At 40.7% G+C, this 72,089-nt stretch overlaps 2 protein-coding genes across 3 annotated transcripts; one reads left to right on the forward strand and one right to left on the reverse strand.

The window, feature by feature from the left end:
- Positions 1-7,144: 7,144 nt before the first annotated feature.
- Positions 7,145-23,185, reverse strand: FAM199X (family with sequence similarity 199, X-linked). Of its 2 annotated transcripts, none has more exons than XM_075184272.1 (6): positions 22,788-23,185; positions 17,939-18,158; positions 15,778-15,927; positions 15,029-15,190; positions 13,600-13,860; positions 7,145-11,938 (listed from the first exon to the last, which is right to left on the reverse strand). In XM_075184272.1, the coding sequence occupies exons 1-6, from the start codon at positions 22,952-22,954 to the stop codon at positions 11,768-11,770; spliced, it is 1,131 nt and encodes a 376-aa protein (XP_075040373.1). In that variant the 5' UTR covers positions 22,955-23,185; the 3' UTR covers positions 7,145-11,767. The 2 variants fall into 2 exon arrangements, with proteins under 2 accessions (XP_075040373.1, XP_075040374.1); XM_075184273.1 differs by lacking the exon at positions 22,788-23,185 and adding an exon at positions 20,550-20,702.
- Positions 23,186-23,515: 330 nt separating this feature from the next.
- COMMD5 (COMM domain containing 5) lies at positions 23,516-36,069 on the forward strand. The gene is made up of 7 exons (XM_075184274.1): positions 23,516-23,985; positions 27,985-28,145; positions 28,230-28,258; positions 29,656-29,706; positions 31,248-31,343; positions 34,656-34,731; positions 35,082-36,069. The coding sequence occupies exons 1-7, from the start codon at positions 23,829-23,831 to the stop codon at positions 35,181-35,183; spliced, it is 672 nt and encodes a 223-aa protein (XP_075040375.1). The 5' UTR covers positions 23,516-23,828; the 3' UTR covers positions 35,184-36,069.
- Positions 36,070-72,089: the final 36,020 nt, after the last annotated feature.

A 72,089-nucleotide genomic window follows, 5' to 3' on the forward strand; every position in this document is an offset into this window, starting at 1 on the left:
AATGTTTTGTGTTTAATCCTTAATTTAATACTTTAAAACCTTTTAAATCAGAAAAAGAAAATAAATGCCATTGACAAAATTATTGACACACTAGACTTAATATTTGGTAGCTGTCTTTGGTCATAACTCCAATCATCTGCTTCCTGCACCTCTCTACAGGCAGTCTGATCCACTATTCTTGTACAAACTGCTCCAGTTCTAGCAGGTGTGAAGGGTGCTTTCCTAACTGCTGTCTTCAGCTCTCTCTACAGGTGCTCTATGAGATGAACCACCCCTGGGTGCATTTTCAAGGGTGTTTGGGGTCATTGACCTGCTGCAAGATTCATGATCTTTAACGGAGACCCAGCCTTCTGACACTGGGTCCAATATTGCGCTCCTGGTAATATCCAGATTGCATGATGCCAAGCACACTTTTAAAAACACAGTGCCAGATCGAGCGTAGCTAACCCCAAAGCATCCCAATCTCCTCCATGTTTCACTGTAGAGATGGATCTTTACCAAAATGCTGTAATTTGGTCTCATCTGTCCACAGAATATTCTCCAAGAAGAAATTTGGCTTGTTCAGGTGTTTCGGCAAACTCCAGAGGACCTTTTTTTATGATCCACTCAGCAATGTAGCCCCCCTGTACCCCCCTACTATATAACCCGTTAATCGAATTGGCAACGTATGGTGCAAGTTGAAACCGTCATACATTATGGCTGAAGGTCAGGTTGAATCGGTTTAGCAGTTGTTCAAGGTACTTTCTCCAGCAATTGTACAATCCTGCGCTGCAATATTCAACTAAGTTTCCTCTTTCCACGGTAGATGGCTATAGTGCCATGGAGATGGAATTTCCCGAGATACTACATACACTGGAAATAGGAAATCAAGGTCACTGCAGATTGATTTGTAGCCTTGAGACTTATAATGATTAGCTACAATAGTCTATCTGATCTCCATGCTCAGTGCAGTACACACAGAGACACATATCAGGAGAATTAGTCCTTTTCTCTATTCAAAATAAAAGATAAGGTAGTCTAGTCTGAGTAGAGGATCTCGACTGAGGTAAAAGTCGGGGATCAGTTTGGCCAAAGCATGCAGGGACAGATTGGATGCAGGGAGGGTTAGGTCATCTTGTGCCTTCAGAGTTTTGTCCCAAACCAACAGGGCATCTCATGAGTCAAGGGAGGTCACAGGATGCTCGGCGCCAAGGTTTAGGTACCATAGCAAATCAGCCAATGGGAAGGCGTGATTAAGATTTTTCTCCAGGTCAACCCAGAGTTTAGAGAAGGCAGCCAGAGACCAGTCCCACAGCTGGGCTAGAATGGCCACTTCCTGATATTTAATTAGGCCAGGGAGTGCTAGACCCGCTACTCTCTATGGTCGGGTCATGACAGAGTGGGCCAGTCGTGGTGGTTTGCCCTTCCACACATATGCAGGGAGTAGGGAATGCAATTTATCCATATACATTTTGGGGAGCAAAAGAGTGTGTGTACGGAATAGGTAGATCATATTGGGCAATGAATCATTTTAAATGCAGAAATCTTGCTCAGCCAGGAGTCCTCGTGACACTGTCAGAATTTTGTTAGATGAGTAAAGTGTAGCAAGAGCGGGGTGTAGTTAGCCTCAAGCAAGGATTCTATAGTAGGAATGATTGATATCCTGAGATACAGCAAGGAGGAGGCCCTCCAGGCACACTGGAAGTTTGCCTTTATTCGGGTCAGGCAATCTGACGAGATATTGATAGGTAGTGCTTCGGTCTTGGAGATATTCAATTTGTATTACGAGACTTCACCAAAGCCATGCAACGTGTTGTGGAGCGTTTGTTATCAGCTCAGAGACCTTGTTATCAACAACAAGATATTGTTTGCAAAAAGAGTTTGTTATTGGCTTTGGCTAGTTCAACACCTGGGAACTGGGGGGTTTTGTCTAATTTGCTGAGCTAAATTCTCTATGGTTGATACGAATATAACGTGGGAAAGGGGGCAGCCAGCGGTGATATGATTCCACCACTGTAAACGCATGCTGAAAGACAATTATGAAGGGCTAAAATGGACGCAAGAATCTACCGAACCCAAATCGGACCAAGACCTCACACATATATTCCCACTGGATCCTGTCAAATGACAATAATAGTTCATTACCTATCTTATTGGCATGTTCAATTATGTTAATCATCCTCCGGGTGTTGTCAGAGGCCTATCGGCCCAGAACAAAGCCCACCTAGTCTGGATGAACCAGAGACGGGATAAGGATATAAAGTGCGAACGTGTTGGCAATATCCAGAGGGTTAGAAATTCTGGCCCCCGAGTCAGTCATCATGTATTTAATACGATTTTACACCCTTTGTCCCCTAAGTTTTCTAGCAAGCAGTCTACACACCACATAGAACTTCTGCCAGTAGCTTCTTTAGTTGGGCCTTCAGAAGGGCAATTCAGGACGTCAGGATCTGTAGAGGGTTGCATTTTTGTTAAGGGACTCAAGGGAAAACAGCTCATCCCCCGCTCCCTCTGGTGATGGAGGGAGACGCGTTTGTTTTTACTCTCGTTTGGATAGCGGAGCCCCTCATCCCTATCTAAAGTGTGCACCAAAGGTGAAGACTGAGGTGTCCCCAGCGGGTTGGTGGCAGTAAATATGTCTAGCAGTTCATTGAGTGCAACCTTGGCCTCTAAGTAAGGACATGCAGGGAGAAGCGCCAGGAAACCGAGGGGATTAGCGGTCAAAGGAACCGCCCAGTCCAGACCACTGGGGCCTGGTTGAACCACAACATCTGTTAAGGATCCAGGATGATTTAGTATTCTGGAACAACCGCTTTTCAAGGATTAAGTCAATGCGCAAATATGAATTGTGCACCATGGAGTGATATATGTAATCATGCTCCAATGGGGCCTGGACCCTTCAGACATCATGCCACGCGGAAGCCCACCTATTTGTCCGCTGAACAGGGGAGAGGGGCGTTGTAAGAACTTCCCAGTTTGTGTGCATCAATATCCCGAAGGGCAGTACTGAGGAAAGGAACTTGACATGAATTAGGAGTATAGATATACAATTGTCACCAAGGACCTTAAACTCTAGTGTCGCAGATAAAAATGGCCACTATTTGATTGTGATAAGAGTAAAATTGAACTTTGAACTAGACAAGAGGGACAGTCAGTTACATTTAAAGGGGACGTCAGCAGTAAAGCAAATTAGGAACCTATGATGTCTAAAGACTGGAGGAGCTTTGGCCAGAAAATGAGTCTCCTGGCCAGCTACAACATTCGCTCTCTGCAGGTGAAAGGAAGAAAGCAGCATTTATTAGGGGGGGAGTTCAAAGCCTTTACATTGAGCAAAAGAAACGTAACCATTTAAAAAAACAGTAGGCGGAAGCTGTGGCTCCACAGTGGGGCAGAATGAAAAAGGCACACTCATCTTCCTCAAAAGGCTAGAAAGAAAGAGTAACCAGGTTGCCGGATAGAGAACCAACTGGCAAAATCAATATCAGGGGGTACATGACCAGACGGTAGGAATCACCACCCATATCAACAAAGTAACAATGTAATAGATGACCACAATAATTAGCAGAAAAACATGATACATGAACATATATGGTAACACAAAACTTTCTAAAGGCCAGGCATAAGGTTCAATAAGAACATATATACAAAATAAACAAGTATGCACAATGGAGGGCAGATTAAGGCACATAGAAATAGATAACATTAACTAGATAAGAGAAAGTCCATTGGACACAGTCCTACTTACCAGGCTGGCAATCTGCGCCTGTTTACAAACAAAAAGAAGCCAGCATAGTAATAGTCACTGCAATAGTCCCAAACAAGAGACCAGTAGGGCCAGAGAACGACAAGGCAATGGTGCAGGTCCCGCCTGGGCAACACAAGCTTGAAAGAAGAGAAGTGGAGAGATCTTCACACAGTCTCTGGTGACACACCACCACTCCTGTTGAACTAGTGCCCACGAAGGCGGGTCAGTAAAGGACAACTGTACATCCCATGTGTATATCCCAAGAATGCAAGAGTTGTATGCCATCTACATAGACAATAATATGGGTGGAGTTGTTACGTTGTAAAAGTTTAACCGGGAAGCCCCACCAGTAATAATTCTCCTGGGGTCATGCAGGGTTCTGGCGGTGGCCTGGAAGGATAGTCGCTTGGCAAGAGCGGCGGAGAAAAATCAGGAAAGAGCTATATACTTCCTGGAGAATCTCCAGAGTCGGAAGCTCTAGCCACCCTCATTATCTTCTCTTTAATGTGATAGAAATGCACCTGCATAAATGTGTCACAGGGCAGAGCCTCCAGGCCCGACCACAGTTGTGCAAGCCTATGTATACGATCTAATAGCAAGTCTTTGTCTGAAGCAGTTTGTGACATAGTCTGAACAAAATGTGAAACTTCAGAATTAGATACTGACTCCGGGAGACCTCATAGTTCAAGTTTGTTCCACCTATAGCCATCCTCAATATAGCCAGTTTACCAGACATGGAGAGGACCTGGGCCTCCAGCTGTTCGTGCGAGGCTATGAGATTGTTATGCAACACCACCAACTCCTCCATCTTGACCTTGATGTGCGAGGTTCACCTACTCATCTCTATGACTTATGCATTAACTTTGCATAAAGAGGAGTACATATCAGACACTAAATCAGCCTTAAACGAGGCCAGCATCAGTTGCATCGTTTTGAGCAACTGATGCTGGCCAAGGGAGCGGGCCATCGGGGTCAGCTCATAAGAGTAAGTCAGCAGAAGGTGCTGAGAGGAGGCAGAGATGGTCCACTGTTAGCCTCTCCAGGTCCCTTAGTATTAACGGTGGCCTCTGCAGATGATGAAGATTGTGGTTTAAAAAACTGGACCGCCAAGGCTGGTGCATTAATATTATTCTTTTTGGATCCGATAGAAGCAACAAGGCAGAGATAGAGATGGTGGGGGTCCAGAGGTCTCAGACGCACGGGTCAAAAATAAGTTGGCCGTGCATTGGCAGATGTGGCAGCAGTGTAGGTAGTTAAAGTCATGAGATACGGGTGGGGTTCTCTCCATCTGGTCAGACACTGCATCTCAAATGGAGGTCAGGCACAGCTGGTGGAACACAAGGTGAGCACTCCCAACATCTACGTGATAAAGAAGGGTTAAGAGCAAGGCCCACAGCTCAGCAACGGGGATCCATACAGATTCTGGCTCCATGCAGTCCAGAAGGTATTGACTTGTGAAGAGCTGTATGCTTCCGATAGGCTTGGGTGGCGATATATATCAAGCCACAGTGTAGCTGCTGCCAGAGCCTACAACCCCAATTGGGGAAGGCACTGCAGGAATGTTAAGCCACCTACTCTAAACTACTACTTAATTACTTCTAAAAGGTGGATATGTGGATACCAGAATATACTTAAAAAAAAAATAGGTTTCTGGAAGAAATTTGGCATTATTAGAAAAATCTGCATGGGTGCCAATAATTTTGGCCAGGACTATATCTGGAAAATGGTACCTTCTTCAAAGCCCAAAAAAGAAATTAAAGTTTGCCCTTAAAAAGTAAAATCTTGCTCTAAAGTACATAGGCATCCATGTGGTGGCCTTCCTTTTGCCTAATCTACTCTATGCAATAAGGGAACTATAAATTCCCATAGCTAAGTAGAGCCAGGATTGTTATGCATCGGCTAGGCTACACTTCTATAGTGTAAACTCCATCCCTCTTCAGCCCCTAGCAGACATTTAGTTAAATACCTATTTGAAAAGGAAGAGCCAGGCTGTTTTCTCAGTTAAGAAACAAAGTTTGATCCATTTTGTGCAATTTTCCTTCTGTTACATCTCTTACACCCATGTTCAGATTTTATTGAAGTAGGAATTGGGGAACATGGAGCATGCGCAAAGAACAGAAAGAAAGTCGAACATGCAAGTAATCTGGATTGGCAACCAACGCTACTAACATACTAGCCTAGTGGTACAAGTTGTTAGAACATACAGCAGTCTAAAAACTCTATATATAAACAAGTTACTCCAAGGATCTTTCATGTAGTGTTGAGTTTCAAAGTAATGGATGAGATGTGACCTGTCTGTCATGCAGTTGCCCCGCGTTTAGTAACGATAAAAGGCTTTTAAAGTCACTAAAGCTGCAGGTTCTGAGATGTAGCACAATACTCGATGCCTATATTATGTGACAGGTATATTCATGACAATATGAACCTGCATGTCACCTGCGACAGTAACAATAGGCAATGTTGTGTTATCTAGTCTATAAATAATTCAATTCCTCAGTTGTTCATGTCCCACAATACATTGTTGCCAATAGCCAGTTAGAAATGGCTCAGACTTTGTAGCCAAAGAGGTTACAAGTTCTACACAAGCTTAATGAATAGTAACTGAAGTCAGTCACAAACCACAAATGGGTTAAAACGGTTTACATTTTCTGTGTAATCTCTGTGGTTTAAAGACTTTAATTCACCCTGCCCCAGTGACTAAATCTAGTGCCTTAACTGCAATAGGTACACTGTCCCACTGAGTGAAAGGCAAAGTCCTCTCTACCTGGGAAATATTTTACACCTCATATAAAAAACATATAGGTGCACACAATTATGTGCTGCAAGTTTTATTACATACGTGCAAGTACACCAACCTAAAAGAAGAAAAACAGAATACATTTTTATAAGAATATGTTTAACTGTCCATTTTAAAGATTCTATCGAAATTGATATTGTCCACACTCTAATCCAGGTATTTCATCTGCTTTTTTCCAGTGCAGATCTCATGCCTGACCGTAAAATCATGGACTTCCCATCAGGCACCAGGATGAAAAAGTGAATAATCATCATTATCTATTATTTATATGACCTCTTATTTATTGACCTCTGAAAATTTAGTACAGCAACATAAGCCTGAATTACCCTGCTGACAGCATGACTCTATACTGTTGCTCTTTTAAAATAACCTTCTCACTTAAGCAGGCTGGTACATTCTTTGGTTAGTCTAGCTTAATCCATCAGATAAGTTGTAGGCGAGGGGCAAATTTTCAGTCAACCCCTTGGGTCCTTGTAAAGAAAAAAAAGTAATGGAGACTTTTGCACACTGTAACCACTTGCACATAATATCAAAAAATACAATATAAATATAAATTCCAAGCTCCTTTCATGCAAGAGCCTCATTACATGTTTCTGTGTTAAATAGTCCATAACCTACATTCATCAATAACATGAAAGCTCTTTATAAGTAACCGATCGGAACAGCCAAATATGCAGCCTTTAGATTTTAACACCCACAGCAGTGATTAATCCTCTTTATTATTCTCTTCTCAACATGAGGATACACTTTGCAGGGAAAAGAATATCACAAAATCACAAATAAAAATAGCTCAGAGTACATATACATACTGTACAGGTAGGAAAACGCAACACCGTATTCTACCACGAGAAAAGCTCAGGTTGCTGTGACCAATTAAATGATACCAGTCAGTTTTCAAGTTTTAGCAATTCACAGGTAGCAGCATTCAGATGATGTCCCTCCACATGAGCATTGGATAGTGTATAAGAGCTCAGAGACATCCAGCTCAAACAGAACCCAAAACACAGATTATTTGTCTCTGTAAAAAACAAAACTTCTACGATCAGAGTATTTACCACCCATCTAACTCATGTGAACAGGCACTACATTTCCTGGGGGGATATTATTCCAGTGTGCAGGAGACCATAGGTGGGTTACAGCGTGGTGTAAGCACTTATCCATGAAGCCATCCATAAAGATGCTTTTTACAAGCAAGAGATTCAATATTTACAAGTGACAATATCTACAGTACAAGTCAAACACTTTTTTGAAAGGTACAGTATATCACCACTTTCAATGGTAATTAATACTTTATAAAAAGGTTATCACATGACTGCAGAAATGAAGTGCCGTTTTGGACACAGTATTTGCAAAAGGGGCCATGTATCAAAAAACTTGGTCATGCATCTGAACAGTTCCAATATAGTTATTAGTAAGTCACACAAAACAAAATATAGTATGTAAATTAAAAAAAAATCTATACCTGAAAGAATATTTTTAAAAAAAACAAAAACAGCTGTCACCTAAAGAATGGATGAATTTGTTTTATAAGCTGAACCCATAATCGTGAGAATGTACCCCACAAATTCATTGGCTTTATGACCATCAGCCAGGCAGTCCCTCAATGTCAGATTCCATAGCAAATAGACTGTTCAAGTTCAGACAACTATGCGTAGCTGCCAGGCTAATGTTAAAGTCCACCAGACTTTTCACAAACATAAAAGATCAGTTATTTAACTTAATTTGTGTATTTTATATACTTAAACTTTACCTACCTAAAAGCCAAAAAAGTTATGCATGGATCAAACAAATTAAAGATCACTGTGCACGTCAGCAGCTTATGGGAAGGTGGTGGAGAGTAGAGGAATGTGCTTAATCAGTATGCGCTAATTAACCGAATTATATAGCATTGGAAAGCTTACTGAAAGGTTCACTTCCTATTCAATAGGACTAATGATTTAATGAAAATATAATTTGGATGCGCTTTACATGATTTTACCAGCAGCTTGGCTAAACATTAAAACTGCATAGATTCATACATACTATATATACAATGCATCTTAACTTTAAATTCTGCATTCCTGTTACAGTCACACATAAAAATCGTATGTACCTTAATGGTCTTGAAGCAAAAAAATAAATAAAACATGTATCTTTCTGGATCAAGTTCCCAATTCAGGAAATACTATCATACATATATAGACATCAACATATTCTGCTATTTTCTTTTTCCTCAAAGTTTCACTTTATTATTATGCTAGAATTGCAGGAGCCTTTTCGTTTGTCAACAATTTGAAATGTCTATTACAGTAACTTAAAGGTTTACAGTATGTGCGCTGGAAAGTTTTGCAGGTAGCCATTTTTACGTCAAACACCTGTTAGTGTCCTAGGACTGAAGTTACAAGTAGCAGACAGATTGGTTCGTCATAAAAATAGAATATAAATCAGTATAACCATATACAGCTCTTATGGGGGGTAGGTGGAAAAACAAAACAAAAACATATCCTGTGCTAATTCCATAGACTTGCCACCTTGTATTTAGTCCATTTAACTCAGAGGTGCAATTGCACCAATTCATAACACAGTTACTGACAGACGTGTCTAGCAGTGACCAGTGTACCTGTTGCCTACATATACCGTAGGCAGCCATTTTGTGGGCAGGCCATTGAACCAGTACTCCTGAAAATTCAGCTTATTTATTCAATGGAAACGAGCGACATCACGGAGCCAAGAGACATTTTGTAATGTCCCTAGTCCCTTGTGACTCAATGGGGCATATTCAATTCCGATCCCGATCCGTGGGATCGCGCCGGAACGGCCGTGAACCTAATCCATGGTACCGCAATAACGTGGATTTTCGTTCGCAGCCCATAGGGCTGCGTACGAAAATCCGCGTTATTGCGGTACCGTATTACCGGCAGTACTGCGCATTTTCCGTGGTAACGCGCGTTACCGCGGATCGGAATTGAATATGCCCCAATAAATTTAATACTGATTTTAAGCCACTGTGTATGGATAGGTATATTATAACTTGAATACAAAATTAATGTGAAACTATATATAGTTCATCAAGATAGTGGACAGTGCAATTTCAGTTGGCAGATTGGTTGCATTTTAAATTTCCTCTCTCGAGGAAGGCATAATGCTCTTTAATTTCGAAGGACGTGTAGTTTTAATGAATATAACCAGCCAGGAAAATTAAAAAAAAGTTTTGCAAGCTTTTAATGAGGCAAATGACTTTTCTTTTATTATTTTTTTTGTCTTTCCAAGTGTAAAGAATGGTTATATTCAGTAAGAATTATGCTGATCAGATGATGACTTTAGTTTAATACTTGTAGCGATCCTCCAGCCTGGAAAGGACAATACTACCACCTTACCACTAGTGTGTGCTTGAGTATCACTACTGTCAACGGAATCATGATTAGGGAGAGTGTTGCTAAACTACTCTCTAAACGGACTCCCCTTTCTCCATATTTAGTGATAGAGTTCAGAAATGATTCCATGAAAGTCTTACGTGCAGTTTTAGAATACATAGGGGCATATTCAATCAGGTCCTGGGGATCGTGGTAACACGCAGGAACAGGGTACGAACGCAATTCGTGGCAAGGCAGTAATGGTGATTTTCCTTCGCACCCCATAGGGTTGCGGAGGAAAATCCACGTTATTGTTGCAACATATTCCCTTCAGTTACGTGCACTACACATATTACCGTGATCACAGAACCTAATTGAATATGCCCCATAAAGTTTGATAATTTCTTTGACAATCTGCTCCATTTTAAGCAAGGCCGACGTGAAAACAAACTTTGAAAAAAATAGCACTGCGGCATACAATAAAAGAGTATACAATGCAATGATAAATTCCCTATATTTCCCATGGAACAGAATATAAATGTTCAATGAAGATGCTGTAACAGACGTCTCCAACCACGAGTCAGTAATACAAACATGGAGTGCAGGAATATTGCTATATACAGATACAAGCAGACAGGTTGGTTGACAGTTTTCATTTCAACACTGTTCAAGATTAGCAGGACACAAAAAGAATTACAGTGTTCTTCTTAAGTCTGTGCCAGACATGTAATCCTCAGCACTGCAGAGGATGGTTTGGATTTTATACAGTAAAGCTAATTAGTCAATGATAGGTGTGTGACTGCTTTCCAATTGTCCATCAATGACAGAAAAACAGGTTGTTTGGTGTAGGAGTTAAATGGAAGAGGCATTCAAGTAAACCACCACTTTATCATCAGGTGGTTGGAGGGAGATGCTGGGAGCTGAATTCTAACACGCCTGGTGTTTAATGCAGATTTATAGACAGGGGTCTAGATAGGTTTGTGTCTTTTAAAGTGTCAACATTTACGGATTTGAGTCATCTCTAAATTCATTCATTTAAATGTATTAATTGCGTCAGGGAAACAGGCCAACAATGCTAAACATGTTTTCATCGTTATCCAAGCAAATCGCATATGAATAATTAAATGACAACCAGTCATCAAGATATTTGGCTTGCCCCTAGGCAGGGAAACAAAAATGATAATCTTGTACCTTTATGATTTTACAATAAAGTTTACACTACAAATAGGTAGAATAACTACCTATATTAAAAAGCTCTTTCCTACAGAATCTACACAGGTAGGAACAGAAAGGCAATGTACTGTAGCATAAGGCTAGCCATTTGTCTAGGGGGGCACATATAGCATTCACGCACTGTCACAGGCTAGTTTAGGGATGACGCTTTGGAAACACTTTTTCCCCTGTTGCACACGAGCACTGCAGAGCACTTTTACACAGCTGAAGCACTGTCCATGTGACAGGTAAACAGTTTATCTTAATGCTAGTCATACTAAATGAGAGCTTCCAAATGCCACCCAGCTAAACAGTATTATACCACATACAACCCCCACCTGCACATTTAGTTTTTCTAAAAAAACCAAGATAACCAGGTTAGAAGAAGCCATGTCCGTCTGGGCACTGTACATATGGCCCTGTCCCAAATTCACAGTCCTCTCAGTACTCAAAAATAATGTAGTATTACAATTTATTAAACCTTAGCTTTGAAGTGGCCACCAAACAACAACCAGAGATAATCCTGCGACTGATGAACTACTAGAAAATCCACACGGTTGTCTGAAAAATGTGCGATTTGTCCGGCAAAGTGGTATGAAATGGGGCTACTGCATGGGGTGGGAGATCTAAGTCCTGAGACTTTATAACTCAGATAACCCAGCCTATGGAGACTTATTAAGAACACTGTTCGTTCCACCCTCGTCACATCAGCACATCCACATCATCTTCGTGTTCTTCCTCGTTCACTTTTACTGAGAGCACTTCTTCATTTAGGAATAAGCCACTGAGTCTTTCCTTCCGAGCCTGCCGCTGTTCCTTCAGCTGCCGCTTCCGCAAGGCTTTCTGCTGCAGTTTTCTCTGCTTAGACCGCTTCTGAACGGAGAAACATAAAACACGTTTTACATTAGAGGAAGGGAAAATACAACTCTATATAATGCATAAGGAACTCTCGCATTAATGATTGTTTGGAGCAGATTCAATTGACAGCATTTCTTTCGAGTGTATTGCGGCCTGCGCACCATTACTGCTAATACAATCATTTTAATCTGGATTTCTGCTCACAGCTCCAGCGGTGGAATTACCGTACTACTCTCAAGAGTAAAGCGGTCAATTGAATCTGCCCCTTAGCATCTACATTACCAACCATTTCCCTCATTAAAGTAAGCCATGCTAAAAATAATTTAACGGTTGATTATATACTAATCACAAACAGGAATGCCTATATTACAGTTTTCACTGATAATTTTTCTACCCAAAAAAAGTCACAGTAGCAGAAGAAATCTTTCTTTTGCAACTACAAGAATGTCTACTACTACTTACTTGTTTAAATAGAATACAAATGGCATTAGAGAGATTAAGTGAACACAAATATTGAAACAAACATTAAATATACATATTAGGAGATAAACTATATTTTTGCGTAAGTTACACATTTGACATATTAGACTGCCAGTTCAGAAAATATTTGGACTTTGTTCTTTATTTGCCTCATTTCAATCCACAAAGGTTTTGAAAGCCAATGATTTTTTTTCTTTTACATATTTATTTGAACATATCCACCACCTCCTGAATGGTGTTACCACTTCTTTGCTATATAAAACTAAATTGGATATGGAAAGCTTAGCATGTTTCAAAACTAGTGGCCTGATTCATTAAGGATCTTAAATGAAGAGGTATCTTATTTCAGTCTCCTGGACAAAACTATGTTACAATGCAAGGGGTGCAAACTAGTTTTCTGTTTTGCACATAAGTTAAATACGGACTGATTTTTCATGTAGCACACAAATATCAACTTTAAATTTCAGTGTACAAATAAGCTATCAAGTATTTGTGTGCTACATGAAAAAACAGTCAGTATTTAACTTATGTGCAAAACAGAAAACTAGTTTGCACCCCTTGCATTGTAACATGGTTTTGTCCAGGAGACTGAAATAAGATACCTCTTCATTTAAGATCCTTAATGAATCAGGCCCTAGATCACCAAGTCAAGAGCTCCTAAATTACTGCTAAGTAAAAAGGGTTCCCGTCAATGATCCAATTGGTAGTAGTGCTGTAATACATTCTACCAGCAGTGCAGATTATTAGTCATTGAAATTTAAATATTTTAGGTCTCATTTTGAGCTACAAGATGCAAAAAACATGCTGCTCGTGGTCACCCTAGCTCGGAGAAAGAAACATTTACATTTGCACCCCTTGCATCACAAATATGGTTTGTCCAGGTGTAAATTTGCTCCCAACTCTACATGTGGTCCATAGTGAGCAAATTGTTAATATACAGTCACAAAGCTTTCTTTGCTCACATAAAAGTGATAGGTCTGCAGTATGAGTATTACTGCACAGGGCATGAAACTCCAAAGCAATTATTACATTACTGTGGCTGAACTATATTTTCCTTAATAGATTGCGGGAGACGTAGAGTCACTGCCCCAGGAATGCCAAACTCCAACCCCATCTGGACTATAGTCCTGTAGACAGTCATTCCCCCAGTTATACACTAGTACATGGACAGAATGAATGCACAGGCATACATTTACCTTTGAATCTCTGATTCTCTCTGCTGCACTGGCAGACAGATTGCTGTCACTGAGAGTCCGGCTCATGTTGGCACTTGAGTTGGAGGCGGAGTTACCGCCACTAGAGCAGGTGCTGCTCGCTGTGCTGATCATACTGGCACTGCTACTGCTTACACTTGCCCCGCTCACACCACTTGTGCTGGCTGTACTGTAACTGGTCCTTTTCCAGCTCTCTCGCGTGGACCGCTGCCGAGGACTATGCTCCTTGATATAGCTCCTCACCTGAAAGGTAAACAATAATGACACATTGGTTCTGGGGAAAATGCCAAGAAAGGAAACGCCTACATATAGTTATAAATCAGCATTAATGCTGGCTACTAAAACAGGTTATTTTGATAAAAAGTGTAAGGTGGTCATGTAATGAATAAATAATCACATACTGATTTGTGCTGGAAAGTGATGTCCACTATCAAATTTTAATAAAACAGGATGAAAGGAAAAGCTATAATAAAGCTAGAAAAATATAGAGCATCTGTTCTGTAACTATAACATTCAAGACTTTAAAAAGAGCAAGTAAAGCCATTATTCACATGAATATATATCAGAGATAATTGAGCTAAACGATACACTTGAAATACTGATGGGCTTGCCATCAACCATCTGCAACACATTTCTATGTTAGAAGGGAGGCGATTCTCTTAGTGAGCAGACACAGAGTGAATGACAGCCTATCTGATCCCATTAGGACACAGATGTGGGATGAGCTTCAGCTGTCAGGAGTGCGGAGGTAATACTTTACTTTTTAATAGAGTTGCAGTGAAATATCAGGTGATAAAATATATGGCTTTGAACTATAATTTATTTCTAAAGATTTAAATGCTGGAGTTTATTGGTTCTTTCTTTAAAGTCAAATATGATTCAGTAAGTGATAATGTAATACAGTCTGCAAGCAACCATATAGCTAGTGTTTATATTTGCACAATTTGTCAAACATCAGCTGGATAACAGCTCGCTATGAGATCATGCACACTAGATCTGTGAATTACAGCAACCGACAACAGGTTGGGATATGGCCCATTGTCAGTGGACAATACTGCATCATTCTGGGAGATATCTATCTTTGATACAACCTATGCTACAATGTCAACTGGGTAACCCAGCCTCACTTCTAGGCTGAAAGGACCAAAGAACTTATAAAATACCACCCGTCCAACATCAAGCCGTTTCCAGTTATAAACCTCAACATGTGGGAATGCAGACAATGGGTGCTTACATTGCTAAACTGCCATCAGTAATATTACTGGTTAAAGAACACAGATGGGACATTATCCATTTGGTAGCAAAAGATGGTTGTATTTTAAAAATGTATAGTAAACACTGCATAGTAAAATTGTACTTTGCAATATAGTGTAGTACTTTTCCTTAACACTGTAAGCATTGATTGACAAACCTGTTTTAGCTTTTCATCGGTCAAGCAGTTCAATTCGATGATAAACTCGCTGTCAGTAGGTGAGATTTGCGCCGTAGGATCAATGATCTTTATTATGTCAAGCTGTTCCCGAAGTCCCATCTCTGTGCTGACTTTTCGACTGAGATACTCAATGTATTCAACCTGGGAGATTCAGGTGTAAATGATTTGTCAGTAAGAATGCCACAAAAACAACAGTAAACAGATTTGTACACAACAAAAGTAGGTGGATAACTGCCAGACTGTCATTATTCTACAGTCCTGATGCAGATTAATATATATGCCGCCATTCAGCAAATAAGTTCAACAGAGAACATCATAGGTTGAACAATTAAAAAGGTCAGATACACCAACTACAAACCAAGACATAGTGGAACGCAATATATGCAGAAAATCACAATCTCATTCTGGAATTGCAATTAAAGTAGACCGTTTAATGTTATTTTAGGGCAGCAATTGTGAATTTCTGGATATATTGAATAATGTTTGTGGTTGTGCTGGTATAACTAATATCCAGCAATAAGTCTTTACTAGAATTGTGGAAATAGAACAATATAGTAAATTACAAAAACCTTGCACATAAACGTACACTTTCTCTGTTTAAAGGAATCTATCTTTGACTGTGATTGAATGCAAAGTTCTAGCAATGTTGCATGTTAGATTTCACATGGATAAAAAAAAAAAAACAATAAGAGCTCATCCATGTAAATGCTTTACTGTTATGAGGTTACCTGTTCATCATTTGTCATAGCGCTCCAAGGTAGCTCGTCCAGGTTCCTGTGTTTGTTCTTTTTCTTGGAGGGCAGGCAAGGAGAGCTGGGAATGCTGGGAATGACGTCTGACAACACATCACTGCCACTAGCAATGTCACTTCCAGGCAACTGGTCAGTGTGGAAAACATACAGGTTTTATTCAAAACAGTTTATTTTATCGATTCTGCCATACTCAAATTTGAAAAATAAATCAATGTTGTTGATTCTTTCTTTTCATGACGTAAGGTCAATCTTGATCATGCTTATGAGTGCTTCACAATACAATTTCATATGGCTGCAACCTGTATTAGCACTGTGGTTTTTAACAACACAGCTCTAACATGGGAGAATGTTCAGGATACAAAATGGTTCTAAAAATTGAATGAAAATAACCAGCATGCCTGTTTTCTGTATGCATCCAATAGTTCAGACTGTGGCTTTAGTAAGCAGGTTCTCTCAGGGTAGCATGACGTCATTGAATAGACACTATATTACTTCTCAGAACTCCTATGACTGTTGCATTGTGCAGTGCATGCTCCCAGTAACAGGGACCACATGGACATAAGATTGCTCTTATTCACTGATAATAGTCACCACACAGCCTCTGTACTAGATGTATAGATGCCAAGAAGGTCAATAAAACATGGTTACAAACCCCACTCCACTGGGTACAAGCAGCTATACCGACAGCAGAACAAGAGAACACATTTCAAAAAGTTAAAAAGGTGAAAGCCAGGGGAGGGAGATAGGGACTAAAGTAACACAAGGCATGAGGAAATTGGCAAATTAACAATTATCAGCTGCAAAATATTCACTTAGAGAAATATTCAGTCTTGTCTGATCATATGCAACATTCTTATAACCTATGTTAGAAGAATGCTGAGTAATAATTTTGTAACCAATGTATACATAAGGCTAGGACGACTAAAAGTCTAACTTAAAGGAAACTATATTCATTCAAGTTGTGTTTGACTAGGGTCTAGGTACATTACTGTATTCAGTTTTAAATTTCTGCTTGTAACCTTTAGCCAATCAAATCACTGGAATGGTCACAGCAGCAGGAGAGGTGTTCTATCTGACCGGTCTACTCGTGCGATTATATTACAAAGGACAGAGGCAATTTAAGGCCTGTGGAGGTTAATTACATGTCCAATGCCTTGTGATTGAAAATCATTCAAAAAGCATAACTCCACCAATACCATTCGCATCAGATGCTCTGTAACAGTCCCACGTAGCAACCCTTAGTCCTCTTACAACTCAGACTGCTTGAAATAGGTTGAGCAGGCGTTCATGATCCACCACTGTGATCTTCCCAAGCATACGAATGGAAAAAAAACATGGGCGGTGGCATCAACACCATATCAAACGGTTCAAGAAGGCCGAGTGGTAAAAGGAGATAGGGGTGCAGAGTGGGACTGCTACAGACATAAAGTTCCCTATTGGATCCAATGAAAGGAACATTCATGGTAAAATAAAACCAATTTTTTTTTTATATTAACGCATTAAACTTTGCTGCATTTAAGCACTTGAAGGATGACTGAACTTTACAAAATGTATGACATTCTAATGCAGTGAATAGGGAGGGGCGGAGATTTCAGAGTTAAAATTACTATTGTTTCAAACTCACTTCATACATATGTCAGCGCACAATTAGATAGGTTAGAAACAACCTTTAAAAAGGACAGCTAAACATAAAATGAAAGTCAGCTTAAGTGAGCTTTGAACAACTTTCATAAATATGCGCAATGGTTTCAGCAGCTTATCAGAACAAAATACATTTGATAAAAATTAGTGATCATACAGTAATCCCAGCGAAAAACACTGCCGTCAGCCTCAAAACGCTTCCTTTAATTAAGGTGGCTGATATCTGATCAATATCTTGCACTAAGATACAGAGCAAAATACCAATATCTAAAGTTCTGTCAAGGCATGGGAACTTGTACATGTATTTGTACAAATTATTACAAGCTATCTTACATAAGACAACTTCTAATTTAGTGGACCTTTAAAAACAATTCTTTTCTCACCAGAAGGCAGGATAAAAGTTCATACAAATTTGAAAGAACTCCCAATATCATTTGGTGGATATAAAAAGATGTGGAATTCTGTTGTAAAGTCTTATTTGCACACTACAAATTACCTGCCACTCAAACTCGCTGTCAGACCAGTCCCAGTAAGTACTGATAGAAGACGAGACATCACTGCACACACTGCCCTCAGGAAACAGGTCAAAGGAAGTGAAGTCTTGGTCATCTAGTAAGGAATAGCAGTCGTCCTGGTCTCCGACTGAAACAGAGGAAAATAATTCCTCACTGCATTCAGAGCTTGCCACACTGGTTCCACAAGATGTTAGGTTCCACCTACAAATATGAATAGGATAAATATAATTCTACGCAATGACTGTAAACAAGACAAAAATATTAACCACAATTCCTTTCCAAAAAGAAGCTTGTATAAAATGTCCAGGAAGTGTAATTATGCATTAAACTTCTACTACGAGACGAAAAAATAAAAATAATAATTACACTTAAAAACACAACAGAAAAATATACCAAGCAGTACAAGACAGAAAGGGCTACATAACCTCAAAGTATGTATTAAGGGACCATGGCTGCTTAACCCCCCAACGACATGTAGGATTGCTACGAATATCAAATCCCTCTATCACGTTTAGTACCTAAGAGACCAGAGATAGGCAATCTCCAGCACATGCCATGGAGCTAGCTGTCACATCTTGTTCATGTCAGGCAAACTTGAAATAATTCTTTAAAAATATAAGTGTGCCTAATCTTCAGAAGGAAAAAACACCAACTTGCAGGAACGATAATAAAAATGACAGCATTTACAAAAGATGTTCTGTACATAAAATGTATACCCCACCTCCTTACAAAGTAAATTATTCTAATACTTTTCCACTGCTCCCAGCATTTGGTTGTAATGCTTACAGCCTTTCACCGAAAGAAGATACACTCTAAAGCGCGATACATTTTAGGCAGAGGGCCCCAATAACATATAGCTGCCGTCAAGCATTCAATAACAAATGCTCCATTACTCCTTCCTGGACGGTGCCCCCATTCTCTCCAATGCTCACAAAATGAACATAGCCTTCTAGAAGTTTGTAATTTTATTCAAAATGATACAGAGAGAAAAATTCCTTAATCGGACATGTAAACCCACAGGTATTGGATAATGCTCCACTCTCAAAACACATGGGGTACATTATTAGTTTTTAAGTCACTGTTCTTCCCAGCACATATTTCCTGGGTGCTCAACCCAGCTGTTTTTACTTGCCACCCAGCTATTGGAGCCCAACAAAGTCCTATAATCTATTGTTTCTCCTATTATAACGCACTATGTGAGCACTACAGCCAGCAATGTGTGTTAGACCACTGACCACCAGTCTGACCAGTCCTGGCTGGTGTGGGCAATAACCGCCAATATTTTTCATTATAGCAAAGTATTACAACTGCCCCCACCTGGCTGCTTCTTAATGCCACCTAGCTGACAATTTTCTGGGAAGAACACTGTAGTTAAATAGTGCTTATTCCACACCACTGTAATCTTTATTACAATCTCTACTACAGGCATAAAAATTAGTAGTGCTGTAAAGTCAGAGAATGTTTATTCCTTAACATCAACCACTGCAACAGTGTAGCTAACAATCAATCTACCAGAATGTCTCTGGACCAAACAAATACAAGTAGACAATAAAATCTAAACACACACACACACACACACACACAGCACTGACTCAAACCCAAGGGCCAAGCACTGCAAGGAGTCAAAGCAAACAATTGTGCCACCATAACACCCAAGCCAGTGTGTGAAGAAATTCACTGAGAACTACGCTCATACTGACATCACATTAATGGTTGTGCACAGGGATATTTCAATATTGAGACACACGACTAGAAACAAAGGGAACAGGGTTGTAGTGCTTTGGAGGTGAGACTTAGCGCAGTGCTTTTTACATTCCGCAACAACTTTCAACTTCATGTCCCCACCTTCTATTATCTCTCATTAGCTGTACACAGATGCCAGCAACCAATAGCTACTGTAATATTGGTAGCTGATGCCTTACAATAGCAACACGTTTTCCCACCCATCAGTTACTAATGTCATTTCGCTGCCTTATGAATCAATTGTACGCCCCATCCCAATGATATGTATAATTGCTTTACTTTTAAAAACTGCTACAACAATTCATGTTAATCTGAGCAGATCAGTATTTAACTACCTGTGTAAACCCAGGCACAAATTATCATCATAAATTCTTGACCTAGGATCAAACATCTTTTTAAATTCAACAAATGAATCTATGATATATAAGATAAAACATTTAAAAAGTGTTTACAATTTCTATACGATACATACTAAAAGAAATTAATATTACCAAACAGTTCAGCAGTTACAACTACATTTTAAAACATTCATTATGTGTAAAGAGCAGGATCAATATTATGATTAGACATAATGTAAACACACCCACTGTAAAGCACTCAGATCTCTAAAGAAAACATAGTAATTGCAAATAAAATAAAGGAAAGAGAAAACAAGTTTAACACAACTGTACAAGAGTAAAAATAGAGAATATATCTATATAACAAATGCCCAGTGTTATCTGCAACTGACTATTTTCTCTGTGCAGCCAGTTCCAAACTAAAAACCCACTACAGACATTAGGAGAGGTGAAAGAAAAGACAGTGCAATACATGATGTATCAAAAATCACACTGCTGAAGATTTACTCACAAACATGAGGACTGAATGAACATATAGTAATCCAAGAAGAATTTACTTGATTAATTCTTGTACTGGTTCCATAAGGCCTCTTTGTTTGGTCCCCCAACAATATTCAAAAAGCGATAGGTCAAAAGCATAAAGCACACCCACAAGTTGCTGAACCTGTGGGTCCAGCTGTACACCACTTGGTGGAATATCACCAACTTTGTGCAGATGACACGTCACTATACAGGAAGACGCTCAGCTTTAAAGAGTTCTGCCAGACCAACAGATTCTGCCAACTATTGTGTAAAACATGGAACAGAGAATCCTTATGGAACGCTGGTAGCCAAAAATAATAAACAGTCCGTACCTAGGTTACCTAAATGCTCTTCAGCTTCACATGTGCATGTTTATTTTCAACAGTACTGGGGAGGGGGGGGGGGGGTGGGGGCGGTTCATACATTACATGCATTTAATTTTCCTTCTTTCTCCTTCTCTTTGAGCAACTCTGATGTGGATTTTAGTTTGACATAATAAACAGCTTAATAGAAGAATAAAAAATACCTAGTATAGAAAGCACAAACCAACCACCAAGTTTAGGCTAGTCATTAATGAGCTCCATTTAAAATAATTATTGTAGCAATTAACCCCCAGGTCACCAAGTGACAGAAGTGTGAGAGTCCTTTATTTTAGGCCACTGGAGTTCAAGAGTAACTAACACCTTCCAGTACCAATAACAGTTCATTCTCCAGGGCTCCGAAACTGTAAATTAGTACAGTAACTAATACAGTAAAATAATAATGCCAATTTAAACAGCTACAGCTGCCACCCAGAGTTATGAAAGCAAATCCCTATTTATCCAGATTTCATATACTTGCTTTTTGTACACTTTTCACATTAATAGACACATGAAAATGTTATATTTAAAAATAGATCAAATAAGAGTAAACTATGCAGATCCTATCACTGCACTCAAACGTTAATGCTGCATTTAAAGTGATAGAACAAGACAAAACCTATTCTTAATGCATGAACACATGCTACCAGTACAATAAACTCCATTGGTAGAGTGAAACGCTGGAAAAAAATATTAAACCCGCACCTAAAGCACGCAATTAGTTTCATGTGTTTTTAGCCATTTTTCCTACTTATACACGTGAACAAGAACATTATTTTTGCCCATTAATGGTGCTGGCAAGGGTGAATAACTCTGGAACTATGGGTATCCTGAACATGGGATGCCATAGTTTTGTCACTTGCAGGGAGGGTGTACACTAGTATTGGCTAACCTGTGACACTCCAGGTGTTGTGAAACTACAAGTCCCTGCATGCTTTGCCAATATATAGCAGTTTATTGCTGGAAGGGTATGCTGGGACTTGTAGTTTCACACGCCTGGAGTGTCACAGGTTAGCCAACACTGGTGTACACAAATACTATAATACTTTCAAATGAAGTTCTCGATACTTTATAAAGAAACCTGCCCCCACAGCATATTTAAAGGGAAGCGACTTCTTTGATCTGTTATCAAAAACCATGAATCCTTATTGTAGATTAGTGTGTAATTATGGCATAAAATGTGTAGTGCATGAACATGTTCCACTGTATGATGCATCCTTGCCCATGTAGAAATGTACTGCCGGCCGTGTACACCCATAGTAGCCAACATTTTAAAATATTTTCCAGGGACACTATGCTGCTGTATGTGTGTACTTACAGCCACTCAAATACTTCTTCCCAATATTAACTTCTAAAGAGTAGAGAATACGAATCGCATCTAATATGCAGAAAAAAAATTAATAAGTCAATAATGAAAACAGGGACAATTCCAGAAACAAATCGTTAAAACCTGGGACTGTCCCTGAAAAATAGGCACGTGTGGCTGCTATGCATGCCCCACATTACCACTGGAGAATAGGGACATGTGGCTGCTATACATACCCCACATTACCACTGGAGAATAGGACATGTAGCTGCTATTCATACCCCACATTACCACTGGAGAATAGGGACATGTGGCTGCTATACATACCCCACATTACCACTGGAGAATAGGACATGTAGCTGCTATTCATACCCCACATTACCACTGGAGAATAGGACATGTAGCTGCTATGCATACCCCACATTACCACTGGAGAATAGGACATGTAGCTGCTATTCATACCCCACATTACCATTGAATAGGGACATGTGACTGCTATGCATGCCCCAAATTAACACTACTACAACCTGCAGCATAGCAGACACAGCTCGCAGTCACCCACCTGTTGGAGTGGAAGCGGTGCAGGGGGTCGGTACGGTGGCAGGATGAGAGCTGGCAGCCGAAATCACTGACATCCAGGCAGCCCTCCTCACTCATACTGCCCCGCTGGGAGAGCAGGGGGAAGGGCTCATCAGGAGCCAGGAACTTCTCGTACAGGCCCTCAGACATAGTGCTGGATACAGGGGGGTCCTTATGTGCCCGCTCTCTGCCCCATGCCTCGGCTGGAGATCACCGCACACTTCTCCGGATGGCTGGATAATAAGGCCCCGGCAGCAGCACGACGAGATCTACCAAGTGTCGCAGCTTTTCCCGGGACGGGTGGTGATGAGGCCCGTCTGTCTCTCCGACTCCCAGGAGGGTGTGCACTCCGAGCTCGGCGCCCCCTGCAGGACAGGAGAGCAATGGCAGGGAGCACAGTGTCACTGGCCGGCAGAGGCATTTCCATACTCACCACTGCTGTGATGTACTGACCCAGCAGTGTCACACGGCCCTGTGTAGCTTAGTTGTGATACACCATGGGGTCACCTCTTAAACCAGAGGTGGGACTGCCAGTCTCGGCATGGCCAGTCACAGGCTAACAGGGAATGTTGGCCTTGGTAGCTTGATAGCAGCTGGTGAAGTACAGTCCAGCTCTAATCCTAAAGGCGGCCGTGTAAGGGTTAAACACACGAAATGGTCCTGGGACAGCCGAGGCTGGTAATATACTATTGGTGAGTCTTCTTAGTAATAGAGGGGCATGCTAAACACAGTATGTTATGTTAGATCACTAGCTTGTTTGTACACAAATAGCTCACTGTACATGTGTGTGAGTTGTGGTTGTTTTAGGGATTCCCTATGAGCTATGCGAATACATCAATGGGAACACAACAGAAATGGAATGCTGTTGTAATAGCAAAAATCAGCCTCCAGAGGGCGCCTATATTGAAGAGACTGCGCTCTGATTTGTAACGTCTCATTGTTTCCTCCGAGCGTCACATGACACAGGCAGTGCAGGTCACGTGTGTAGGGAGGGCAGGAGCAAGGGATGTGCTGAGAGAGGAAGATGGCATCCTTCAGGTCCGGCCATACACATGTCTCCTCTGCTATCGTGAGTACCGATAGGCCCAGCTATCTGGGAGCCAGGATACCCCCGGAGGTGGAGGCCATGGCCAAACATCTAAAGGACCTGGACATAGATGTATTCAGGAAGATTCTGAAGGGTGAGTGCTGATCTGTCCAAACCTCAACTGCTGTAGAGAGGCACTAAAGGGGGTAACAGCTCCAGTCTGCTAAAAGGAATGCCAATGGACTATAAGGAGAGCAAATTTAACCTGAATGCAGAAATGTCAATAAGACTGATGGTATTTCATGGAAAAGACCCCTAATACTCGTCTCTGTCTCTCCGTCTCCGTCTCTCCGTCTCTCTCTCTCTCCGTCTCTCTCTCTCTCTCCGTCTCTCTCTCTCTCTCCGTCTCTCTCTCTCTCTCCGTCTCTCTCTCTCTCTCCGTCTCTCTCCGCCTCCCTCTCTCTCCGCCTCCCTCTCTCTCTCTCCGTCTCTCTCTCTCTCTCCGTCTCTCTCTCTCTCTCCGTCTCCCTCTCCCTTTCCCATGCATATACCTGTATGCCACTACATGAGTGTCATAACATGGAATTACAGCTGTTTTATATGCCATGTCAATGCAGAAATATGAATAAAAAGTTCAATTTTATCTTAAAAACAGCCTTAATTATCCCTGATCAGCGAAATGTAATATTTTCAAATATGTTGCACTTCACAATGGCACAAAGGCAACAAATAACATCAGCGAGAGCTTCAACAAAGTCATAAAAGATAAGCTTGCATGGAAAGAAGTCTCTATTGAAGCTGTCATCTTTGCAGTGTTCTACATGCAGAGCGATTATCTGTATGAAATTAAACGTGCATACTGTGGACTTGAAAATTAAAACCATAAAGATCAGTTTTCACCTCTTAGAAAATCAGTTACTGAACTAACATTTTCAAAAATTTTGCCACTTGAATCCATCATTGATAATATTATGGTTACTAGTCCACTTTCAGTGAAAAGGATAGAAAAAAGTAAACATTACAGAATGAGCCAAATGTCTTTGGCAAGATATTGTATAGAAACTGCTGGGGTTTCCCTTTGTCCACAATCATCATTGTTTGTGGTGAGAAATGTGCAGAAACCACAATTTGGGTCGATAAGACTACTGCCAGAACCCTCTCTTTGCTCCTGCCCGAGTACAGCAAAATGTTATCATATTATAGCAGAGCAATTGTCGACTGGATACAAAGCATTGGTTGCTAAACAAACATACTCGTTGTGAAGACTTTGCAATAGGAGGTGTGGGAAAAGACAAAAATCTGTGAGGAAAAAGGCCAATAATTGATTATATTGATTACAGATGTATACTGGCACCAGATACAATTCTCATCACTAGAAAGAGGCACCAATCTTTTTGAAAATGCAGAGATGACCCCATCAATATCAAAAGATAATACAGCCTTAAATCTGGAGAAGGAATATATTAATGCACCAAAACATTGTAAACCACAAAAGAAGTCACAGCGAAAAGTGATGGAAGTTACACGCACAAAATATATATTCCAGAGTGTTGTAAGAGAACGTGCTGATCTTTTCTACAGGCACCTAGAACAAAACCATGCCTTAAACTTGGACTTTCTCCTAGGACATGGCCAGCATTGTTGTCTTAGTGTCATTATTTTTAGAACCAGGGAAGTCATCATAGTAGATTCCAAGAGGTAAATGTATCAATCTGCACATTCTGCAAGTCGTCGATGTTCGGCGACTTTGCATGGCGGATTTAAACGGCAATGTCTTTACAGGCAAAACTTGCTCCCATTTAACCCCAGGAAGCAAAAAACAGTCAAGAAGCATGGTGAGATTCTATAGTCCATTGCAGTGGCCTGTCATCAGTTGGCAAATGTGTTATTTATCCAAGAAGAATGGAAGGTGTATTTATATGAAGATGCTATTCAGCATAATAATTCTTATGACTGTGGTGTACAGACAGTGTTAAATTCTTATTGTATTATTTCTGGAGAGGAATAGGAAGACATAGAAAGTCAGTGCGGTAGAATACGGATACAGAAAAATGTAGTTCAGCATAAACAGTGCTCCTGTAAGAAAAGAAAATTAAAGTCATCCAAGTACTTATGCAGCAAAATGCAAAGCAAACTCATTAAAATGAACATAGCTGTAAAGGTAGAGGAAAAACCATCAAATACTTAGCATCACTCGTTAACAAGGATAGCAGTCAGTGGTCCACATGCGCAAAAAGTACATTCCCAGGAAATGGCTCCCCAGACGATGATTCTCTGTTGTCACTGCTGAAATTGGTATCATGTAGCCTGCCTTTCTATAATCAGAAAGAAGCTCCCAATCTGCTACAACTTAATGAAAATTCATTATACATTACTGTGTTTAACACTGGCCACATTAATATAATATTTTTACCTCAACACGTGAACACTGTAGAAACAAATCTAAAAGTAAACCGTAACTAACAGTTTGGAACTATTTTTTTATTTTGGGAAATTTAAACAAAAAACTAAAATCTGTCAGGAACGGTGGTCTCAGCGTCGGTGAAAGTAGTTGTTCCTGCTGCTGAGGGGCAAATTATTATTGGTTTTATATGCTGCCAGCTCTGACCTGTCTCAACTTGGACTATTCCTTGGTTTAATGCCTGTCTTAATTTTTCGTTTGGATCTAACCATTCTCTGGATTGCCACCAGCCCTGGCGTTTACAAGGTTATTGACCATTTATGGTCTGCTGCCAGCTAGAACTCATCTTAAACAATGGACCTTATTCCAAGCTTGTGTGAGTACCTGCACTTCTTGTATATTATTCCTTTGTACGGTTTTGCTTATTGTCTCCTATATATTCTTGTCATTCAGAAGGCATATAGAACAGCGGTCATTCTACGTTTTGTTACTTATGTAGTGGGGAACGTGCAGATGCAAAGGATTTATTGTATGAAAGTAGGGGATCTGGCAGATATAGGGCTGTTTTTAGCAGACAAATACAACTTTTTTCTTTTACATTTCTGCACGGACATGGCATACAAAACAGCTGTCATTCCATATTAATCAGCCGTCATTACACTTTTGTGTAAGGGAATGCATATGCAAAGAATTTAGTTTGTGGATATGTGTATATGCCTGTATATAAATATGTGGAATAAAAGGGGAGAAAGACACTTTCTGCGCTATTAGTTCCCGATCATCCAAACAGTATAGTAGGACACTAAATGAATCAATCCTTTATAGATAGTGTCACAATACCATAATGAAATGTAAAAGCTTTGTAACTTCAGGATATTTAATCCCCACAATAAAAGATAAACTTACAATTCGTATGTACCCGTGTTCATGTAGCAGGTACTTGTAAGGAAGATCCTGAACTTGTCCGCCCACTTTTCTCATAAGGCAACAATCAGAGTACTCCTCTCCTGATCTTCTCCCCTTTTATTCCACTTTATCTATTTAAAACTCCTGTACGGTTTTTGATGGTCACTTTCTAGCTGCAATTATATGAAGCGCTGTATATGATCAATTTTTTATAATTATATATAAATATGTGCTACCAAAAACAAGAATCCTATAGGTGGCATGGAATTCTAAAGAAGTGAATTATTTTTTTTTTTTTAAAAAAAGAAGCTTAAAGCAGACAATCAATTGAGCTCCAAGAGCTCTTATTTGTGCTATGAAGTTCTTCTCACCATCCCGGATGAAAACAGTCTACTTTAAATATTATGCTCCCATTCATTGTAATGGCAGGGGATAACACTTTAAAAGTATTTGTTTTATTTATTAAACATTTCAGTTGTAGTTTTCACCATATTTATGTGCTTTGCAAATGTAAATAAACACTAAAACTAAACTAAGCTGTCAATAACATTAAGAAGTATATGTAAACATTTCAGAACTGTAAATGTTTGAAATAAACTTTTGACAGTGGGGTAATTATATTATTGCCTGCTTGGCTGCCTACAATCCCATTGTAGAAAACTGAAATAATCTTTTTGTCTGATAATAGAGAACTATGGCTTATACAGAATATGTAAATACCATGTTAAACATCTTAACTTGACTCCAGATTTAGAAACTTTATATATTTGGCAATGTTTTTAGTAGCTCTTTGATATAAGGCAACTTGTAACCTTTTTCAGTGTAGTTTTTTTTCCCCCCTCCTAGCTGTGGTGGGTGCACTTGAGGGTAAAAACAGCACAGAATCTCTGAAAGTTATACAGCAAACTACCTCAATATCAGAAGAACAACTCAGTTTTGTCATCTCTGGAGCATACACCCTCCTACGTGTGGCACTCAGACTTCCAGTATCAACACTTAAACAGGAGGTGAGTGCAGCAAAGAGCTTTGACATTGTTTGACACGGGTCCCAAAGAAACATCACTCATCCTTGTCTTATGTCTTGTTCCTAGGTTTTTAAAGAAGATTTAAGAGAACTCCGGTAAAGCCCATATGTACATAGTTTAACACAAAGTGAAAAACAAGTTTTCCCTCTCCAAGCACATGGACTTTTTATCTTTTGTTTACAGTTGAAAACACACTCCCTTGCTCACTTACTTTCCTAAAGCTGTAGTGTCTAAAAGGACTTGGTCTGTTCTGGAGATCTAGCTAGGACAATGGTTTATACAGTTAATAATTTGTCCCCTACTCCTGTCCAATCGCCTGCCACATACAGGACATACTGACAAGGCGTGAATTTTTCATCCAGCTGCACTGGCCATGCTCTCCTCCGCAGACACTGTCTGTATTGCTGGACCAGAGACAGATCTGTATAACAGTGCCTGTAGGTGGTTCTGGAATTGATGGAGCGTAAAGGGGGACATTTATTTTGACATGTATCTGCTTTCAAGCTGAATTCTGTACTTATGAAAATTAATGATTTGCAGACAATGCAGTAACACAAAGCAGGGCACTTGTCTGGGGAGAAAAAGGATCTATGGCCTTTGCTACCTTGGGAACACTTATATGCCCTGTTCACTTATTGAACCTCATTTAAGTATCTCAACCCGCAAAACAAAATGTCATATTTGCAAGTAGTCACAACTCAGGGAGCATGATCAACCTGTATTTAGCTAGGAAAGCTATGGTGACTTCTGTTAAATGCTTTCCTCTCTTTGCTGCAATCCAAATGTGCAGATCAACAAAATGTATAAGGTATATGAAATTGTAATTTGCATATGTGGTGCATTTGGCGTGTTCACAAATGATCCCTACTGACTCTCTAGTGATAATTGTTTCCACTTTATTTCTCTTGTCATCCTTGCATTGTCTGTGTATTTTTAAGTCTAAGTGGGACACAGTTCAAACTAACTAGGATGAACCAGAGAGAAATTATGGCTTCCAGTCACCGTTTAATGTCATTTGTGCTTAGGCTACAAATAAAGGTTGAACTAACGTTATTATGTGGGATACTTCTCTTATTGTGTGTACCATCATATATAGTCCTATAAATGTTAGTATACAGGAGGCATTGGCACTAAGCAGAGAAATGTGTGCCCTTCCTATGCATCAATTCCTGCATGTAGGATTCTATTTCAGCCCTTGCTCAGAATGCCCAGTGTGTAAAACATGGATATAAAGGGTTGCAATGTAAATGGGCTACAATACATTTCTAATCTTGTACTTTAAGATGCTACCAACAGAAAATCAGTTGTTTAACAGGAAATCAAAAGTTATAAAATTAGGGAAAATCACTTAAAAAATAATATTTTCCTTTTAATAGCCATTCAAAATATGTAATATAGTGTGTGGACAACTGTTTCTTATTTAACTGACAAATGTTGGGACAGACTATTATTATTTTAACTTTTGAGTCAATTGGTTTTCTCTGTTTTATAGAATTCCAGATGACTTTATAGCGGACTTTGCCAATATTGTGTATGGAAACAGGTCAGTATGAAATTGTCAAATGATAAGTGCTTTGTCTACAAAGTGAAGTTTCTAATAGTTAATCTTATAGCGAATATTTCCCACTTATTACAATGCAGAAATATACTTTAAATTGAAGGATACGAAAAGGAGAGGAGTTTGTGTATATCTAAAACCTTGTTTCCTGCCCAGTGGGAGGATATCTGTGAAAATGATGGCACAAACCAGTAAATTACTGTTTAGGGTTTGTTCTAAGCTGCTTAGCAGACAAACTCCAATTATTACATATAGAAAGGCAGCAAAGAATGTGGTCCCCCTCATGTGTGATTTAAACTAGCCAGATATAGGCTATAATGGAACAGGAATTGCAAGTTGCAATACAATGACTTATTAAGGAACTACAAAAACTAATAAATTTTTTGATGGCTAAAATTTTATCAGTTCAGGAAACTATTGAAACTTTTTGACTGGGAAAGTGTCCTCTGTAAATAAAAGCAAAGAGACTAAATTGGATGTTTTAATGAATATTTTAAATGAATACAGCTAGTATTAGAGGTAATTTAAATGGAGTATTTAAATTTCTAAAACAAAAAAGGACTGAAAAATCATTATGGAAGTTCAAAAAGTATCAAAATATATAAAAAGGAAACCCAGTTAGCAAAGATTGAAGCTGATAATGGATTTCCAAGGATAGCAAAAAAACTGCCCAAAAAATTTTTATGCACATAAACAGCAATAAAAATAAAACTGATAATATTTGCCCATTAAATTGTAAAGTAGTAAAAATAATTGAAAAGGATAAAGAAAAAGTTGATCTTTGTGTCCAAGGAGGACGTTTGCCAGGAAGTAGGTGTTGTAACAATATCTTAAGCACAACATTAAATATTACTTGTCTAACACAGGCGTAAGAGCAGCTACACCTAAACAAGGTTAAGAAAGATAAAGCGCTTGATAAACCACTATTTGTTGTTGTTGTTATTATTATAGACACCCTCATAACCGGCTAAATACCACAAGATTGGTGGATAGCAGATGTGATACCAATCTTTATAAAGGGAACAAAATTGTAGCCAGGAAATTGTAGACCAGAGAGATGACTTCAGTCATCAGTAAATTATTAACAAGATTTCAGTCATGAGAGCTGCAAATTGCAAGCTCTTCAGCACATATAATTAAATGCCACACGTGGCTGAATAGTTAGATTTTTGTAAACACAGACAGTGCAATAAAAGAGAGAACTAGAAAGTGAAACTTTAGTAACTTTTTATAATTTCTATTCAGTTTTTCTTCAGCTAGTCCTACAAAAAGGGGATCTAATTAATTGCAGTATTACATTAAGGGTGACTCTTTACAGGTAGTAAGCGTAGCTTAAATACTCTTATATGAAAGTGGATCCCTCTTAACCCATTTCTAGGTTTCTCCAAAGTTACACAGCGATAGTCATTTATGAAAAAGAGGAAATAATACTGCAGTCAGAGCTGGCTTTTACAGTGTATGTTGACTCTTCGCTTTCAAAGCATTATTTAATAGCTTTGTATAGTCATGGTCTGATTTCTCTACAGGCGGCCAGTTCTTGAAGATGCGGCTTTAAAACAAGGATTTAGATTGCCAACTGTAGAAGATTTGAGGTGGAGGGTTGATGTTGCAATTTCTACAAGGTAATTTATGTAACACACTCTGCAATATTCAGCTGGAAAGCTATGCACACATGATGACACCATTGGTTTGTCAGACTACTGACCTATTACACATATCATCATCATTTATTTATATAGCGCCACTAATTCCGCAGCGCTGTACAGAGAACTCATTCACATCAGTCCCTGCCCCATTGGAGCTTACAGTCTAAATTCCCTAATATAGACACACACTCACACACAGACACAGACAGACAGACAGAGAGAGAGAGACTAGGGTCAATTTTGATAGCAGCCAATTAACCTACCAGTATGTTTTTGGAGTGTGGGAGGAAACCGGAGCACCCGGAGGAAACCCACGCAAACACAGGGAGAACATACAAACTCCACACAGATAAGGCCATGGTCGGGAATTGAACTCATGACCCCAGTGCTGTGAGGCAGAAGTGCTAACCACTGGGCCACTGAGTTGCCCTAACACCTAACACATAACACATACCTACACATACCTATAACACTACTGGCATAAAGGAATAAATTTTCACTAGAAATGCAAGACTGTTGTTACAATGAGAGTTAAAAAGAAAACCTGTTATCTACAAACAGCAGAGACAGCCATTTAGTGGCCTAAACCATTATTCATGGCATCCTATAAACGCACTAGGAACCATCAACAATACTGAGGCCTGCAGTAAGAAGTGATCTCTGTAGCTGGTTCCTTGTGAGTTAGGCTGTGGTTTTCCTGAAAAATGGATCAGCCTACAAAATAGCTGCCTCCACTGGGCGTACCTAACGGATTACTGTATGTTCGTATCCACTGCCACCATCCTTTTTTACCCACACATGGTGACTTACAGGGTACTCATTGGGATGATTCTGGATAATAAATTGAGCTAAACGGTTTCAGAATTAGGGTTTGTCACCTTGGGGAGAGCTATAGAATTGTGCTTTATGTTCATTAAAGGTGTTTGGTATAATATGCCAACAACGTGGTCCTTAGTGGTTACTTACCGGCGGTCTTCCCCCTGCAAGTGTTGTGGGTGGACAACAGACTGTGTATCTGAAATAAGAGAGTGCAGCAGGCTTCACACCTGCTAGTCGTCATCTTCTACACCTTGCTGGTTAAGTGTGGACGTCCATTTAGAAGGTAGCGAGGCAGAGGAGCGCATCCTGCAGATGTTGGAAAAGCAAGTTTTAATGCAATAAATTAAATGGTTTCCTCATTTTTAATTGGCTATATGAAATAATGTCAAATGTTCTGTAGAAAAGCAAAACATATAATTCAATATATCTGAAAACACACCATGTTAATAATTTCTAAATACCAGCAACAGAATATGGTTGGTAGCCCTGGTGTACCTGATAGATAGATAGATATATATATATATATAGATATATATATATATATATATATATATATATATATATATATATATATATATATATATATATATATATCTCAACAATCCTGATGTCACCATTCTATAATTAATTGGGTAAATGTTTTAGGTGCAAATTTACCTGAAGGGGCAGATTTGCACCTGGACAAACCATGTTGCAATGCAATAAGTACAAATGCTTTTCTATTTCTAAATACAGGGACATATTGCCTGCTTATCCACATTGTACACAGTAACTTTATATTCACACAGTATTTTAGAGTTGATGTGCCCCCTTTCTATCTCTAAACCCCCGCCACAGTGCAATATGATTTGTAAAGGAGACCCTCGGTCTATTTTATATAGTGCAGCTAAAAGCAGAATTTCACTGTATAACTGTTTGTTATTAGTTGAACATAAAAGGTACAATGCCAAGTGTAAAATAATGCTTTTGAGAAAAGACGATCTATCTGTGCTGCAATGGTACAGTGATGGCCAAAACTACATAGGAGAACTACGTGATTATTTCCGACAGTTATAAAACATAGCGAAGGCTAGCAGAGCACCTGGGTGCCACAGCACACGGACTTAGTCTATTTTGAGATCACATCTTCAGAGAAATATTAACAAAAAAAGATGTCAAACCATATAACTGTTTTTTAAAATGTATTTCTACCTGTAACTAACACAATCTCACCCCACTCCCTCTCCCTTTAGGAGCTGTTGGTGATCACTGCTATCCCCTTGTAACATGAGCCTTTACTCCCCATGCTGCATTGTAACAGCACTTCTTCAGTTCTCTATCTCTATGACATGAAACTCTATTGCACTACAGAAATTGTACTATTTATACGCATCCAGTTCAGTGAGGAATTCAGTGACATCTTGTCAAATGTCTGCCCAATGTCACATGCCCTATCGTTTCACAGTTGAAAAAAAATCACACTCTTCCCTGTTCCCGTCCACGCTGCCTATGGGTCATTATTGACTCTTCCCTCAATTTCTATCCCCACATCTAGTCCATCATACAATCCTGTTGCCTCCACCTTCGCAACATTGCCAAGATTTGCCCTTTCCTCTCCATTGATGTCACCAAGATCCTCGTCCATGCTCTTATCTCCCTCATTGATTACTGCAATCTCCCCTGCTCTGGCCCATCTGTTCCCCCTGCAGTCTGTCCTGAATATGGCGCCACAATCTCCTTCTGTTCCTTTTCTGCTCTGCTTCTCTTTAAAGCTGCCCATTACCTTTTAGAATACAATTCCAACTACTTACCCCCACCTATAAAGCCCTCTACAATCACCCCCGCCCCCCTACATTTCTGACCTTGGCAAGAAATACTTCCCTGCTCCTCCACTCCATTCTGAAGACTACCTACGCCTCTCCTAACACCAACTTGCACTCCTGCCTGCAGGACTTCGCCCACACTGCTCCCCACTTTTGGAGCTACCTGACCAGACTCTTCCCTCAACCTCCACTCCCTTAAAACTCGCCTCTTTACATTTATCTACCACGCCCCATCATAAGTTGACCTCATGCCCCCCCTACCCCATCCATTTTTTTCCCGCCGTCCCCATTGTTTCCGTGTATTCCTTGCCTCTAGTATGTAACTTCTCACGGGCAGAGCACTCTCTAACTCCCGTCTCCTCTCCTCCTTGTCCTCACGGAAAGGGGTTTTTATGTTCTCCGTCTGTTCTTGTTCTCTTGCTTCTATATGTATTTGTATAATGTATCAGGTATGCTTCTTTTTTCTGCATTGTACGTTGTTGCGGAATCTGTGGCACTTCATAAATAAACATTGATGACAATGTGAACAGAAGAACCCATAGCCCAGTCATAAATGTTTCTAATTTTGTTTTTAATATAGACATGTGTGATTTGTTCAGATTTGGCTCTGTGTACTAATTATTCAAACTGATATTCATTTTCACTTGTATGGTTTCAATCCTTCTAGCTCTCTTTCCCGGGCCTTACAGCCTTCCATTCTAATGCAGATGAAACTTTCTAATGGGGAGTCCCATCGTTTTGAAGTAAGTCTGTTTTATTACATACAGTCAGTGACTGAAGGGCAGCACACTACTTGCTATCTGAAATGGATTGTAACAGAAATATTGCTTGCATTTGGCAGCATAGTAATGTCAAACGCCTTGAATTCTGTTATGCTATGGAAACTTGTACTTCTGTGTTTGACATTTGTAAGATGGTTAGTCTTCATATTGACTTAACCAGTATTAGATCATTAGTTACCACTTAAAGCACATAACAATTTGCAGTGTTTTCTCAAGAATCACCAGATTTTATATAGTTAAGAAACTGCTTTGCTTTAAATAGTGATGTTGTGTCTGTTCATACAATTAATATCTTGTTTGTGACATTCCAGGTTCCAGTTGCTAAGTTCCAGGAACTGAGGTATAATGTTGCTCTAATCCTCAAAGAAATGAATGACCTTGAGAAGAAAAGTATTCTGAAAATCCAAGACTGATAGATTGTGGACAAATACGGGATCTTATCCCTGCCAAAACCCTTGTGAACTTCTCTGTACCTACCTATCCTGGTCTGTTCGTTAGTTTAAACATTAAATAATGTTACAGGAGCTGGAAATTTAGAGGCATTCCAGCCTGAAAATGTCTCTATGCCTAATGGTGCCTAATACAGGACAAAGCATATGCTAAAATATACTATACAGAGGGACAGTATAAAATATATGCACCTTTGGGAAAGTGTCTTGTCAACTCTCTGACCTTTGTCATTTGGTCCTTCTGATGATAACCCCAATGTACAATACGCCCCTTGTCACCAGGTCACGCCCCCAAGCTATTTGTGAAAGGATTATTTCACGTGAATAAGACAGACAGGAGCTCTCTGGGAGGAGATAAGGGGAGATGTCTAGTGAAAGATGAGTGTGACAAGTAGACTTGGTAACAGTTTCATAAGAAATAGGTAAAATCCTATAATGTGTTGCTTATTTTACAGTCATCTCTAAATATTTCCAATAGATAAATACAAAGGGAAACCTTTTAAGAGAGGGTTAAAGTGTCTAATGCCTTCATGGACAATTCTTGAATTGGGACTGGAATAAATATATTTTGCTCTTGGGTGTAGAAGATAATGGCAACATTAGACAGGATTCAGATTTTATAATGGATCAGTTGTAATGTAAATACATTTCTTATTGCAATCAAAATTGATAAAGTATTTGTATTAAAAGTCTATTAAAATTAAAAGTGCACATCGTAGGGTTTTTCTTCTAAATTGTGTAACATTAAATTATCACTGGAATTTGCAATTTGTTTATCAAGAAAAATGATTGTCATTAAAAATACACTGAAGGTAAACCAACAAATAATAAAATGAAGTGCAGTATCTTCTTCTAGCCTGCAGATGTCACTGTTTTTTTTGAAACCATGTGGTCAACTTTTAAATGATGCTTAATTGGGGATATCCTGATTCATACACACAAACTCCTTATACTCACCTTTTTAAAAGCATACTACAAAAAAATGTCTGTATCATATAATTAGGGTAAAATGTACGGCTTGATTTATGTTTCCACAAAGTTTTTTGAAAATCCTATGGTTTTTTTCACTAATATAATTTTCTATCTTCGCAAAATTAATTATTGCATTTATAACATTCTTATCTTTTAATATTCTACAGGTATTGTAAGTCTGGCAAGTGGAGAGAGTAATAAATGTTCAATTTCAGATAATGTGTTGTAAGTGATACATTTTCTTAAATGGCTTTATTGGTCAAAAGCAAAATTCCAAAGATAAAGAGGTCTTAAGTAATATGGGTAATAATATTAAAGTTAACAATTGAAAACAATTCTACAGGATGACTATTACATTCTTTATAAAAGCAATCCAATTTAGCAATAACAAAATGCAGTCTAGAGAATTGGGGAAAGAGAAAGGACAATGACTATGGTTAGTAGACCAAAAAAAAATAAATCGAAGTCTCTTGTCTAGAAGCAAGCAAAATAAGCATTACTATCGTTGAATAGATTACAATAATTCCTGAACCTTATTTTCAAGACCCATGATTGCCATGCAATATCATTTCAGATCTTTCCAAATTTCCTTTGCACAGAATGTAATATGCTTTCATTTAAAGAGACACATCAGACCGTATTGCCTGATTTGTTTTTCTTGGAACTCTGAGCATTCCATTTGGAAGCTCTAGAACGCGTCTAGTTACCACTTTAATGTGTCAGATTAATCTATCTACATGGAAAATTAAAACCGCATAGGAAGGCTTTCAGCAGAAGTGAGGAGAGGATTTGCAATTACACCTTCTTTTTGTATTTGAGGTCAATACAAAGATTTCTTAAACACTTTATGTACTAGAGGAAAAGGGGTCATCAGTTGCAAATGGAAGAAAGATGGTTTCATAATCAACCTAGAAAGAGACCCTGGTATCTTCTCTCTACATCTCTAAACGTCTTGGTGGAACCGTTCACCCTGTTCTTCACTGTAATCTCCGAGATTATTCGGGAAATGCTCAATATGGGAATTCAAAAAATATACCTTTAAACTCATATTGCAGCCAAGGTTTCTGTAACTATTAAGCATTTCCCTGACAACTTCTTTGTAGTTTGGATCCTTGACATTGCCTAAAAAAATTTAAATCACTTGTTTGAACGAAGTCCAAGCCGAACGTTCCACAATATTCATTACACGTCCGAAATGTTCATCTTTTATTAACTTTCTAATGTCGGGGACTGTAAAAATGCCTTCCTTCAGTTTAGCATCGGATATGTTAGGGAATGTGGTGCAAAGATATTTGAAAGTTTCTCCATCTTTAGGCAGTGCTTTTACAAATTGTTTCATCAGTCCTAATTTTATATATAAGGTGGAAGTAAAGCTTTATTTGGATCTACTAAACTGGATTTGATGACATTATTTTTTCCAATTTCTATATTTGTTCAAGCTGGCCAATTGTTTTTTTGCCAATGTAAATTTTTAGCCATTCACAGAGAACACATGGGAATTTGGTGTAACCTTGTTGCTGGCCAAGTACCATGCATAAAATTTTAAGATCTCCACATATTAACCAGTTGTATCTTGCATATCCAATCAGTTCCAGAACAGTTTTCAAATTTTCACATGTTTCTTTAAGATAGGCTGAATGTGCTAATGGTATTGACGTGTAGGTGTTGTCATTGTGCAATAAAACAGCTTTTAAACTTCTTTTTGAAGAATCTATGAATGTATATGTACTGTGTGTGTATGTGGTGGTACGCAGGGGTTAAAATGAGCCGGCACAGGGCAAAACTGTTGCATCTGTTGTATTTGGTTCCACCTTTGCCAGCTCACCTTGTAAGTTGTGTGTGTGCAATGTTCCTTTAGACAGTATGGGGTTTAGGCCCTTTGTATATTTCAGCTAAAGGCCCATGTGGACCTTAATCTGGCAGTGGACAGGGGGAAGGTTTATGACGAGAACTGAATTGCAACTTTCTATACTACCGACTGAATTCATTTAAGACAATGTTTTATAATGTAGGCAGAATACATTTATTATTTTAAAGAATATGAAAAAAATGATATTCATAAATACACGTTTTGCAGAAAAACGTGATGTGATATGCAAAATCTGGAGTCATTTTCGTGTTCAGAAGCCAAAAATCTGTAAGTATCACATATATTTGTTTGAAAAGTTTTTTCATCGCAGACCTGTGTAATTAAATGTACTCAAGACTCAGAGCTAGATGTTCAACTCTCTTACAGCTGTGTCACCAATGACCAATTGCACATAGTGACTTGTCCTATGAAAATAGTACCAAAAATAGTACCAATTGGTCAGTGCTGTTGGCACATTACTCGCCCCTATGCAACAAAAGCACATAGTGTCAATTCTGCCATTGGTGGAAGGAAAATTAGCTGTCCCCATCATTGTCTTATCTCACAAACAACAGATGTGTTCAGGCATCTGACCTTTCTGGAACTCGGTGTGTTTAATATAAAAAAAACATGTTTGGATAAACATTTTTTTCCCCTATATTTTTAAATACAATGTGATCAGTATCTCTGTATATTTTTCTTGTCACCTTGAATATGCCATACAAAGCATTTCTTCTGACTGCCACACATCACCATAGACTAAAGTCGACATTTACAGACAAAAGCAGCTAGTGCAATACGTCATAAATATTTTTCAGATTTGCTTCTCTGCTTTGATTATTAAATCACCCATTAGATGTTTGAATAAGTACTAGGAGCAGTTTGAAAGCAAAATGTATGCTTCTCCTTTAAAAATACAGTAGCTCCAAGTACTATGAACCTTTTCCATGAGTAAAATGCAATTGCATAAAAAAAAATGTACATAGACCATTACTGTCCAGTGCTGCATAACAAATGCTGGTTATGTAGCAAGAAGCAGGTGCTATGTAACTAGTAACACAATACTATACTGCACAAAAGCTGGCAGCAGATTACATGTGGCTACATCCTTACTATATAACAAGCTGAAATGCTTACCCCTGTAACAGCCACTTAAGAAACAAGACGTCACTGTTACAGTATTGCCCTTTCTGACTTACATATTGGAAAACTGACAATCTACATTAAGCTTCCAATGACTTATGTCATATGCCTTTTGTTATCTAATATATGCGCTGAAAACTGGGTCGGACAGGCGGTATAACAAATCATACATAAAATACAACAAGTATATACAAGCTTGACGAAGACATAGAGGTGGAAATCTAGCCTAAAGGGATTAGAAATGTTGAATATTTGTACCACACAGAAAATAAAAGTAGAGCAACCACTGGACAGAGTAATACAGTAGTTCTATGTGTGTAAACAGAGAAGGTGGCACACATTGGTGTAATCATGTTTAGTTAATCAAATTTGCTACTAGATGTAAAATAGAATGCGTGTAATATAATAAAATGATATGAATCTGAGAGAGCAGAGCAGTATAATAAGTCCCTATATGATTGCTATGATGCCAGATTTTAATCAAGAGTTCATACAGACTGCATCCAGCAGTATTCCTCATATGCAGAGAAGGAATGAGGCTTAGGGCTAGATTTACTAAGCTGCAGGTTTGAAAAAGTGGGGATGTTGCCTATGGCAACCAATCAGATTCTAGCTTTCATTTATTTAGTACCTTCTACAAAATGACAGCTAGAATCTGGTTGCTATAGGCAACATCCCCACTTTTTCAAACCCGCAGCTTAGTAAATCTAGCCCTTGGTGATCTCCACGCCTCTGGTTCAATATTGAACACTTCAGAATTTCACTGCAGGCCACATTCCAGTGCATTCTGCAATTAAGATTTTGTCGGGGGGATTGCTTGTAGTAAGAAATATACAGGAGGTCTAATGCTCTACCAATCATAGCAGAGCTGCTTGCAGTTTATAGTTTAAAGAGGTCTTAGGGGTATATGTACTAAACTGTGGGTTTAAAAAAGTGGAGATGTTGCTTATAGCAACCAATTTTTTAGCTTTGATTTATTTAGTGCACTCTACAAAATGACAGCTAGCATCTAATTGGTTGCTATAGGCAACATCTCCACTTTTTGAAACCCGCAGTTTAGTAAATATACCCCTTAGTCTCACAATGAAGAGCAATCTGTCTACAGTTGCAACCAAAATTAGAAAATACCTTGTGTCAGCATTAACTACAAGATTAGTTATATCTTCAGTAGCAGCTATTTATATAGCGCCACTAATTCCGCAGCGCTGTACAGATAACTCACATCATCATATTCATACAATAGGAATAACATGAATTAGCATTAGGAAAATGGATAGTACAATAGTACTGATTATACAAAATATTACAAATTAGAAGAATCTCTAGCAAGCATAGGGAATATTATGCAGATAATCACCTATAACAAGGTATATAGTGTGTGTGTGTGTGTGTGTGTGTAAATATATATATATATATATATATATATATATCAAAATACGAACTAATACCTCATGTTTTCATTTTGCTACATACACAAAGATATGCAGTGTAAAGGATAAGCGCTGACCACTGTCTTTTTGTTTTGTATACATATTTGGGCATTTATATTGCCACGCAGCTGGTACTATATACAATATGTGATATACCGAGTGCGGACTTATTGCCAAGCAGCTGGTACCATATATAATATGGGATATACCGAGCGCAGGCCTGTTTTTTCTCCCTTTTTTTCTCTTTTATTTTAATGTTTCAATATATATATATATATATACACACAGAGAGAGAGGGAGACAGTATATGCTAGATACCACTCCAATTTCTCATTTCCACTTACCATGAAATGCCTTTTGTTAATAGATTTACATCTCTTCACAAACCTCCCACACCAACCTCTCACACTAATATCAATGCCCAAGATCTTGCTTTGTACATCAAGGACAAGGTTGATAAGTGCAGATATGAAATTATATCCTTTATTCAATCAAAAACCTGCTCAAATCCTTCCTAGCACCCTCTGACACCTTTTTTTCCATTTCATTCCGCAAATGAAGATGAAGGGCCTGAGGAAAGTAAAGCATAAAAAAGAAGCAACTTTGCACCTTGGCAAAACCATGTTGCATTGGAGGGAGAGGTAAATTTAAAATGTGGGGACAGATTAATAGTGTGGGTAAGACATGTGCTAGATCAACTTTACATTTCAGTGTAAAAAAAAAAAAAAAAAAAAATTTTTGTGCTACATGAAAAAACAGCCCGTTATTTGCTTATGTGCAAAATAATAAACTAATTTGCACCCTTTGCATTGTAACGTGGTTTGTCCAGGAGCAAATTCAGTCCTTTTTTTTGCTTTCGTTTGCTTAATGAATCAGGTCCGAAGTATCTACTCTCTTCTTATTTTCCTAATCTACTACCTTTCCATTGACCGTATTAGCCTCACAAATCAGATGATCCCTGTTTAATGTACTCATCCCAGCCTTAACTATAATCTGTAACCTCTTTTCACTGGTATCGATCCATCATTATTCAAATATGCACTGATTACTCATATTCTGAAAAAAAACAAATTGTGACCCAAACTCTCTCAGATTACAGTCACATCTCTTAGCTCCCTAACCCTTAAGGAAGGTACATGCCAATAGATGCCATATTTTATGTAAAATCGCTCTGCGCATTACCATATTCGGAAAATATGCCAGTAAATGCAGCAACATCCAATTCATTTGAGCTCAAAGGACCCTTACTAAAGCCTACAATTTCATAGGCAGAACAGGGAGGGGAATGGGCGTATGCACATAGTCAATGTAGAGTAAGGATGTGTCAAGCTCGAGCACTCACAGCAACGTCCGATTCAAGCTTTGGGCATCTCTAAGGTACGTGTTTTTCTGTTGTATCACTTACACCAGCTAAAAGTCAGGTGTTAGTGCTGATTACTAGTGACAGTCGGGTATGTATGCTAGAACGTGTGTTTGCAAACAGGAAAAGCTGTAAAAATGCATTGTATGTATAGTAGATGTTTATAACATCCTAATGTATTTTATGGGGGAAAAAATGCTTTTTAGTGGTTTGTCATCAATGACTACTTTAATAGCAGGCGAAATTAATATCATTTTTTTTTTCTGTGCGTTCTTTTCGGACTTTATGTTTCACATATGTATCCTACAGTATATTTATTGTCTGTTAGAGCAGAGCGCACTTAGGGCTAGATTTACTAAGCTGCGGGTTTGCAAAAGTGGGGATGTTGCCAATAGCAACCAATCAGATTCTAGCTATCATTTTGTAGTAGGTACTTAATAAATGAAAGCTAGAATCTGATTGGTTGCTATAGGCTACATCCCCACTTTTTCAAACCCGCAGCTTAGTAAATCTGGCCCTTAGACCCATATTCAACAACAGATGTATCTTTAGATCAGCTCCTTGTTCAATATAGACATGTCTATGGCTGATTTATATGCGTTTAAAAATAACAACATAATTTAGTTTGTTTTGTGTGCCTTAGTAAATCAGGTCCATAATCTCCAGCAGTGACTATTGGAATTCTCTGCATTCTCGTCTTCCCCTAACCAGACTCTTACCTCTATAATCTATTTTGAATGCAACACCTAGACTAATTTTCTTTCTAAAATATTCTTCTACTACTGTTCCACTCTGTCAGTCCCTACATTGAATTGCTGTATTTTACAGAATCCAATTTAAAATACTTCTACTAACGAAGAAGGCCATAAATAGCACTGCACCAATATACATCTCTTATTTTACTATAAAATATCTCCCAACTCATCCTCTCTGCTCTGCACAAGATCTCCGTCTCTCATCTACACTGAAAGATAAGTCGCAATTGAAAATTACGTAGTACCAACATGCTGTTGTTAGTGAGCATATTTTCGTTTTGCTCCCTTCGTGGTAGTCACTGTCGGTGACTCCACCACCTAAATTTCGTACCTGATTAGACAATATTAATAGTATCAAACTCAGTTCAATTCATCATATTGAGTGGTACCCAGCGGTACAAGACCCTTGTAGGTGGGACAGGCCCCGCACAAGGGCCCCTCCTGCTGCTGTAGACTCATGTAGGCCCTTGAAAGTGATGTCCCTTTGAGAACCGGCTGGAACTAAGTTGTGGGAAAAAAGATGGCCACTATGCATGGTCTGTTTATCTCATCTCCTGGCATCAGTTGCAGTCCCTGCTCTGACAGGAGATAAAGTATTTTCTCAGCAACCAATCCAGAAGGGACTGTCTAAAGACCTGCCTGTCTAATAACTCTTTATATTACAGGTATACATTAAACAACCCAGGGTTACATTTAAATCTGCTATATTGAGGTTAACTGGCATTGGGATCATTTATAACATCTAACCCACCCTGCAGTGATATAGACCAAGGTCAATATACCACATTGACTTACTGCACAGGAGGAGGTGTGCCTCGGGGGACAGAGACTGCGCAGGAGGATGTGTGCATTGGGGGATGTAGACTGTAAAAGATAAGGTGTGCATCAGGGACAGAGACTGCGCAGGAGGAGGTGTGCATCGGGGGACAGAAACTGCATAGGAGGATGTGTGCCTCAGAGGACAGAGACTGAGCAGAAGAAGGTGCGCATCGATGGACAGAGACTGCGCAGGAGGAGGTGTGCATTGAGGGACAGAGACTGTACAGCAGGATGTGTGCATTGGGGGATGTAGACTGTGAAAGATAAGGTGTGCATCAGGGACAGAGATTGCGCAGGAGGAGGTGTGCATCGGGGGGTCAGAGACTGTGCAGGAGAAAGTGTACATCGGGGGACAGAAACTGCACAAGAGGAGATATGCATCAGGGGACAGAGACTGCGCAGGAGGAGGTGTGCATCGGGGGGACAGAGACTACGCAGGAGGAGGTGTGCATTGAGGGACAGAGACTGCGCAGGAGGAGATATGCATCGGGGGATAAAGACTGCACAAGAGGAGGTGTGCATCGGGGGACAGAGACTGCACAGGGGGAGGTGTGCATCGGGGGAAAGAGACTGCATAGGAGGAGGTGTGCCTCGGAGGACAGAGACTGCAGACCTTCTCCTGTGCAATCTGTATCAATCGATGCACACTCCTCCTGCAAAGTCTCTGTCCCCTGATGCACACGTCCTCCTGCGCAGTCTTTGTCACCTGATTCACACCTCCTCCTGCGATGTCTCTGTCCCCCGATGCACACCTCATCTTGCGCAGTCTCTGTCCATGGATGCACACCTACTCTTGTGCAGTCTCTGTCCCCCAACGCACACGTTCTCCTGTGAAGTTTGTGTCCCCCGTTGCACACCACCTCCTGCGCAGTCCCTGTCCATCGATGCACAGTCCTGATCTTGTGCAGCTTCTGTCCCCCGTTGCACATCTCCTCCTGTGCAGTCTCTGTCTCCGATGCACAGCTCCTCCTCTGCAGTTTCTGTCCCCCAAGGCACACCTCCTCCTGCGCAGTCTCTGTCCATGGATGCACACCTTCTCTTGCGCAGTCTCTGTCACCCGATGCAGCCGTCCTCTTGTGCAGTCTCTATCCCCTGATGCACATGTCCTCCTGTGCAATTTGTGTCCCCCAATGCACAACTCTTCTTGTGTAGTCTCTGTTCCCCGATGCACACCTCCTCTTGCGCAGTCTCTGTCCATTGATGTACACTCCCTCTTGCGCAGTCTCTGTCCCCAGATGCACATGTCCTCCTACGCAGTTTGTGTCCCCTGATGCACACCTCCTCCTGCGCTGTCTGTGTCCCCCAATGCACACGTCCTCCTGCGCAGTCTCTGTCCCCCGATTCACACCTCCTCCTGCGCAGTCTATGTCCCCAATGCACACGTCCTCCAGCGCAATCTCTGTCACCCGATGCACACCTCCTCCTGCGCAATCTATATTCATCAATGCACACCTCCTCTTGCGCAGTCTCTGTCCCCCGATGCACACCTCCTCCTGTGCAATCTCTTTCTGCCGATGCACACCTCCTTTTGCGATGTCTCATTCCCCCGATGCACACCTCCTCTTGCGCAGTCTCTGTCCATCGATGCACACCTCCTCTTATGCGGTCCAAGTCCATCCCTGTGTGCATTGAGGAAGACAGAGACTGCGCAGGAGGAGGTGTGTCTCGGGGGACAGAGACTGTACAAGAGGAGGTGTGCATCGATAGACAGGCTGCACCAGAGGAGATGTGCATCGGTAACAGAGACTGCACAAGAGGAGGACTGCGCAAGAAGAGGTGTGCATCGGGGGACAGAGACTGCACAAGAGGAGGTGTTCATCAGGGGACAGAGACTGCACAGGAGGAGGTGTGCATCAGGGGACAGACTGCGCAAGAGGAGATGTGCAGCGAGGGTGAAGGTGAAGAGGCTGCACAGGAGGAGGTGTGCACTGGGGGACAGAGACTGCGCAAAAGGAGGTGTGCATCTGGCGACAGAGACTGCGCAAGAGGAGGACTGTGCAAGAGAAGGTGTGCATCGGTGGACAGAGACTGCGCAAGAGAAGGAGTGCATCAGGGTACACATACTGCGCAGGAGGACGTGTGAAGCAGCGGACAGAGACTGCGCAAGAGGAGGTATGCCTCGGGGGGACAGAAACTGCACAAGAAGAGATGTGCATCGGGGGACAGAGACTGCGCAGGAGGAGAAGTGCATCAGGGGACAGAGACTGCGCAGGAAGAGGTGTGTCTTGTGGGACAGAGACTGCGCAGGAAGAGGTGTGCATGGAGGACAGAGACTGCGCAGGAGGAGGTGTGCATCGGGGGACAGAGACTGCGCAGGAGGAGGTGTGCATCGGGAGACAGGGAATGTGCCACGGGATATGTGCATCGTGGGACAGAGACCGCGCAACGGGAGGTGTGCATCAATGGACAGAGACTGCGCAGAAGGAGATGTGCATCGGGGGACAGAGACTGCACAGCGGGAGGTGTGGAGCGAGAGACAGAGAATGCGCAACGGGAGGTGTGCATCGGGGGACAGAGACTGCGCAGCAGGATGTGTGCATTGGGGACACAGACAGTGCAGGAGGAGGTGTGCATCGGGGGACAGGGAATGTGCCACGGGAGGTGTGCATCGTGGGACAGAGACTATGCAATGGGAGGTGTGCATCAATGGACAGAGATTGCACAAGAGAAGGACTGTGCATCGATGGACAGGGACTGCACAGAAGGAGGTGTGCAATGGGGGACACAAGCTGCGCAGGACAAAGTGTGCCTCGGGGGACAGAGACCGCAAAAGAGGAGGTGTGCTTCGGAGGACAGAGACTATGCAGGAGTACGTGCGCATCGGGGGACAGAGACTATGCAGGAGGATGTGTGCATCGGGGGACAGAGACTGAGCAGGAGGAGGTGTGCATTGGGGGACAGAGACTGCACAGGAGGAGGTGTGCTGCGCAAGAGGAGGTGTGCATCGATGGACAGAGACTGCGCAGGAGAAGGTGTGCACCGGGGGGACACAATATGTGGAGGAGGACATGTGCATCTGGAAACAGAGACTGCACAAGAGGAGGTGTGCACCGGGGGACACAAACTGCGGAGTAGGACGTGTGCATCTGAAAACAGAAACTGCACAAGAAGACAAGTGCCTCAGAGTACAAAGATTGCACTTTAGAAGGTGTGCATCGATGGACAGAGACTGCATAGAAGGAGGTGTGCATCAGGGGACAGAAACTGCGCAAGAGGAGGACTGTGCATCGATGGACAGAGACTGCATAGAAGGAGGTGTGCATCAGGGGACAGAGACTGCGCAAGAGGAGGACTGTGCATCGATGGACCGAGACTGCGCAAGAGTAGATGTGGATCGATACACAGTCTGCCTCTTGCGTAGTCTCTGTCCCCCGCTGCACACCTCCTCTTGTGCAGTCTCTGTCCCCAGATGCACACATCCTTCTGCGCAGTTTGTGTCACCCAATGCACATCTGCTCTTGTGCAGTCTCTGTCCCCCGATGCACACCTACCCTTGCGCAGTCTCTGTCCATTGATGTACACCTCCTCTTGCGCAGTCTCTGTCCCCAGATGCACACATCCTCCTGCGCAGTTTGTGTCCCTGATGCACACCTCCTCCTGCGCTGTCTGTGTCCCCCAATGCACACATATTGGCAAGAGGAGGTGTACATCGATAGACAACGACTGCGCAGTCTCTGTCCCCAATGCACACCTCCTCCTGCGATGTCTCTGTCCCTCGATGCACACCTCCTCTTGTGCAGTCTCTATCCATCGATGCACATCTTCTCTTGCGCAGTTGTTGTCTATCGATGTACACCTCCTCTTGGCAAAGCTATATCCCCTGATGAATACCTCCTCCTGCACAATCTATATCCATCGATGCACACCTTCTCCTGCGCAGTTTCTGACCCCACAATGCACACCTCCTCCTGCGCAGTCTCTGTCACTTGTTTCTCCTGATGAAATTTGCACGGGTAACCTTGTTGTGATCTCGTGGTGAATTTGTGCTGCCATCCTAGGCACGTTGGCATTTTCCTCTTTTACAGTGGTGTGTAACGCCTCCACAGCACCTGTCATTTGAATCAGACTTAAATTTGATTGCTCTATTGCAGCTGCAATCTTATTTTTCGGTATTAGTGCGGCAGCCATGCCTGAAATGACCTACAATATAAGACGTGTCTTGTTTGGGTCTCTATAAAATGGGATTGTTGTACCTGGAAATTGGCTATAGATTGGGCCATTTCTCAGCCTGTATCAAGTTAAGGAGGTGAAGTTGGCTGCTGCTGTGACTCTTCCACAGGGGCAGTTGGGTGTTCCTGGCGACTAGACATGGATACATCAACCAGTTCTAATGTGATTAATCACAGATGTCTTCCTCTGGCTCTGCAGATGACATCTGCGATTGATCAAGAAGACCTGCTTGAAATGAGGATGTTCCTGTAGAGAAATTAAAATAGTAAGTATATTTAAAGTCACATGTAAACTACTTGGTTTTTTTACACTGGTCCAAAAAACTATTTTTTAAATCATCGACAGTCATTTAACATTCTCTATGATCATGACTAGTACTACAAATATAGGACCAGCCTGAGAATGCTAGTGATGTATCATGCTAAGCAATCCACAGTTACCCTATGTTTTTGGGGTGATTCTTTATAAAAAAAAATATAAAAAGGCAAAATGTATTACGGTGCATGCAGAAAATTGTTGCAAGAGTGTGGAGTGGTGTTAACTATTATACCTTTAGGTGAGTCTCTGTGTAGGACATCCAGCTATGATCCACAAAGAAATGTCATCATACCTTTCTCATATTTGCAACAGCATTTAAAAAAAAAACAAAAAATACATTCTATTTTCTCAAAACAGGTTACACTCACCAGCTTGTTCTTCAGGGGCGACATCCCTGATTGAAGGTGGAGGAGTAGGAATTGTGCTTGGTGTGGACTCTCTTACAGGCAATTCTGATTGCGTAAAAAATGTGAAAAACTGTGTTAGCAGTGACAATTCTTAATTCATCTATACAGTTTACTTTGCAAATGTTAGAGTAAAATAAACCTAATACAAAATGCTGCTTGGCTGTTTCTTTGTAAAACACTTGTACAAATACTTGAAAAAACTCACCAGATGCGTGTTGGAAAGTAGGGGCCTCAGTGTCCTGTACATTTACTCCTTCAACAATTTCTGGGGGTAATATTCACTGCAGCTCCTCATCATACGTATTAAAATCAACACGAAGTGGTGGGCCGCCCCCTGTGGCTCTTGCAGCAACTCTTCTCCTCAGGTTGCCTGCCTTGCCCCAATCATTGCGCCCTGCTGCCTAGCAAAGGGACGCTTCCTGGTTCCTGTTCAGGGTCACTCTGCTAGGCAACAGGACGCCTCACCTGTCGGTGGTCAGCGTCCCTGACTGCCAACTCCTCGCACACCAATCAGGGCTCTCAGCCATCTATATCAAGCAGCCTCTGGCACCACTAGGTATCAGAGTATTGGTTCCACCCTGCTCCAGCACCTTGTATGTATTCAGAATCTTCTCCTGTTGTGACCCGGCTATCTCCTCTGACCTTCCTGCTTGTCCTGGTTTCATGACTCTCGTTTTGCCTTTTGACTATTCTTCGGATCTCCCTTTTTACCTCGCTGCCCAGTTGTTTCTGACCCGGACTGATTGACTACGCACCGTCCACTCTGTTACTACGCTTGTGGCTGAGTCAGAGAACCGCGACCTGCGCACCCTCTTGCAGCGAGGCCCAAACTTCTTTGCGGGATCCCTGGTGAACATCGGGGGTGCGTTAGACTCCGCGCCTCCCTGCTCAGCAGCGCAAATACCGGCTAGTAGCTACCTTACAGCTTGTGACGGTATACTCTGGCCAAGAAGATGAGTGGTCAGGAAGAACCCCCCGCTCAAGATTTTCTGCTACATCTTGCTCATAGAGTGGACCAACAAGTGTCTAATCAAGCTCAGCTACTACAGTGCCTCCAGGGGGTCGTATCTCATTTAGACACCCTCCAAGGATCCCTGCCGACAAGTCAAGCAGCTGTTTCGGTCACAGTCTCCACTACTACCGCTGCTTCTACTGTCAGTACATCTACTTCCAGGGGTTTACGTATTCCCTCAACTGAGAAATTTGACGATGATCCCAAGGGATGCCTAGGGTTTCTTAACCAGTGCGCCATCCAATTTGAACTGGCTCCCAAGAATTTTGGTTCTGAATGCATCAAGGTCGCATACATTAATTCCCTTCTCACAGCCAAGCTCTAGCCTGGGCTCCTCCTTTCTGGAAAAGTGATGATCCTTTTTTTTTGAACAATTTTTATTGAAGAAGTTCGGAAATGTACAATTGACAACAATATTTCAAATTCAATAAACATACATGTACATATGAGTTTTTACATGCTTTATAGGCGCGCAAGGAGGAACATGGGTAAATCTAGTCTGTCATACTCCAGCAATGAAACTTTAGCGTTAAAAAAAATAACTCTATTGTCTACCTTCTGCAAACTTGAAGGTAACCAAATAGAAAACTGGAGGCGCGGGGAAGCCCAAAAAAAAAAAAAGAAGTGTAAAGCTACATACTCTCCTGTATTTCAATCGGAGGGTCTTGAAGAAACATTCTAGTTTCATTCCAAAGTGTTCGGTGAAAATATTCTCTAAGCTGTACCCGCAATGGTATAAGTAGTATGTTGATATAGCTCTCCCAGGTTTCAAAAACCTTACGGGTTAGTGTGCCCTTGTGTAGTGACGCCTCCAACCAGTCCATTCTCAGGAGAAAAAACATTTTTTCCTTGAACATATCTATTGTGGGGGGGAGTTCTGTACCCACACATGCAGAATGGTTTTCCTGGCCGCAGCAGAGATTGTCATCATCAATCCCCCCCCCCCCCTGCGGTAATCCACGTACCAGATGATAGTACACCCAACATTTAGAATCCAAGACTTCTCCTGTGCCGCCCCCCTTCACTGGAACGACCTCCCTCGCTCCATTCGTCTCTCACCCAATCTGTGCTCCTTCAAGCGGGCACTTAAAACTAGAGATGGGCGGGTCCGGTTCTCCGAGAACCGAACCCACCCGAACTTTGGGTATCCGAGTACCGAGCTGAGCAGCTCGGTACTCTCCCGCCCATTCCGAATCCAAATCGAGGCCGAACGTCATTGTGACGTCGTCGGATCTCGGGGCTCGGTTCTCGCGATACTTCAACTTTATAAATACACGCCTCCACAGCAATCCATCGCCATTTGACAGAGGGAGAGAGCAGGGTGTAGTCATAGGCTAATTAGAGCAGGGACAGAGAATACAATATTGTTCTTGCAATTGCTCTAACCAAAATCGCTAGTGCAGAGAGGAGGATAGAGGTTTATTATTTTTTCTTCATATTTGGCACTCCCCAGCGCTTTTGGGGTGTCCCCCATAATTGTGCATAAATATTTCTGGCTGTCAAAAGTCATATCTGTCAGCAGTATCTACTAAATAATTTTTAGCACTCCTCAGTGCTTTTGGGGTGTCCTCCCTAATTGTGCATTAATATTTCTGGCTGTCAAAAGTCATATCTGTCAGCAGTATCTACTAAATAATTTGTAGCACTCCTCAGTGCTTTTGGGGTGTCCTCCCTAATTGTGCATTACTATTTCTGGCTGTCAAAAGTCATATCTGTCAGCAGTATCTACTAAATAATTTTTAGCACTCCTCAGTGCTTTTGGGGTGTCCTCCCTAATTGTGCATTAATATTTCTGGCTGTCAAAAGTCATATCTGTCAGCAGTATCTACTAAATAATTTGTAGCACACCTCAGTGCTTTTGGGGTGTCCTCCCTTATTGTGCATTAATATTTCTGGCTGTCAAAAGTCATATCTGTCAGCAGTATCTACTAAATAATTTTTAGCACTCCTCAGTGCTTTTGGGGTGTCCTCCCTAATTGTGCATTAATATTTCTGGCTGTCAAAAGTCATATCTGTCAGCAGTATCTACTAAATAATTTGTAGCACTCCTCAGTGCTTTTGGGGTGTCCTCCCTAATTGTGCATTAATATTTCTGGCTGTCAAAAGTCATTTCTGTCAGCAGTATCTACTAAATAATTTGTAGCACTCCTCAGTGCTTTTGGGGTGTCCTCCTTAATTGTGCATTAATATTTCTGGCTGTCAAAAGTCATTTCTGTCAGCAGTATCTACTAAATAATTTTTAGCACTCCTCAGTGCTTTTGGGGTGTCCTCCCTAATTGTGCATTAATATTTCTGGCTGTCAAAAGTCATATCTGTCAGCAGTATCTACTAAATAATTTTTAGCACTCCTCAGTGCTTTTGGGGTGTCCTCCCTAATTGTGCATTAATATTTCTGGCTGTCAAAAGTCATATCTGTCAGCAGTATCTACTAAATAATTTGTAGCACTCCTCAGTGCTTTTGGGGTGTCCTCCCTAATTGTGCATTAATATTTCTGGCTGTCAAAAGTCATTTCTGTCAGCAGTATCTACTAAATAATTTGTAGCACTCCTCAGTGCTTTTGGGGTGTCCTCCTTAATTGTGCATTAATATTTCTGGCTGTCAAAAGTCATTTCTGTCAGCAGTATCTACTAAATAATTTTTAGCACTCCTCAGTGCTTTTGGGGTGTCCTCCCTAATTGTGCATTAATATTTCTGGCTGTCAAAAGTCATATCTGTCAGCAGTATCTACTAAATAATTTTTAGCACTCCTCAGTGCTTTTGGGGTGTCCTCCCTAATTGTGCATTAATATTTCTGGCTGTCAAAAGTCATATCTGTCAGCAGTATCTACTAAATAATTTTTAACACTCCTCAGTGCTTTTGGGGTGTCCTCCCTAATTGTGCATTAATATTTCTGGCTGTCAAAAGTCATAACTGTCAGCAGAATCTACTAAATAATTTTTAGCACTCCCCAGTGGTTTGCGCTCAGAATGGATTCAAAGCAGTCCACATATGATCTGAATGAGCAACCAGGTTCTGTCACCAGTCCTGATGTTAGTGTTCCCAGTACGTCATCTGGCCAAGGCGATGTCAAACAACAGAGTGTTTTCAAATTAGTGCAAAAAACAAAAACCCAAAAAAAATTTACTGTATTGAAGCGAAAAAGAAGTGTAACTGAGCAAAAGTTAAGTGACGATAAAAAAAAAATTGCAAGCATGCCATTCTACACACGCAGTGGCAAAGAGAGAATGAGGCCTTCACCTTTGGCTATTAGTGGCAGATCCCAAAAAGTTACCCAGCCTACAATTGGTGCACAACTACTGTTACGCGTTAAAGCCGAGCTGCAAGATAACAGTGAGGCATTACAGGAGAATATTTGCTCTGATTCACAAATGACAACAATCCCTGTGGAGAGTCCATCCAACAGTGGGATGTCTAATCGTGAGCATTCTGCTGATGTGTGCCTTAATAGCCCGAGTGTAGCTGGTGATACCCAAATTGAGGATGCCACTTTGGAATTAGAAGAGGATGAGGGGGAGATTTGTGTAGGCGACGAGGGCGCTAATGATGATGTTGATGATTATGATGCAGACAGATACCAAATCGCCTTTCTCAATTTCTATTTATATTCTAGATTATATAACGGCTGAATAGTTTTCTATTTTACTCCTAGTGGAGAGAGGATCTGATACAGACAGATACCAAACTGCCTTTGTCCATTTCAATTTATATTGTACAGTATATAACGGCTGAATTTATTAGTATTTTATACAAGTGGAGGGGGGCCTAGAGAGACAGAAACCAAACTGGCTTTCTCCATGTCAATTAATATTGTACAGTCTATAATGGCTGAATTTTTTGGTATTTTATACAAGTGGAGGGGGGCCTAGAGAGACAGAAACCAAACTGGCTTTCTCCATGTCAATTAAGATTGTACAGTCTATAATGGCTGAATTTTTTGGTATTTTATACAAGTGGAGGGGGGCCTTGAGAGACAGAAACCAAACTGGCTTTTTCCATTTCTTTACATATTTAACTATAAGTGTAGGGTGTAATATACATTCAAAGACGATGGCTGCATTGCCAATATGCATAGATGGAGAGGAAGACAATCTGTTTTGTGTGTAGAATAGGCCTACCAACGAAGAATTAAACAGTTTTTTTGGATGATTTATTACCTCAACAATTAGATTACTTGTCTCTAAAACAGTTGGAGCACTAAATTGGGTTAATTTAGGCCCAAAAACATGGATTTTCCCAAAAAATAGCAAAACAAAACCAAACAAAACCAAAACCAAAACCAAAACACGCAATGGCGGTTTTGCAAAACCAAAACCAAAACCAAAACACGACGGTAATCCAGATCCAAAACCGAATCCAAAACCAAAACACGGGGGTCAGTGACCATCTCTACTTAAAACTCACCTGTTCCTTAAGGCCTACCAACCATCCACTTAACCTCTCACCTCTTCTGGTTCTCCCCTGCCCCCTTTCTCTCTCCCCGTTGCTTCACTGGCTCCCTTATGTACCTGATTCTGTTTACCCTCCTTTGATGTAAGCTCGAATGAGCAGGGCCCATCTTCCCTCCTGTCTCCATACCTGTTCTTCCGCTCCATCTCTACTGTATTTGCCTGCCCGGAGTTTCTGAAGTACTGGTACTTTGTGTTTATTGTTCTGTACTGTTTTACCCTGTATAGTCTACTGTTTGTACCATGTACGGCGCTGCGGAAACCTTGTGGCGCCTTACAAATAAACGATAATAAACAGTATTAAATAAAGATTGTTAAAATGCCATTTTAACAATCTTTATTTAATACTGTTTATTTGTCACATTTTTTCAGTTTTTCTTTCTATTTCGCTACTAACGATATTCAGGTTCACTTTAGGGAACAGTATTTTAAATATGACTAATAAAAGGTATATTTTAATAAATCATGACCATCACTGAGTGCCCTTACTAGACATGTTTCCTCTTACACTTTGTCTTTCAACTGTCCCCTTCTGTTTTCCTCCCCTTGCCTCTCCGTTTCTTTCCTTACCTTTTGTCAGCTTCTTTCTTTTCTTTTCTTCTCTTATCTTCTGTCTTCTCTTCTTTCTTCTGCCTTGGTCTTGTCCGGCGCTCCTCACTGACTGACGGGCGTGACTTGATGACGTCACGCCCGACAGTCAGGGTGAATGGAGCAGAGAAGAGAGGAGGGACGCTGCGCCGCGGTCACGTGAGTATTAATTTTTTTTTATGTTACTGCTCCCCCCACCAACGATCTTGCCGGAGCGACCACCCCCCCATGGAAAAAAATAAAAAATAAAAATTAAAAAACGGAAGATGGGGAAAAGGAAAAAAAAAATTAAAAAATTTGCAGCGAGGGCCCGACCCGGGTAAAATGTACCCGCTCCCCCCCCTCTCGGCGGCCCTGACTGTACACAGGAAAAGAAAGGGTCCCTTTTTGGAAGCTGTTGCTAACCTGAGCAGACATGAAGTGAGATACATCACGGCCTACATAGTATGGAGTTTGAATGGCATGAAAGGTGAGTGTGAGCGTGTTGTAATGTGCTGTTGAATGGAAGACTCATATGTGTAGAGTATATGAGAATGGATGATTATTTGTCCTAAGTTATATGAAAGTTTGAATACAGATGGTAAATGTGATTGGAAAGATTTTGGTTTGGTATGGACAGTGTTACATAAATGCATGCCTTGTTTGGGATAGATTGTTGGTTTAAATGAAAGCATTTATGTTATACATAGTTCTATGGTTCAGTTTTGGTTTCATGACTTGTTATAATGTTGCAATGCTGTAATCCCTTTAGTGCTGTTGTGTTTGGGATAGATTGTTGATATAAATGGAGGCGTTTGTTGTACATAGTCCTGTGTGATTCTGTGATGGTTTAATACTGTAATGAAGTTTTTGAATGGAAATAGTTTGCTTTATGCAGTTTAATTTAATTGCATAGAATGTGATGGATTATTCAGGAAGTGATCAGATTGTTAAATATAATGTTTTGTTGGACTATTGGTTTATAGGGAAGTTTGTGGATCTGAATCTCTGAGTATGTCGTTGAAATACCATGTGTTTAAAAATGGCCGTTGGACTTGAGTGAGATGTGTGCATGCTTGTCTGTATGGATTCTCCCCTCCCCCTTCACTACACAATGCATACACATACACATAGCTTAAAACACACACACACACCTTTAGACAATAGTTAGTCAAAACACACACACAATTACTTATACATTTATAGAACAGGAAATTAATGATGTATGGCACAAAATCTATATTTTGTGTAAAATATTGTTACGCTGTTTATTGTTCTATAATATAATACAACACACTTTAAATTTATATCTTGCTGTGGTTATTCTTGAAGTCTGTAGATTTGAGGGAATATAAGAATGATGTTTCTTGGGTTAATTTAGAAGTACCTTTTGCGAGGAGTTGGTTGACGGTAATAGTCATATATATATTATATAACAGTATTAAATGGTCATACATACATTTGCCAGAATATTAAGGAGATTAAAACCCATAAAAGGAGGGGAAAATCCTTTATCAGATGTGGTGATAAGTATCCTCTATGAAATATATTTAGGAACATTTCAGTGTATATGGAGGCCGGGAAAAGTTTAATCGAGATAGCTAATGCCTTCAACAATAACTTTTCCTCCAGTAGAGGAAAGTAGGTCAGCCCCCTACTCAAACCTGATTTGAGTTTAGTATGGTCTAGGAAAGTCCTCAAGAAGGCGTAATTAGAGGATATTGCCCCTCGCTTAGGAGGAGAAGCTAATAACAGAGTGTCTAGGGGGTTGTCCCAGTCAACTGCGGTAAAGAGGGAGATTACTTCACAGGTGTAATATTGGGCTTGAATGAAGGAAGGGCCACATGGGCCTAAGAAGGGGAATAATTCCTGTGCTCTATTATAATGGTATGGTTTTTTGTTGGTCCTGTCTAACAACTGGCCCACTGTCCACAGTCCATCCCTCCCCCACCTAGTTAATGGGTGAGTCGCCAGGCCATTTTGGAATTCAGGGTTCTTAAGAAAGGGTAAGTGGATGGATTTATAGGGATTAAGGTGTAGTTTGTTTCTTAAAATATGCCATATTTTCCTGACTGAGGTAATAAGGGGATTTTCAAGGACATAGGAAGGTAGTTCTTGGTCATGGAAGTTTAGAAAAACCCTGATATGAACCTCCGGGAGAAACTGTTTCTCTACCTCTAGGTTGGTGTAAGTGCTCTCATCCATTAGCCAATCTCTCAGGTAACGCAATTGTGCCACATGGCTATAGTTGATATGTTGAGCATCTGGCACTGCTTGCAGAGGATACAGCAGCCTAGGAAATGTTATCATTTTCAAGATGTTAGCCCTACCCAGATAAGATAGATTGAGCCTATCCCATCCTGACAATTCCCTTTGCATGTAAGCTATAGCTTTACCAATATTCAGATTGTAGAGAGTGGCCATGTTCTTCGGGAGCCGGACCCGAGGTATGTTATTGAGAAGCTAGCCGATTGCAACAAAAGAGCCTGAGCCCACCTAGGTTTAACTGGACCCCATCCCAGTGAGGTCGCTGTTGATTTTTCAAGATTCACCTCAAAGCCTGACACTGAACCAAACTTCTCAATTTTTCCCATTAGGGGGGCGAGACACACATCTGGGTTCGAAATATGGAACAGAATATCGTCTGCAAATGCTGTGATTTTGGTGCACTCCGTGCCAATGTATATACCGTTCATCTGAGGCCACTGTTGAATAGCTCTCAGCATAGGATCCAATGATAGGTTGAATAGCAGGGGGGACATCGGACATACCTGTCGAGTGCCCCTCGTCCTCACTAACGGATCCCCTATTAGTGTGTTGATTATTAAAGAGGTAGATGGGGTATCATAAAAATAATTGATCAGTGCTGTGAAGTCTCCTCCAAATTCCCTATCATCCAGTACTGCTGATGAAAAGGACCTCAACACTGTGTCAAATGCCTTGTGGGCATCTAGACTACCAAGTACATTGGATGTGTCTGGGGTGTGGGAAGAAGCTATTATGGAGGCTATGGCGGTGCGGAAACCCCGTACCAAATGGCGTCCATGGACAAAACCTAATTGATGTGATGTTAACAGGATAGGCAGAATTGGAACTAATTCTACTTTCAGGAGTTTATAATATTCGTCCGAGTATCCATCAGGGACAGGGGATTTGTGAAGCTTCAATTCTGAAATAGTATCTGAGATCTCTTGTGAAGAGATATCAGTATTCAATAAGTCTTGCAGACTGGAGGAGAGTTTGGGTAGGTTAGCTTCTAGTAATAATTGTTCAAGAGGGAGTTGTTTGGTGGGGTGACTGTATATAGTGTCTGGTAAAATTTAAGAAAAGTGTCCGCTATTTCTCTAGACTTGGTTAGGGGTACATGAGAGTCTATTGTTTTAATTGCTACTATGTGGCTTCTCCGTCTAAAAGGCTTAGAGCTAGATTTACTAAGCTGCGGCCAATCAGATTCTAGCTGTCATTTTGTAGAAAGTACTAAATAAATGAAAGCTAGAATCTGATTGGTTGCTATAGGCAACATCCCCACTTTTTCAAACCCGCAGCTTAGTAAATTTAGCCCTTAGACATGTTTTACAGAAGTCTGCCAGCTCTATTTCCCCATCTGTAATATTTCTTTTTCGTGTAATCTATCTTAGACTGGGCTTGAGCTAACAAGAAGTTTTCTAGTGTGAGTTTTGCTTGTTTGTAGATATCTAGTGTGGAGTCATTAGGATTAGCGAGATAAGCATTATATTGGAGTTCTCATAGTTTTTGCTAAGGATTGATGAGTTTTATTGGTTTCCCTTTTTCAATTAGTCAGATATGTTATTATATTCCCCTGTATCACTTCTTTGGAGGCTTCCCAGAATAACACTGGATTGTCAAAATGATCTATGCTATTATCTAGATAATGCATCCAGTAATATTTAAGGTGTTGTTTAAAATTTCTGATGTGTAGAGATAGGATGGAAATCACCATGTGAAGTTTCGTTGACCATCCAATGGGATCGATACAAAGACCGGGGAATGATCAGATATGAGTATTGACCCAATATCGGTCTTAACAGTTTCAGTTATCAGAGAGTCAGCTAATAAGATGTAATCTATTGTGGAAAATGAGTCATGGACCCCCGAATGGAAAGTAAAAGATTTGTCTAAAGCATTCAATAATCTCCATGGGTTCCAGAGGCCATGTGTTACTTTCAGGGATGAAATTTGGGTCCACATCTCAGACCAGATGTTTTGAGGGACAGGACTTTTATCTATGAGTGGGTCATCAAACACGTTGAAATCTCCACCTACAGTTGTGTTATAACTTTTTTCTTTTAATGAGGGTATTTAAGCCTCCAACATTCCATGTTACAAGTTTCATGGGCTGATGGGGGGAGGGGAGGGGTAGTATTATCTAATTGCGTGTGTGGCATGGTCAACCCCCTCCCCCACCCAGGGATTGGTTACTTACGAACTGCAACTTCTCATGATGTGGTCCTGTAGTCAGAGAGAACGGAAACATTTCCAACCCTTCTAATGAATTGTGGGCTCCCCCGCGCCTCATGCACATCCTCCTGGATAAACTTACTGTACATGTCAAAAGAAATAAATATATTATTGTCCAAACAGTCTTCATCCACCATCTTCTATTTTTTCTCTTTACCAATAACAAGCAGGGGTGAGTCCCAGACACGTAGTCGGGATATGACCCCAAAGATATTAACATTTTCAAATTTTTGTTATAAGTAACCATAACAAGAAGACATGTAATAGAAATAAATTGTATAACAAACTTAACATTGAACGGGCACTAACTGGTAGAACTGATCATTTTCCTGAGGCATTTTGCAAATAGACATATTAATAATTTGTTGCCTCAGCAATGAGGGGGTAATCTATCTTCGCCCTGGGTCTCCTGGGGTGGCGATTTGTGTAGGAAATATTTAGCGGCTTCCGCCGTGTCATCAAGAGTAGGGTTTGGCCATTGCCAGTAACCCTAAGTTTGGCCGGGAAGAGTAATGCAAACCGCTTGTTGTTATCTATTAAGTCTTTGCAGACAGCTGAGAACTTTTTTTTTTTCTGTAAGACCTTGACTGAAAAAGTTAAGATTTTTTTTCCTTCAATGATCAATGAGCCCTGTTTTCTGTAGGCCCCTAATATTGCCTTTTTAGCTCTATAGTCCAAAAATCTGGCTATTACAGGGCGGGGTCTGGACTTGTCACCTTCTCTCTCCTGGCCTATTCTATGGGCCCTCTCAATTTGGGGCTTGTCTTTTGTCTCTTCAAGCTCTAGCGCCAGCCGGATGAGGACACTTAGATATTGGGGGCATTGAGTTGGGGGCCTTTCACTGATTCTGGTATACCTATGAATTGGAGGTTGTTTCTCCAATTCCTATTCTCCAGATCGTCAATCTTATCTGTTAATTGTTGTAAGGTTTGTGAACATTGTGGTATCTCGAGACACGTTACTGTCTTCTAGGTCACTGGTTCGCTGTTCCAACTCAGCAATACTAGTTGTATTAGCTGAAATTTTTGACAAAGCATTTTCCACCATGGTGTGTAAGGCCTGGAACTGCTTGTCAATTTGGGGCATAAACATGGCCGAAAATTTCATCGCTGATATGGAAGGAGTTATGTTTTGCGAGGGTACCCCAGGAGGGCTCGGGTTAAAAGATTGATCCGAGTCAGGAGTTGGAGGGGACGGGGCAGAAGGAATCGGTTTGTTAGTTTGTGATTTTGGTTTACCCATAGTAGAAAGGGGATTTTTGGGAACACTTGTGTCTTTTGCTTGTTTGTATAAAAATTTGTCCATTAAATGGACAATACAAAAAGTGATTTGAAACCCTGGTCAGCGTAGTGTGCCTATGTTATCAATGCCAATTAAGAAAAAGTTTACATTATCTTCTTATTCAAAGAAGATTACATTTATACTACATAATTATGTCATAAGCAAATAGATAATCTGAAATTCTCTCAATTCTATTAATGCAATGAAATATCTCTACAATACTCAGATGTAGTACACAAAAATGGCCACCAGGTGGCAGCGTGCTATCAAGTTTAGAGCAAAGTAGCTAAAGACACAGAAATCAGCCAAAAACACATTCACTCCAACCATATCAATCGAAGGATCCTGCTGGCTCTAACTAATTATTGACTGTCTTGAACATAGAGAGCTTACAGTTATTTATAAAGGATAAAGCATAACTGCAGTGTAAATATGTTATATCAAATGAATCAATTGATAAGTTTAAAGTGTAAGATATGAAGACAGTAAGGGGCACATTTATCAATATTAACATAAAGTGAAAAATAGTTTTCAATCCTTATCGCAATGATAAGGATTGAACTATTTCTCACATTTATGTACAACCCTGCACAGAAACAGCAGTTCCGAAAAACTGCTGTTTCTGTGATGTAAAAAATCACACTTACCCCCCTCTTCGGAAGCGCCGTCTCCGGATCTTATCTTCATTCTTCAATTGCGCATGTCCAGTTCCAAGAACTGGACATCCGCACAAAGATCCCCTCTCTGTTTCTGCAACTATCGTTGCAGAGAGAGAGCTGTGATTGACAGGGAGGGATCACATGATCCCTCCACACATGCGCTGTCCAGCTCTGCTCTTCGGAGCAGAGCTGACAGCACTGAGATTTCTCATATATGATAATGTACGCCAGCTCCAGCTAGCGTACATTATCAAGACAAGTTCCCGAAAAAAACTATTTTTCGGAACTTGTTAGATTGCAAAAGGGAGCAGTCACCATACTATTGAATGGTGACTGCTCCCCAAAACGAAGCAGAATGCCAAGCAGCAGATATCCACGATATCTGCTGCAATGCATCTTTAATAAATATGCGGGGGACACATCGGGGCATGAATTGTATGTTAAGTGAACGTTAGTGCACCATCACACTTTGTTAAATATACCCCTAAGTCTGATGTAAATGTATTTGATGGCTTTGCACATTCCAGTGTGAGAAGAGGAGTGTCACCTGGGGCAGCTTCAAAGAGCTCCTGCGGGGAATTATAGCCTGGTTGTGACACCTGAATAGACGTTTAGGTACCGCTCAGCATGCGCTGACATAGGCTATATTTAATATAGACAAAAAGAATTCAGTTTTAAAATATGCCACTTAAAATCTATAAAAGTACTGATCAACCACATAAGGGTTTTAAAACATAGATACTAACTATACAGGGAACAGCCCTAGTCACATGTATTTCAGGACGAGATCGGATATTGCTGTAATCCCATCATATTTGGTATTTAAATGTGCGGGAAGTTATGACCGGTTTATTGAAGGGAATTTTATGTCTCTGGGATATATCTGAGAAAAGCTAAGACAGGTCAAAACTTAGGAATAGTTTTGAACAAGCCTTAGGTGACACCCAAGGGACATTTCTGCTCCCGCATTTCCATTCACACTGCCCTGTGAATGCCGTCCCATTTGAGTTTGCTTAAAAACCTGTGTTTTGAAGGGACAAATTGTCAGCTTCTTGGGGATCAATCTAATTGAAGGACTGTCCATCTTTTCTGCCTGCCCCAGGCATACAGATTATTATACGTAAGTGATGCTCTGTACTTTCATCCAATTTGATTTTAAAACTGTTTGCAATTTTTTACTTGTATTTCAAATCTTTATCTAACTGTTTTTTTTATTCTATGTAAGCATTGTACTTTTTGTATATTAAATCGAACAATTTAATAGTTCTGTCTTTATTGCTCTCAAACGAATTCATTGCCTGTTTGGAAGAGACAGATTGCTACGCTGGATTAACTCTTTAGAAACCAGTGTGTAAAGGGTTAACTGTTTAGCTACCAGAGCACAGAGTGTACGCAATTGGGTGATTAAGTCATAGGTTTGCTACAGGCCTTATACTTAGCTGGTGGCAGTTGTTGAGAGGTGTGAAGCGTGCGTATGTGTTGGGAAGGGACCATCGAAATCTGTAGCCTTAGAGGAAGAGGTGAGTTTGAGGTTTAGGCTGGAATCCTGTGTGTTCCCTTACAGTAAGCTTCCAAGTCACGAGTGCGCAGAGGGCGGTTTGTTACAGATAAAGGGGTTCTGGAGCGGTTTCCTGACGAAATATAGGTGATATATTGTATGATTGTTGGAATATATGATAAGATATCTAATCAGGGAGTAGCTAAATGGGCTTATCCCTGACAATTGTTGGCAGCTTGTGGGATTTTTCACATTTTTAGAGCATTAAGTGTTGGGTTTAAGTAAATATTCCCTGCACTTAAGAACTGGTAGTATCCTTGCGAGGAATACAGCCGTGTTCATAAGGAAAAAACTCAATTCTTATTATTTTTTAAGACATACGTGCAAATCAGTTCCCTTCCCTTCTCTCTTGTGTTTCTTTTTCTATATTTTATTTTGCAAAGTAACTGCAAGAATAGCAGCTGCTTACAAGAAAAGAGCCAAAAAAGTTTTAATTGCCCTGTGTGAGCAGCGAGGTCTCAACTGGACAGATAAAACTAAAAAGGAGCTGGTTCGAGCATTATTGGAGGATGATGCAAAGAAGCAATATGATATGTGTGAGGATACCACCCTTAGCTGGGATGGCAGTTACCCTCTATGGGATTCAACTCACTCGGGTAGACCAGGATATAACCAAACTAAGGGCCTGATTCATCAAGCTACACAATCAGCGCATTTTGCGGACACTACGATACTCGTTTCTGTGCATGCGCGAAACAGGGCGTTGCGTTGCGGAAAGCACCACAATACGCTGCTCAAGCTGAGTATATCCGTTATGGAAAGGAATCCGTGTCTCAAACTCCATCGCAAATACATTTCCGATGTTAGCTGACCACTTGAGAAAAAAGGGGTGGGAATGGGAGGAGAGTGGGCGTGGAGTGGGCGGAGATAAGATATAATTTGAGAAGAGTAGGCGTTATTTGTTCAGACCGGAGAAGAGTAGGCGTTACATCTGTCCATGTAGGGTAAATTGAGAACAATCGTGTCTCAACTCCTTGCTCAAACTTACACCAGCTCAGGGTCATGTTTAAGTCCAAAATAGTTAACTAAAACAACAATAAAACTGCTCAAAATGCATCATGCGTCTAAAAGATTCACAACTAAATATGCACAACATACATACATATTAATACATTTGTTTTTTTTTATTTGTTTTTTACATTTATTTGTATATATATATATATATATATATATATATATATATATATATATAAAACATTAAACATTAGTACATTTGTGTAAAATAAACCTCTTTTCCTTACAGTCACCTTTGTAGTAAAAGCCACTGTAAAGTGCTTGATGTGTGCTGATATTTTGGGCCTTTGGGTTAAATCCGGAACTGCCGGAATGAGTCAGCTTAATATAGCGCCCTCTGCTGCTTGGTGTGTCTTGAGTAAAGCTGACTGTCTTTTCTAAGCCTGTATACTCCATTTTGCTATGGTGTTTACAAAACCCTAAACATCCATTCCGGCTGCAGGACTGGATGTTTAGGGTTTTGTAAACACCATTTCGGCTGCCGGAATGGATGGGGAATGCACTGAGAAAGCCATTCCGGCTGCCGGAATGGATGGCTAAGGTACTTGCAGACCCATTCCAGTATCCTGAATAAGCCCCTCCAAAATCTTACATGGAGCTCAAGCAAATTTTATTGTGCTATAAACCCAAACAATACATTTTTATTACCCACAATATATTATAATGATTCGCTATCTCAAATGGCTGTTGTGTCAACAGTTCTTTGCTACTGTTTATTAACCCAACAGCTTCCAAACGCTACTCAGATTAATACCCATAAAAATACACATTTTCACGGCTGATTTGTTTGCAATTAAAGCAAGCGTACTTTTACACCAGAGACACATTGGAACGCAATACATATATGGGAAGAATATTATTGATTCCACAGACACAAGAGTGTTGTGGAGGAATTGAACGCAGGTTTCTAGTTTTCAAAGGTGCATTGTCTAACCGCTGCGCCAATGTTCAAGTGGTGAAAACAATATGTGATTGAAATTGCCTAGAATGAAATTCTGAACATCAACTTCTATCATGACAAGTGTTAGGATGTTTTGTTAGGGTTAATGTCAATAATTTCACTAGGAACTATTATAGGCGTAAATCCTTGGTATATGCACTGTAATTTTTTTAAAATGGAAAAGCAGCCCTGTATAATAAGAATATTTTTTATTTTTGTTTATAATTTTTGACTGCATTTTTGACAAGGGGTTTTGGGGCCAATTTTGGATTAGAAAAACTTTCATTTGAGGATTAATCCTAAAAGTGTTTGCAATCAAGTTATTTGCGAGAGCTGCTTCTCTGTGTTGTAGCTGCATACAATTTGAGTTTGCACTTTTTATTGCCAACCTGAAGGTTTACGTCAGGCCTGTCCAACCTGCAGCCCTCCAGATGTTGTGAAACTACAAGCCCCAGCAAGCTTTGCCGGTAGACAACCAGTTGATAGCTGGAAGGGCATGCTGGGACTTGTAGTTTCACAACATCTGGAGGGCCACAGGTTGGACAGGCCTGGTTTACGTTAAATAAAGTACTACACCTAGACACACACACAATTGTCTATTTTTAAAACCCAGAAAAGCTGTAATAATAAAATAAGAACAATAAATAAGCGCGGATGCGGATGCTACGGGCGATCATTTAGCAATTGCGTACTTTGAAGGGAATTTTAGAAATTGTGTGGAAAGTTACATGAAGGTCATATTTGCACTTTGTAATAAAGGTATACTGGTGGACTCGAACTTATAACCTTAGCATTGACAGATGGAATCCCTAACCACCACACTATCGTCTACACCAAATGGTACATCTGTTCTATTTCTATTAAACCATGATCTTTGCACAACACAAACATCTAAGTAGATTTTCTAAATATGTTAATTGCCCAAAAAACATACACTTACCATAGTTTGATAACACTATGAAAATATGCAAGATATCTTTTCTACGCCAAAACAAACACACTCGCCCTCTCTAAAAGCACTTGGACTCGTAATGCGCCGGCCTACTCACTGGCAGATAATTCTGTAATCACAGTGGTCTTTAAAAACGCCTTTGTGGAACTTCAGTGCTATTGGGAGTTTCAGTGGTCTGGGTGAGTATAATGCAGATGGACAAATGCTGGTTCTAGGTGTTTACAGCACTACCTTTGACAACCTTAATTATGTTTAATTAGCTACCAAAGCATTGCTATGTGTTTGATAGCTTGGTAGACCATTCATACTGTATGTTTTTAGCTACTTAACTTGGTGCTGAAAGGGGTTTACAATCATTTTTAGAGAGTGGGTTTTGGATGTTAGAAGTAAAGTGTTTGTTTACATTTGGAGTTAGATACATTCGTGCACTGTGTATACTTTGAAGAGGGACGGCATCCAGACTTCATTATTGGTTTTTGACAATTTTGTGCCCCTTTTCTTGCCTCTATTTGTTAACTGTTCCCCCTCCCTAACAGATTTGAGTTGACAGAGGTGTTGGTGTCACAGCTTGGCGGGTGTTTGTGTGGCAAGTATTGAGTGCCACCCACTCTTTTGTTTGTTTTGTTTTGCACTATTTAGGGCCAGGTGATATGTGATGTGGTGTCTTAGGGATTTCATTATGGGTTTTTCGTTTTTGGTAGCAAAACCAAAATTTACGTCACGTCTTGCCTCTCTTTATTCCGTGTTTCACAGTCCCTAACAGTTTTGACCTTACAAACTTTAATGTAACAAATTGGATTTGCACAAGGTGACTATGGTGTTTGGTTCTGGTAAGTATCCTGTGGCACGCACTTCTGTGGGGTTTCTATATGGTGAGTTGGCGTGTGCTCATTCAATAGGGCAGGAGTATTTATTTTACTTTATTTTATTTATTTACATTTTTTTATGCAAAATTACCAAAATCTTGACTGTACTTTGCCACAACAAGCTGGAAGATGAATCGTCACTTTATTGTAAGTATTGGTTTCATATTTGGAGGCTACAGTGAAAATGCAAAGCTGAAAAGGTGTCACCTAGTGTTTTCTTTGTTAACTCCTGCTTTTGTCACATATACAGGCGATCCTGGAGTTGGACTACAATCTGTTTTGCGGGGGGCCTGCTCCTCCGCCGCGTCCAAACCAGCAATTAGTACAACATCGACGTCCGAGGGAGCGCGTCTTCAGGCCACGTGTCAGCCGCGGAGGTTGTCCGCCGCTATCGGCTTCTTCCACATGTGATCTTGGAACGCATGTGGCCTTGGTTCCGTTGAGTGGGAATGCTTCGATTTTGATGAACCGGAAGCATTTTCACTCAATAAATGTACAGGCCATATGTGACCCGTCTCTCCAGATTCGGAACCTGGTTGCAAAATGGGGGGAGGGAGTACCCATGACTCCTTTGCCTTTCGCAATTCAGAGATGTGGCGCAGATTGCAACAGAGGCAAGGGGGTGTCAGGCCACATGGAGATGCCTGTTTTCTTGCTTATTAGTCTAATGTATTGACTCAGTTTAGTGGTTTGTGTTTTTGATAATAATGTATTTAAAAGTTATTTTCCCGGAAATGTTATCTTTTCCCTCAGATGTTAGCTTTCCACATTGTGTCATATAGTGCATGTGCCTTTTATTTATAGTTGGTCCAACTGTACAGTTGTAAAATCAAATTGTCCTCATTTGGTCATGTTCATGGTAATGTAGTCCGATTACCCAAACAGACCTAACAGTTAAAGTTAACTGAAATTTAAAATGAAAATGAAAATGTTACATGATATTTGTTTGTAGGGATTTCTTAGATGTGGTTATTTTACAATGGTTGGTAAATTATACAGTAATAGTACTCCCTTACCGAACCATTTGCCGTTGAGTTAATGTATGAGCCATATTTGAGTATGGTTGTCTATTGACGCTGGTCAGTTGCTACTGTTAAAGTGTATGAATGTTTGTTTAATATGTCTTTCTTCTCATCCTACATAGGAGACAATGCATATCCCTCCTGCCCTTGGCTCCTCACTCCGATCTTGAACCCATGCACAGAGCATGAAGAAGCATATAACTCGGCTCATGTGGCCACCAGATCGGTCATAGAAAGGGCTTTTGGCCTGTTAAAAGCGCAATTTCGCTGCCTTGACCGGTCTGGTGTTCTCCTTCATTACACTTTTGTCCCTTCATCACTGTGCCCCCTCCTTCATTACACTGTGTAACCTCCTTCATCACACTTTTGCCCCTTCATCACTGTGCCCTCTCCTTCATCACACTGTGCACCCTCCTTTATTATACTGTGCCACCTCCTTCATCACACTTTTGCCTTTTCCTTCATCTCTGTGTCCCCTCCTTCTTCACACTTTTGCCTTTTCCCTTATCTCTGTGTCCCCTCCTTCTTCACACTTTTGCCTTTTCCCTTATCTCTGTGTCCCCTCCTTCTTCACACTTTTGCCCCCTCCTTCATCACACTGTGCCCTCTCATTCATCACAATGTGCCCCCTCCATCACAATTTGCCCCCTACATCATACTGTGCCCTCCTTCATCACACTGTGCCCCCTTCATTGCACTGTGCCCCCTTCATTACACTGCTGCCCCATCATTCTTTTCTTACCTTGCTATGACTTTCTTTTCTTCTGACTTCGTCTCATCCTGTTCTGTTTTTTCTTCAGTGTGCCGGCTCCTCTCAGTAATGCTCATCACTGACAGTGTCGGGAGTGATGACGTCATACCCGAAGTCAGCAAGAAGAGAGTAGGGAGGAGGGCGGGGCCGCCGACAATTATATATTTACTGGCCCGGTGGACAAGCAGGGATGGAAAGCGGAGCGGAGCACCACTCAGGCATGGTGCCCACCCAACTTGCCCCTTTTTGAGCAGTGATCTGTGGGGAAAAGAAGAGAAGAGAGATGCATGATTCTCTCACTTAGCTCTCTGCATCTGAAATTAACACATTTCTAGATAATCTTTGCATGTTTGATTTGACAAATACTTAATTAGAAGCTGTAAATTGATCCATGACAGATGTAGAAGTCTTACATATTATTAAATCCCTTAAATGAAAGAAATACATAGTTTTCAATGAACTTATCAAACAATACTTAAAAAAATCTAGCTCTCAATTAGCTGCTTATTTTTCTATATTGCTTATCATGGCTATTGCATTAGAACTTTTTTTTTAGGGAAGTGCTAATAGCAACACTTCCAACACCTGATAATTCCCCTGATACGCCTTTTTAGGTCAATTTCCTTACTAAATAGTAAATTAAATCTACGCTAATTAGGTTGTGTTAATAATAGAATTCCTTGTTGAAATAGTTTGATGTGAGCAAGGAATACAAGATAAGAAATGTTCACAGATGATGTTATCTAGGCAATATCCTCCCGTTGTTCCTCTCTCTGCCATTCAAACTGTATCAAGCAGATTTTCTTTAGTATCATACTATAAAGTTAATGCTTCTAAATCCCCCCTTTTAATCATAGATGTGGATGGATGGCTGTAGCCTCAATGATCCTGACAGCGAGGCAGGTGGGAGCTTAACCTCCTCTTAGGGCCACCTTTGCCGGTAAGGTGAATTCAGTGAAGTCAAGATTAGTCCAGGCTATAGAGGAGGGGGGGGGGCTCTATAGGTGTGGCGAAACCAACAACCCTAGAGGAAAGCACCCCTAATATCAATGCTGGTCCTACTGGGCACAAGGCTAAAAGGGTTTCCCCATAAAAATGCATAAGTTAGATCCACTGAGATGTGAGGCCTGAGCATCCCTAGTTTCCGCGACTACTATTATGGGGCCAGGCTATCCCAATGTGTACAGTGGATATGCCCCTGGGACCATAGTGAGGGTGGATATAGAATCGGCAATGATGGGGGGCTTCCTGATATTCTCTCTTCCCTGGCTGCCCCCAAAGCAGAGGCCTATAGCTTAGTACACACATCCTGTGATCAGCATCTCTCTGGCCATTTGGTCTCGTTGTAATAGAATGGCCAACATGTCCCCATCTCCCTCCACTGTTATTTCCCTTTGGGGCAACACAGCTTTGCCCCCAGGTCTTTAATGGCACATGTCCTCTGTGAGGGCTGGGACAGGGGTCCTAATCCTAAACAACCTCTCTAGGACAGATATTATGCCCTAATTCTCTGATTAAGCTGATTTCCCTGGATTCCACCAGTATCTGCAGGTTATACACTTCTTCAACTCTGTTAAGTCCCAACTATGGACAGACCAACCACAGCAGTTGAAAACCTCTGCCTCTGTGGTCAATCCTCTAAAGGCCTAATTTCCACATTAAACAATGCTCTTTTTCCTACCTCGGCTGGTGTAAAGAACCTATTCCAACTGGGATGGGAGGCTGACCTTGGAGAATCCTTAGACCAAGAGGAGTGGTCTGACATTGAAGAATGGGTTGCTAAAAGCTCCATTAATGTTCACATTAAATAAAATGCATATAAAGTACTCCATATACGCTATTATGCTTCAACTATATTTCTATGACATTTTCCCGAATGTCTCAGATGCCTGCCGGAGGAACTGTGGCCTGTCGGGCTCTTTCCTACATATCTGGCGGAGCTGCCCTAAACTTCAACCCTTTTGGAAAGAAGTAATCTCCCTATACTTACTTATCTTACTTGATCCTAAATATATTCTGCTTCCTTTGCTTATTCCAGATTTCCCTAAGCATTCTCACAAACTGCTCAAACATATCATATGTGCAGCGACATGCCAAAGAGCAGTCTCTTGGAGGAATCCTCTTTCCCCTACTATCCTCTCTAGGCCTGATTCATTAAGGAAAGTAAAGCAAAAAAAATTAGTAACTTTGAACCTTGGCAAAACCATGTTGTATTGGAGGGGGAGGTAAATTTAAAATGTGAGGACAGATTTATAATTGGGGTAGATCATGTCCTAGATCAAAATTTAATGTCAGTGTAAGAATAAAGCTATCAAGTATTTGCGTCCTACATGAAAAATCACCCAGTATTTTCCTTATGTGCAAAATAATAAACTCACTTGCACCCCTTGCATTGTAACATAGTTTTGCCAAGGTTCCAAGTTACTCATTTTTTTGCTTTACTGTCCTTAATGAATCAGGCCCTCTATCTATAAGCATATGTGGCACATATATCAAATGGAGCATGTAACGAGCATCCAGAGAAACTCTTCTGCATCCTTTCACAAAGTATTGGTCTCATGGACCTGCTATCATAATCAACCACTCCTTAATCTCAACATTCAAGCTTTGAATCCCGCCTCTCTTTAAAACCAATGCCCTCATCCTAACCCCCTTCCACGTGGTCTACCTCCCTTCCCTCCCTGCTTACCCTTTTACTGTCTCCTTACCCACTTGACCCTCTCCTTACCCCCTCTCCTTATGTTACTAGTAAAACATACATCAAAATTTCTTGTTTGTATTTATACTTGGTTATTTTGGTTACAGTCTTACACCTATTTCTGGTTATATTTTAGTATCCGTTTCCTGACTGTAACCTTTATCTGTGTTGTGTCCGATGTTCACAATAAACAGTATTTTTTTTAAACAAACAAAAAAAACATAAAAACAAAACATACATTATAAATCTTAAGAATAAAGAAAGATGGACTGATGTAACTGGAAAGTGATTATGGCAAGGGAATGGCACAGGCAAATGGAAAATGGATATTTATGTAATATTTATGTAAATGTATGTATACAACAGAGAATTTATGAACTCTGGGCAAGTTAGGAGCTTATCAGAGCCAAAAGGATGAAGTGTAGAAATACAAAGTGGCTATGATAACAATGCAAGAACTTACATGGAGATGGAGTGGAATTTTATCTACTGGAGCATATATCCTTTTTTATGTCACAATTCAAGGAACACAGGATACCTGCTGATGTTGGCACAGCTCAAGTGGGAGGTGCGGAGTCTAACGCGTCCCCAGTCTTCTCCAGGAACCCCCGCAAGGAGGTATGGGTTTTGTCGCAAGAGACGCGCAGGTCGAGGTCCTGAGCCGTCAGCGAGGTACAAGAGTGATGGTAGTCAGTCAAGCCGGATCAGCAACGTGCGGGCAGTGGAGATACTCAGGGGAATCCAAAACAATAGTTAAGGCAAGCCAGGTCGGTAACGCTCGGACTATGCAGTACACATGGAGAGTTCCAGGAGAATAGTCAGAAAAGCCAGGTTCAGATTCAATAACAACACTGGGGCAACAGAAGAGAGGTCAGGAATAGCCAAGTCATACAAAGGAATGCAAACACAGGAACGCTGGAGCAGGGTGACCCAATACTCTGGCACCAGCATGGTGCCAGAGACTGCCTTAAATAGTGCTTGGGACCAATAGCGATGCTGGCGGTGTGACATCAGCGGGCGCCGCCGGAATTCCTGATAGTGTCCCGTTGTGTAGCAACGGAACACACATGCACAGAAGAGCCGGTGGAGACGGCCAGAGAAAGGACAGGCGGCCGTCCCGAAGCAGTAGAGAGACGGCTCCTGACATTTTACAGTAGTGGTAATAGGGGATTAGGTGGCACAGGTATTTTTGTAGCAAATAGCTATCAATTGGCTGTGTTAAACTTTAAGCCAGAAAATGAAAGAGTATGTATTCTTAGAATGATGGCCATCTTTTTTAAATGTATTATTTGCATGTGTGTATGCCCCAATAGCAGAGGCTGAAACAACTGAGAAGACAACTTCTATGAACATCTAGAGCAAGAAATAGGGAGCATAGTGAGAAAAGATGTTAAAGTCATG

Source organism: Mixophyes fleayi, chromosome 9 (assembly GCF_038048845.1).
Source record: "Mixophyes fleayi isolate aMixFle1 chromosome 9, aMixFle1.hap1, whole genome shotgun sequence".
Classification (NCBI taxonomy): domain Eukaryota; kingdom Metazoa; phylum Chordata; class Amphibia; order Anura; family Limnodynastidae; genus Mixophyes; species Mixophyes fleayi.

Coding starts and splice junctions, on each gene's coding strand:
- FAM199X (XM_075184272.1), bottom strand. CDS start 22,954: ATGTCTGAGGGCCTGTACGAGAAGTTCCTGGCTCCTGATGAGCCCTTC. Junction 18,159..22,787: donor CACCGCTTCCACTCCAACAG/GTGGGTGACTGC, acceptor TCATATTTGTAG/GTGGAACCTAACATCTTGTG. Junction 15,928..17,938: donor ACAGCGAGTTTGAGTGGCAG/GTAATTTGTAGT, acceptor CACACTGACCAG/TTGCCTGGAAGTGACATTGC.
- COMMD5 (XM_075184274.1), top strand. CDS start 23,829: ATGGCATCCTTCAGGTCCGGCCATACACATGTCTCCTCTGCTATCGTG. Junction 23,986..27,984: donor ATTCAGGAAGATTCTGAAGG/GTGAGTGCTGAT, acceptor CCCCCCTCCTAG/CTGTGGTGGGTGCACTTGAG. Junction 28,259..29,655: donor GAAGATTTAAGAGAACTCCG/GTAAAGCCCATA, acceptor TCTGTTTTATAG/AATTCCAGATGACTTTATAG.